The 71,601-nt window shown below is 49.3% G+C and overlaps 1 protein-coding gene across 1 annotated transcript; it reads right to left on the reverse strand.

Moving 5' to 3' along the window:
* Positions 1-15,272: 15,272 nt before the first annotated feature.
* Positions 15,273-32,833, reverse strand: KCNA3 (potassium voltage-gated channel subfamily A member 3). The gene is made up of 2 exons (XM_028503233.2): positions 31,096-32,833; positions 15,273-19,987 (listed from the first exon to the last, which is right to left on the reverse strand). The coding sequence occupies exons 1-2, from the start codon at positions 32,687-32,689 to the stop codon at positions 19,656-19,658; spliced, it is 1,926 nt and encodes a 641-aa protein (XP_028359034.2). The 5' UTR covers positions 32,690-32,833; the 3' UTR covers positions 15,273-19,655.
* Between the last annotated feature and the right edge of the window lie 38,768 nt (positions 32,834-71,601).

A 71,601-nucleotide genomic window follows, 5' to 3' on the forward strand; every position in this document is an offset into this window, starting at 1 on the left:
TAGCATCTGAACTCAAAATCAGATCTGAGAGGATTCCACATACTTCACGTTTCGAGCACTTCTGCTTTCTCACAGCTCTTCTAGGAGTTTTGTGCTTTTAGGTTTTACATCCGGGTCATTAATCCATTGAGCGTTAATGTTTGCATGTGGTATAAGATAATGGTCCAGTTTCATTCTTTTGCATGTGGTTGTCCAGTTTTCTCAACATTGTTTATTGTGTAAACTGTCATTTCCCCACTGTATATATTGTTGGCTCCTTTGTCATAAATACATCGACCATATAGGCATGGGTTTGCTTCTGGGCTCTCTATTCTGTTCCATCAATCTATGTGTCTGTTCTTATGCCAGTACCACACTGTTTTGATCACTGTAACTTTGTAATATATTTTAAAATCAGGTAGCATGAACCTCCAGTCTTGTTCTTCTTTTTTTTTCAAGATTATTTTTGCTATGCAGGGTCTTTGTGATTCTGTACACATTTTAGGATTGTTCACTCTATTTCTGTGAATGAAACATTTATTCTTAAGGAAAACTATTGAGACAATATCAAATACATTTGAAATGTTGGATTGGCAGTTTGTGTTTCTCCAACTCCGTCATTTATGACCACTGTGACTTTCTCTGAGTTCCTGACCTCTCTCTGTCTCAGACTCTCATCTGTTTAATAAGGATGCTAATGTTTCCCAAGGTTGTTGCCTCGTAGGGACTGCATGAAATATTCAGGAATCTGAATGCATGAGAGTTATTATCCCAGTGCTTTGCATATGGTAAGTAGATGCTCATTAAATATGGCTTGTCATTACTGCAAGCATTTCTTGGCTATCTGCTAGGGGAGTTTTGCAGGGAGTGGTTTGGCAATCAGGGCCCTGGGCTTTCGCTGGATAGATGCTCAAAACACTCGCACGGGATAGTTCGGTGCAGCTGGCATAGAAGTGAAAGATTCTGTGGGAATAAAGAAAAGAGAAAAAGGAAGAGAAACTGGAGGTTTGGAAAATAACAGAAGAACGTGTATGTGTGTGTGTGTGTGTGTGTGGAAGACAACAGAATCAGAAAAAAGGCGGCATTTTACGTCTGATAGAAATGGATTCCCCTCCACCGTTGCGTGGTTGACTCAGGCACAGGAAACTCAGCAAGCTGTGGCTTCGCAATTTGCAGTCATGAATATTGATGCCCCTCATCAACTCCCAGCCAAACCTGCAGACAGAAAGTCCAAAGTCACACATTTCTCTCACTTTGACTTTGCAGCAACCTCACCCAAGCCCATGACTATCTGTCCTGCCCACGTCACCCCCTACCTCAAGAAATGAGGACACTGAGGGTATCAGACGAAAAGATTTGGTGCATGGTTCAAATTCATGGTCCATGTTCAGCCACAGTGTCACTATTCTTGAGCCCTGCCTCGTGCGCATGAGGTGTGAGCAGTGTGGAGACAGCTGGCCGGGGTAAATACCGGGCCCCAGGTGTATGTATATGGCCCGCCGCTCTGCGAGGGGACCTGTGGATTATCTGGGGCCAGTTTTTAAGACCAGACTCTATCTCTTTCAGAGGACATGTGTGTGTGTGTGTGTGTGTGTGTGTGTGTGGTGCTGTGGGGAGGGGGTGACGATGCAGTCTCATTTAAAAATTATCTCAAACATCTGCTAGTAGCCTCCGCTATAACACATTTTATGCACTACGAAGTCTTAAGGATGACTTTGGATAATTTTTGTGTCTCTCCAACGGCGCTCCCCTCCGTTAGCATAAGTGGTATAGAGCTTCTTACATCTACACAAACATCCCTGTCTCCACACACACACACACACACACACACACACGAATCCCCCTAATTGAAGTGCTAATTAATGGGAACCGTGCACTGCTCAGGCTGTCGCCAAGTGTGCTGAAGACAGACTGATAATGCTGTAAACCACCAGCACCAATTCCCCCCTTTAGGAGAGGTGAGAGGTTCTCTCATACAGGAGAGTTTAGGCCTTTATTTCAGCCCGCAGTGCACTCCAAGTCGCTGGGGTTACTGTAGGGTTGAGCGGTCCCGGGCTGCCGGAGCTGCCGCGTGCATCAAATGAGAGAATGTGTAAGCATTCTGCAACCTGCAGGGTGCAGAATAAGGCTTATGCTTTGATCTAGTTTCCCTGCCTGATAGTTTCTGGATTTGTTATATGTGAGATCGTGTGTGAGTGGGGTTCCGGATAGACTTGATCTTGCTTGGTGTCTGCCTAGAGTCAATCAACAATCCTGGAGTGAGGGGTGGGCATGAGGATTCCAGATCAATATCCTGAAATATACTGAGGTCATGGGGAACAGTTCCAGGAGGATGTCGGGAGATGCTCGTTTATCGCCACATCATTTGTCGAGGGCCACGCTGTTCGGGAGCTTCTGCAGCTGAGTAAATCTGCAGTAAACCTGACGACAAAGTTTACCTCTGCTGGACTCCCTGCTCTCTGAGGAGGAGAATCCGCGCCCCCTTGAGACCCGCCCTCTGCTTCCCCGCCCATCACCAGCTCCCCTCGCTGGAGCTGTCTCATTCCATTGTGCTCACGTGGCATCCAGACATCCTCTATTTCCTTTTCTTTATTTACTATGCCTTAGTCTTCCCCACTCTTTGAACGCTGAGGGGGTGGTTGGGTTGCCATGGCAACCCCCTACCCCTACCTTTTTTTTCCGGCTCCTCCACAGTTTCCCTGTATTTTAATAAGATCACTATTCATAGTGCATGAGGCGTCACCCCCTCCGCCCCCCCTCCGCCGCGGCGCTGCAGAGGAGGCTTCCTGTCTGCCGAGAATGCTAATGACCCCAGTGAGGCCGCGAGCAGGGAGCAGGCACGTGGGCAGACACGCGTGTCCAGGACCAGGGTGTGACTCCCCTGTATGGAGAAGCATTGTTGACAGGGCAGAAAGCTATCCAGCTTTCTACCATGTAACATGCTGGATACATGCAACATATACCTGTTGGATGTGGCTGGATGGGAGGAGGTGTGAAGGGAGGCGCTCTTACCTTTGCTACAGCAACAGAGGACATTGGCCTCTTGGGCTGTACCTTGCCAGGTGAGGATGGCAGAGCCAGGCTATTAGGCACCGGCGGTTAGTTGGTGGGGGTCCCCTTGCAGTAGCAGAGGGGGCCAGAGGGCATGGAATCCTGGAGGATTCGTCCCTGATGAGCTATGAGACCTCGTTGTGGTCCACTGCTCACTACCGACCTCGTAGGGACATCGTGAGGTCCCTACGCACCGCAGCCCGGGTGTGTGGCGGTCATACAGCCTCAGGACAAAGCAGCTGGGTTCTGGAATAAGCTTCAGATCCCGGCTCTGCCACTGTCGAGTTTTCTGACTTGAGACAAGTTACCAAGTTACCTAACCGCTCCAATGCATCCGTTTCCTTGTCTCAAAAATGGGGATGATCAGAACAGAATTCGTCTTTTAGGGCTGCTTCGAGGATTCAATGAATTAACAGAGGTAAAGACTTAGGACAGCGCCTGGGAAAACTCTTACCATCATTGGGTGTCTTTCTTTGTTGGAGAGATGAGAACTGTAATTGTACCAATTTCCCAACATCCATCACAACTAGTCCCAGCCTGAGGCTTTCTGGGGGTTTACAGCTGTTGAGCGGTCGGTTGGTGGAGGGTTTGGTGGGGGTCCCTGTGCTATGAAATGGAGCATTCACACTGCACTGAGAAGTAGAATCTGACCCTAAATAGAAAAATGCAGTAACTTTTCATGTCTTTGTGTTCCCTAATAAAAGCATTCATTTAAGTTATGTTGTCCTTGGACTTCATAAAAACAAACTTAGACAGGAGCAAGGTGGGTTATGTTAGCTAAACCTAACTTGGACTTGAGATTTTGTTTCTCCAGTGTGATGGCTCACAGCTGGAAGGTCTCCAAGCGGGACTTTTCCGTGTAGCAGGACTCTGGTAGTAACGTTTCTTCGACTTCCCTGTGTCTATGAATCACTTGGGGATTTTATTAAAATTCAGATCCTAGTTCAGTCTATGTGGGGCGGAGCCTGAGATTCTGCATGTCTAACAAGCTGTTGGGTGATGCTGACACTGCTGGTCCCTGGGAGCCCTCGGTAGCAAGAGTGATTCCCAAAGACGCCTGGAAGGAGAGGTGCTGGTTTAGAAGAGGAGGTTCCTCCCATTTCGCATCCGGATGCAAAGCTGGAACTACTCAATATTCATAGACCCTGTCCTTCATGAGGGAAGGAGATTAAGAATGGTCATTGGAAGCTAGAGGCCTCTTTTTTTTCTGAGGTCTTTTTGACAAAGGAAATCATGTGCAATTGGTTGGATTTTTGCCAGAAAGCTCAGCGGCGTCTGCTTGCATTATAGAAGAGCTTTCTTCTTGCTTTCTTCCGTTTTGTTCTGGAAGTGTTTTCAGGACCCAACAAAGCTCATCCTTTTTCAAACATTTTTTGGCATTGATTTATTCAGAATATTTTACAGAGATGGTTGTTGGACCAAACTCCAAGTGAAATGGAGCCAAATAAAGCTAAAATTATTAAAACATTAACTTGAAATTTTGACTCATTTAAAAGCATTGCCTCCCTACTATAAATCTCTGGCAATCTCTTATTCTTGTCTCAGCTTTGTTAAAGAAACAAAGCTCCAGTCGAAAGTCTTGACAGGTTTTTTTTAACAACTGAGAATAATGGCGATCTAGCCAGCTGCAAGTTCACTTCCGAATCCCTGGTGCAGGAATTAAAGGTTGGCGACACACAGTGAGACGAGAGGTTTAGCTACTGTACAGGATGAATCAGCCAGTGACTCACAATGACACGTCGTGTGATTTAAAAATTCCAGTAGCTGTGCACATCTCTTTGGAGAACAGGCGATGATGGCAGGAACACGTGACCGTGGAGGAAGAAGCGTGGTGTATACTTCTTTAAATTCTAGACTGACTGTGGTCTAGAAGAGCCGGTAGAATGATGTACTCGCATTTCGTCAGAAAGGTCATCGCAGCTGGATTTAGGTTTCTCACCACAGAATCCGCCCCCTCCAGGACAAGGCGGGGCTGGATCTGTCCTAGTGCAGACGAGCGGTGGTTTCCACAGGTGATTGGCAAGGTCAGCATCGTCTCCCGAAGAGGCGCCCAGGTCCAGACCAGCCGAGGCCAGCCGAGGGGATCTCCCTGTTAGGGGCACCTCTACCCCTCACGGATGCCCACTCAGCTGGTGACAACTCAGATGAGAGACGGGAAACGACAGAGATGGACGAAGTGTAGATTTCTGTTTTAAATTGAATTTATCGGGGTGACACTGGTTAGTAAAATTATATAGGTTTCAAGTGTGCAGTTCTGTAACACATCACCTGTATATTACATGGTCATCATCCAAAGTCAAGTCTCTCTGTCACCATCTACTTCCCCTTTGCCCTCTTCTACCCCCCCCACCCCGCCCCCGGGCTTTCCCTCTGGTAACCACCACACTGTTGGCTGTGTCAGTGGGCTTATTTCTGCTTAATCCCTTCAGCTTTTTCACCCAGACCTCTAACTCCCCTCCCTTCTGACAGCTGTCGGTCTGTTTTTGTTATCTAGGAGTCTGTTGCTATTTTTGTTTATCTTGTTCATCATATTCTACATATAAGCGAAATCACATAGTATTTATCTTTGAGTGGATTATGTCACTTAGCACAATACTCTCCAGGTTGTCCATGCTGTCGCAAAAGGTAAGATTCCCTTCTTGTCTGTGGTCGAGTAGTATTCCATTGTGCCAATGTCCCCCAGCTTTTTATCCGTTCATCCACGGATGGGCACTTGGGCTGCTTCTAAATCTTGGCTATTGTACAATGAACATAGGGATGCATATATTCTTTTAAATTAGGGTTTCAGGTTGCTTTGGATATATTCCCACAAGGGGAATTACTGGATCATAAGGCCATTCCATTTTTAATTTAAAAAAATATTTATTTATTTTTAGAGAGAGGGGAAGGGAGAGAGAAAGTGAGGGAGAGAAACAATATGTGGTTGCCTCTCATGTGGCCCCCACTGGGGACCTGGCCCGTAACCCAGGCATGTGCCCGACCAGGAATCAAACTGGTGGCTCTTTGATTGGTAGCCTGCACTCAGTCCACTGAGCCACACCAGCCAGGGCCCGTTTCTCATTTTTTTGAGGAAACTCCATACTGTTCTCCACAGTGGCCGCACCTGCTTGCAGTCCCACCAACAGTTCCCGAGGGGTCCCTTTTCTCCACATCCTCTCCAACACGTGTTGTTTGTTGATTTACTGATGATGGTCATTCTCACAGGTGTGAGGTGATTTGTGGTTTTAATCGCATCTCTCCGACGGTCAGTGACAATGAGCATCTTTTCATGTGTCTGTTGGCCACCTGTATGTCCTCCTGGTTGAAGTGTCTATTCGGATCCTTTGCCCATTTTTCAATTAGATTGTTTATTTCTTGAGTGTTGAGTTGTTTAAGTTCTTTATAAATTTTGGATATTAATCCCTTCTCAGATGTATCATTGGCAAATATGGTCTCCCATTTAGTGGGTTGTCTTTTAATTTTGTCTATGGTTTCCTTGGCTGTGCAAACACTTTTTAGCTTGATGTAGTCCCATTTGTTTATTTTTTTTCTTTTGTTTTCCTTGCCTAAGGGGATATATTTAAAAAATATTGCTATGAGAAATGTTAGAGATTTTACTGCCTATGTTTTCCTCTAGGATTTTTATGGTTTTGAGCCTTACATTTAAGTCTTTAATCCATTTTGAGTTTGTTCTTGTGTGTGGTGTAAGAAGGTGGTCTAGTTTCATTTTTTTGCATGTATTTGTCCATTTTTCCCCAACACCATTTATTGAATAGACTCTCTTTACCCCATTGCATGTTCTTGCCTCCTTTGTCAAGCATGAATTGACCACAGAGACATGGGTTTATTTCTGGGCTCTCTATTTTGTTCCATTGATCCATGTGTCTGTTATTTTGCCAGTGCCATGCTGTTTTGATCACTATATCCTCGTAGCATAGTTTGTTATCAGGTAGCATGATTTCTCCAATTTTTTTCCTTCTCAAAATTGATGTGGCTATTCTGGGTCTTTTGTGGTTCCATATAAATTTTTGGAATATTTGTTCTAGTTCTGTAAAATATGCCATTGGTATCTTGATAGGAATTGTGCTAAATGTACAGATTGCTTTGGGTAGTATGGACATTTTAATGATGCTAATTCTTACTCTCCATGAACACAGTATATACTTCCACTTATTTGTATCTTCTCCAATTTTTCCCTTCAATTGTCTTATAGCTTTCTGAGTACAGGTCTTTTACCTCCTGGGTTAAATTTATTCCTAGGTATTTTATTTACTTATTTTTGATGCTATTGTGATTGTTATGATGTAAATGTGATTGTTTTCTTATTTTCCCTTTTTGAAAGTTCAATAGTGGTGTATAAAAATGCAACTCATTTCTGGATATTTATTTTGTATTGTGCTACTTGATTGAATTCATCTATCAGTTCTAGTGAGTCATGTACACACGTTCAAAATGCAAAGCTTTTCTGTAGCATTAGATGTTAAAAGTCTTTTCTAATGGCAACTACACAAAAGGATTCCAGATTGAAGTCTCCTCAGTTGGCAGATAGTCATCCGGGGAAAAACGACATGAGCTTTATCAGAGAACGGCTATTATGACCCATCCTTAGAACAAAAGAGCTTTGTTCCTTCTAAGCCAGTGGGAACCTGTTACAGAGGAAGCCTTATAATTTGTCTCTGAATAATCACCGAGTTTCATTAATTATATCTTACTCTTCATCTCCTTAAACTCCTCTTTAATAGACCTGAAGGAGCCCCGGCAAATAACATGGACTGGGGCCCATGTGCAGCCTTTAGAGTTAGTGTTTTGCTTTCCAGTAAATCTATGTGGTTTTTCTTTTTTTGTGTGTTTTCACCAGCAGGAAGGTACATGTTTTCAGTTTCATTAAGAAGTGTGCTTGGAATGATGAGTAGCTGAGTTCTTACTGTAAGTTAGTCAGGGGTTCCTGGTTAGATGGGTCTGCAGTTTGGGGCCCCCGTCCCATAGATTCCACAAAAATGAGAACATGTGCACCCGTGTGCACCCAGAGTCACCGTGGCTGAGGTTTCCTAGAGATCTCAACAGACAAAATCTGTGTAGTTTAAACCCAAGCGCTCTCGTCCAAGTTGACAACTTCAAAGGACTGGAGACGGCAGTAGCCCTCTGACGAAGTCTGGAAACGACTGGGAATGTTTAAATAGCGCAGTGAGCATCGCACTCGAGATAGAGTCTGATTTCCTGTTTCTAAGTCTAAAGGCTTACACTAAGGACCCTAAAGGTTCCCGGAATAATAAACAGACCTTCTAAAACAGCAACTGGATGAGGTAAGTGTGGATGCTTTGGAAGTACCGACTAGTGTCCTCGACACTCATGTGTTTCAAAACAGATGGGAACTTTCCAAGAGAGCCATACTTTGGGCTTAGTGAATCCAAAATATTTTTAAGTACTGCAATAGTCTGAGATTTTTGGAAAAAAAAAAAACGGTTTTGCACTGCTAAGAAAACTGTCTAGTTTCCTTGGCAAGGAGAGGTTTTCTGCGTTTGGTGTTGAGAGCCCCACACAAAGGCTCAGCGATTCACAGCAGCTTTTGCAGCTTGTGACAGAGAAGCAGACCGGCCCTGGCTGCAAGGAGCTGGAAACTGGCCGCCTCCTCATGGGCCTCACCCAGCCCTTTCTCCTCGCTCGTCAAACCTAAACTCCCGTCTCATTCCCGGAAGGCCCCTGACTGAGCTCACTGTGCTTTCCTTCTTGCTCACCAGATCCTGAGCCTGTCTGGTGTAGAATATGTCCCCGTGCCATACCCCTAGGCTTTCTCATTTCCTGCTACTTCTGTGCAGTCTCTGAGGGCAGCAGTTCCATCCTTTCAGCTTCCCATGTGTTCCGCAAGGGCGTAGTGAGCACCCACTCTGTGCCAGGCACCGTCAGCACAACGACGACTGGGACACAGAGTCAACGCTCATGCAGCTCACTTTTTGGAAGGAGATGAGGAAGTTGACAGTTAGATTTTGCTTTAAGTTCTTTGACAGAGGGCTATTGAGAGCACTTCAAAGGGGTACTCAGCTGGGGTCTTCCTAGAGGAGATGCCACCCAGAGTAAGTCCTGCAGGAGAAGTGGCTATCACCCAGATGAGGAGGACAGTGTGGATGGGTGGGAGGGAAGACGGCAGAAAAAGGGGTGGGCAGAGGGAGCAGTGCACATGAAGATGCAGAGAAGAGAGAGCATGTTACACTCGAGGAGATCCCAGCCACTCAGGGCGGCCAGAGCGGGGAGTGCCTGCTGGAGGGGGTGAGAGATGAGGAGATGGACTATGAAGGGCTTTCCGTGTTACGCTAGAAAGGCTGGCCTTTGTTCTAAAAGGATAAAGGAGGGGTCATTGAAATATTTTGGCACTAGCATATTTATAGTTTATGAAGGTCACTTTGGCTGCAGTGTGACAAATTGTGAGGTTACTGAGGCAAAATAGGCAAGAAATAACAAGAGACAGAAACAGTTCAGAGGCAGGGCAGGAAGGCAGTTGCATCTGGAATGTATTGGCAGTGAAGAGGGAGCGAGTGAGAAGAAATCTAAGATTAGATTATCTTAGATTTCCAAACAGTAGCGTCGGGAGCAGTGGTCCTAGCTCCTAATGTGGGAACACCGTGGCGGTGGCACGTGGTGCGGAGAGCGGGAAATGAGTCACTCTTGGTTGGCCCTGTCAAGTTGGAGGGACTTTGCATCATCTAGAGACCAGCCAATAAGACATTACTGGCGAGGAGATTGGCATTAAAATGGTAAAATTGCCCATGGGGCTCAAGAACTCCATAAAACTAGCTAACGAAATCCAGGCTTATGAGAAGGTTGTGGAAGACTCTCATAGAACCCCAGAGCAGGAGGCAGAACTGGACTTCCATACACCAGAAATGGGTCTGTAGCTCCCTTCCATCTTCAGTGGGGCCATGTGATCATTCTGCTTTGTATCTGCTTCTTCTCCTCTAGGCCTCAGCAGAACACGGGCTTAGGGTTGTGAAGGCGCTGACCTCGGCTCAGCTCCAATCGACTTAGATCCCTGCCCGATCGCTCCAATCCCCTAGGTCTCCAAGTCTCAATCACACTTTCCAGGGAGAGAGAATGTAATTGGCTCATTTTGTTGGGTCAGGTGACCCCTTGTGGGCAGAGAACGGGCCTGCGTGGTTTCTAGGGCTGTCGCTTCTAGGCTGTGGGTTGGCAGGTTTTCTAAGAATGGGATGTGGGCAGGAAGGAAATGATTGGCCGGGGAAGAAACTGGCCCCTGGAGGACAGTACAAGTGGTGTTCAGGATATCAATCTGGCTGGAGACCAGGGTTTCGGAAAGTAGTTACAAGGAAGACCTTGGACTGCGTGACCCGAGGAGAGTTCAGACCCTGAGAAAAAGGGTCTGACCCAGAGGTCAGGGCTGAGATGGGAACCGTGGGGAGCAGCAGTATTTAAGAAGTAAAAAGAGGAAGACAAGTCAGCGGACGTGACCAAGAAGAGTTGGAAAGAACAAAAAAAAAAGGGTAGTGACCGAGAAACCAGGGAGGAGGGATGGCCAACTGCGTCGGATTGTGGGAGAGGGAGCAAGACGGGACCCGAAGGGCGGTGAGCAAACCAGCGGTGAGGAAATACTCAGAGGAGAGGCGCAGTCGGGGCCAGATTGCGGTGAGATGAGACTACGGCAGCACGTTAGATGAGGGGTGAGAAACCAGGGACGACTTTAAACGGTTTTTATTTCATTACACTGAATGTACTGAGGTGACATCGATTAGTAAGAGCATATGGGTTTCTGGTTTCCTGTTCTACGATACCTCATCTGTATGTCACATTGCATGCCCCCCCACCTAGAGTCGAATCGCCTTCCGTCGCCATACAGCTGACCGCCTTCACTCCCACTATGCCCGACTCCCCTTTCCCTCTGGTGCCCACTGTCCTGTTGTCCGTGTCTGTGGATTCTGTTCCTTTTTTGTTCACTTGGCGCTTTCGGTTTTATAGCCCACGTGTGAGTGAAATCATGTGGTTCTCGACTTTTCTGTCTGACTTATTTCGCTTAGCATGATATTCTCAAGGTCCACCCACGCTGTTCTCAGTGGCAGGAGAAGATGTGGTACCTACGTACAATGGAATACTACTTAGCTGTAAGAAAAGACAACTTCTTTTTAAAAAGTTTGACTTTGAAGGGAAGGGGACAAATGGAGCCGAAGGTGGTTTATGGTCAGTGTATAACCTATATACACTGACTAATCAAAGATTCCGGGTTGGGAAGACACTAGACATAAAGGCCAAGACAGACAATATTTGAGGAAGTTGAGTTTGGGAGGAGCTTGAACAGGATGGACCAGAGCTTTAGATTTGGGACTTTTCCACTGAAAGAGAAGGAGAAATGGCATGTAAGAGGTACTCAGTAAATGTTTTTGACTAATGGATAGACCCCTATTCTTTGGGGGGGTGTTACTTTAAGGTGAGGGGGCTGGGTCTTGAGGGTGTGCTGGGTGAGACTGGGCCTGCCACCTTGGACACAGTGTAGGACAATGACAGTGGAAGGCCTGTCTTCTGTGCTCCTTCCAGACACCCTGCTGATGACTCCTTCAGTCACCTCACTTCTTAGGGAAGCCAGCATAGGAGACAGCAGGGGTGCTGCGGGGTGGGGAGGGTGGGGATGCAGCTGTGCACAAAGAACCTTGGATCAGGAACCAGAAACCCTTGCATTCTAGTCATTCTCTGAAATTGACTGCCCACGTCGACCTTAGGCAAACTGCATAGCAATGCACCCAGTATGTCGGTGCACTTTTTACACTCGTTTGTAAAAAGCGTGTGGTATTAGCTCCTCTGAGCATTTGACAGTTCACAGATTGCTTTTCACTCTCTATGTACTCAAAGTATTAGAGGTGTCGTAAAGCATAGTTCAGCTGGAGGGCCCCCCTCACGTGCACCCCAGCCATCCCAGAAATGTGGGCTGCCTGTGCAGCATCTCTGGGGAGCCGTCTGGTCCTGTCTAACTAGACGTTTGTGTACAGCTCAGCCCTGGAGTGGTGTCGGCAGCTTCCTTCCCAGCTCCTACACGTGCTGAGAGCTTGGCCTGACGGCGAGGGCATCCCCGCCAGCGTACCACATCCCTGGAGGCGGACGCTTGTCCCAATCAAAAGCTCATTACTTTCTCAAGACGAGGACACAGATAGTTCAATCAGCTTCTACACTGCCTCCAGGAATTATAAGACAAACACAAACTCTGCCGCAAAAATTCGCACCCACATTGTGAAGGCTACGTCCCCCTTCTCTCCTAATTATTCCCATCCGCGTTGCCACAGACCAGAAGACAGCATAGCATCTTCCTCTGCAGGCTCCGCAGCTCCTCTGCAGACACAAAGGAAACTGAGGGCACCAGGTCTGCTTACCATCTTCCAGCCCAGCTTCCACATTGCCGGTGGGCCCGCCGGCTAACTTTCATCATGCCATGTCTGATGGCTCGGAGACTCCGGGGATGTGGAAGTAACTGTTTGTTTTCATGGCTGGCGTAATGGATATAAATCAGCCTGGTAATACCTGGCATCCACCTCCCACCGACACTGTCCAAGTTAACGAGGTGGTGCCTATGAGTCAATTTGCGTCCTTCCTCTTCATCCAGAAGCAGTCATCAGGCCAAATTGGACCAGACGCCGCGAGGGACTGGGCCATGCAGACTCATTTCCTTGTCAATTGCTTGTTTTGAAATCAGATTTCTGGGTCATTTGCTTTGTTCCTTCTCTTGTGGCTGCATTTCCAAAACAAAGACTTCACTGACCTTAAATATGAGAGGACAGTGTTGTCCCTGGAGGATTCTGTTCTTCTTTAGGCTTTCCTCTGCTGCCCTGTGACTCATGTTCTCAGGTATTATTTGGAGTGAACAAAGGATTAAAGAAAAACAAGCATGTAACCTGTGTGGGCTGTGATGGATGGAACTAATAAGTACATGATGAATGGACCTACGGGAGAGAAAAGCACAACATTGATAAAAGTTATAATTTAAAAGGAAGCACAGGGAGGACCAGCCGGGCCCTACCCTTCCGGAGACTCGCAGCAGCCTTCACACACCGATTTGTTTCTGCTGAAAAGTGCGAGTTCTCTCTGGAGGAGGCGAGGTTCAAAGGGGATGTCTCAAATGCCTTGGAAACAAACCGCATTGCTTAGTTCGCTCTGTAAATATTGCAAAGGACCTAAAGATATGGTTCCTTCAAAGGAAATGCAAATGATTGCTCATGGAGTCCACCGCCAAAGTTGCAGGACCAGAAAGCTTAAACACAGTGATGTCTTCTTTCAACTGGAGGCTTGCAAAAATATGTTTGTTCTTTTCTCTAAGAGCTAATTGCCACATGGATAAAGCAGCCCAACTCTGTACTTTTTTTTTTTAAGATAAAGTAAAACCCCAGATGGAAGCAAGAGGGCCTCTGTTTGGGCGGTGTGGCCATTTGCCGACATTCCAAAGCCCAGACGCGTTGGAGTAACTAGCTGCTATTAGGAAAAAGACTCAGGGTCAACACTGCTAAGCCCCAAATGAGAACAGTGGGCAGGTAGAGGCTGATGATAAGAAATCAGAGTCTATTGTGGTGCAAAAATATTGGAGACAGGTGGAGATCACATATGGAAAACAAAGGGCTCCTGTATAACCTTGGACTAAGTCTGAATGATGAGGATTCTAGCCTGCAAGCTCAGGAATATAAAGACATCACTGACTGGACCCTAAGTCCTCTGACAGCTGCGTCATCTTCATCCGCTCACAGGGCTTTGCACAGGGTGCACAAACATTCGATGCTCAATTCATACTTTGGATGAAATAATGTATATTTGCCTTGTCACAATTTTCTCATATAACTGGCACCAGGATGAAGGCACAGACTTTTGATAAATAAGGGTTTTCTCCCTCGAGACTTTTGTGGGCTCTCAGCAAGGTAGGGAGCATTGGAAGAAACCTAGGCAATAGCAGCACCCAAAAGGCTCATTAAGGGCAAAGCACCAAGGTTTCCCCACAGTCACGTGAGGGAGCACGTGATAGTCTGGGAGTGGGTACGAAGGCACAGATACTTTGGCTGTTGACAACTGCCCAGCTTTCAATGTCCCCTCTTCTGCAAAATCAAAACAAGAGGAAGGAAGGAAGGAAGGAAGGAAGGAAGGGAGGGAGGGAGGGAGGGAGGGAAAGGAAAGGAAAGGAAAGAAAGGGAAAGGGAGAAAGAGAAAGAAAGGAGGAGGGAAAGAAATAAAAGAATTTGGAACTAATTATTAATATGAGTAACAAGATTTTTTCTGGCATTTTATTGAATTCTGCACATAACATCTGCAACGACAACACTGCAAACCCAACGGCAAACTTAAAAAATGGACCAGATGGGAATTTCACGTAATCGACCCACAGGTATTTGCCGACATTTACTCCACTGAAGGCCCACGATCATCAGGACAAGAACAGGAGAGAACATGGCCTAAGAGCTTGTTTTAACTTTACATTAACATGTGATAAATTAGAAACTTCAATGCCAAAAGAGGACAAGATAGAAACAAGTATAAAATGTGTTTGATTATTTTACATTTCATTCAGGATTCCAGCATTGGGTATGATGTCCTTGTTTAAGTACGGTCCTTATTTCATTCTCTACACAATGATACTTGTTTGCCTTCTGTTTGATGAGCACAAAATAAAGGTGAGGTTAGAAAAGTTTAAATCCTGATAGAACACAGCATCGGTCCCGTATGTGTGGCCACAGTCCCACCGATTGGCTGCCACGCAGGCCAGACCGCACCGCAGACGGCTGACCGACCAGGGAAGGCCACCAGTGTCCCCACGGCATTTGGAAAAAAGAATGCAAGTGCAGCATCAGGTCATGGATGAGCACCGGATGTGCTCCGTGTTCCTACTGAGCCGCCGTCAGCTTTTATCTGGCAAATTACTAAGTGGATTAAAAACTGTGTTGATAAAACTTTGCCATATAATTAAACCATTGGCCAAATGTTAATGCTGTTACCTAATACTCGATAACCACTTCTTTTGAATGAGTTTTCTTTAAGATAAAATAAAGACCATTTTCCCGCCTGCCCCCCGCCTCCCCTGTCCTCCCTCACCGTGCAGCACATGGGGCGGACAGCAACTGCTGAAACACGCCTTCTCCTGGTGGGTCTGACCATGCGCGGTCTCTGAATCAGAACGGCGGCAGCTTCTTGGGGTGATTATTGCTTCTTTCAACGGTGCAGCAGCCAGTCATTAAGATGGGTTTTTACAAAAGGAAATCGGGAGATGAGTGGAGGAGACCGTTTTCTCAGTCCAGCATTCTGACGTCACCGGGACTGAGTGTCCGTGGCCAGGGCGTGCGCGTGGGCCGAGCACCCGATGGCACCCGATGGGGAGTGTCGGGCTGTCACCCTGCGGAAGGCCTGCCTTTCGGAAGGATCGAACGAGCCCTGGCATGGACAGCAACATTGCCCTGTAGATAAAACCTGAAATGTCCCCATGGACACATGGAACTCAGTTGAGGTGCAGAAAAGGGCGGTGACAGGGAAAAATGGCAGAAGGCGAACAGTGTGAAGTACACGACACTCAGAGCCACTCGCTGGCTGTGGGAAAGCCACCTGATCTTTCTAAAGACCTTGGCTGTCCGATCTCTAAACTTCAGATGGTCTTACGATTTCAAATAGATACTTTCAAGATTAAATAAAATGTGTAAAAATAAAATATTAAACAATCTTTGCAAAGTATGAGAAAATAAATGTTAGACACTGCTACGAAAAAATTCAAGTGTGTTTGTTATTCTGCCATCTGCATAATTGCTATCTATTTGTATAAGATTTCAAAAATGGAGTTTATTGCATGGAGCGTCTTACATAGAAACATGATACACACAGTTGGCTTTCCCTTGTATATATATATGTAGAAACTTTGAAATGAAAATGATACCATTTTGTGAGGCAGTTCAAAAAATGGTCTGTACAGTTACCTTAACATTGAAACTAAACAAGAGAATATTCCTATTTGGTTTGTAATCATACAATTCTACGGCGTTTAGGAAACACATGTTGACAACAGTTTTAAGTGAACTAAACACTGAAGCTCCCCACCCCACACCCAGCATTAAGAGATCACACCATGGGGACAAGGTAGCACAACGGACACTGCTATGGTTTTGCTCGGTGTGGTCAGTTCACACGTTGCTGGAAGATGCAGCATTAACACCACAGGCTAGAATCACCATTTAGTGAGTTTTACCAACGTTAAAAAAAATGGGTCAAGTTACCTCTCGCAAAGATCACTAACACGGAGACACAAGAGATTCAACTACACCGAAGGTGGAAATGCGGAGTCACAAAACCGAGGTGATCGGCTGGAATGGGTCAGCGAACTGCTCCACTGGTCAGCATACACCTTTCCTGTTCTGCGGGAGGCCTTGAGGAACAGCCCCCTTCGCTGAACGGGGGTGGGGGGGGTGTAAGACTACACTGGACAAACCACCTCAGCACGATAAAAGACTTCTGTATTATCCAAATGGACCGTTTTTGTTTCATTACCAATTTCCTCAGTGTCCATAATTTAATACCTTTCTATTCCCATCTCTACCATAAAACCAGCAACCAGAATATACTCTTGTTTCTTCGATAGGTATAATTCTCTCTTATCTATGTGGTACAAAACCTACACCCCTTCGATTCCCAACTGGCCACTGAGGCCAAACAAAAGCGTTTGGGTTTTCCCTGAATTTGATTTCTCACTCCTGAGCAAAATTAATTGTGATATGGCTCTATTGGGCCTCATTTGTATTCACACAAATTGGCAAAACTTGTGAATATTATTTTGAATTGTAGCCATTGCTTCTGGGACCAAAAGGGTATTCACTTTGCAACGTGACAGAAAGGTACCTTGCCATCAGCCACAGGTCATTGGCAGGCATCACATATTTAATTCTGACTTGCTAAGTGTTTATTACAAAACAAAAGTGTAAATAGAAGGTTCATCCCTTAAATGGACATTTTGCTTAGGTAATGAGCGTTCGCAGATGAAAGGCTCAACATAATAAGCAAACCACGGTCCAAACGAAAAGCGAGGTTCCCATTTTTTTCATCTCGCTGAGGTCAGCGGGCAGTACTGGAAACAGCAATGTCGGACTTGCAGGCTGTTCGGTCAGGCGAGCAGCGGTGGTGGCATTCCGTGACTGCAGGGGAGCCGGGTGTGCTGCAACGCACGCGTGTTCTCACAGTCTGAAACCGCTCAGCACTGTCAAAGGGGTACAGAAACACCCCGATGACTAAGTGGAAAGTCTTCACTGTGCAGATGAGGAAACGGGTGCTCAGGGCCGGCAGAGGGACTTTCCTAGGGCCCAGGAGAGTCCGTGGCAGACCTGTGCTTCGCGCCAAACTGCTTCGTGTGCAAAGAGAGTCAAGAGACCTTAAGGCAAACACTCCTACCCCGCCCCCCGCCCCCAGCCTCTCCCCACCTGCCCCCGCTCCCAGGATTACCACGCACGCTGCGTGTGCCGCAGAGCTCCGGGCCCGTTTGTGCGTCCCGCATATGGTTTCAGTCAGCTTCACATCTAATGAAGCGGGACAGATGACTTCCCCTCCTTCCCAGCGATGCCATTCACCTGTTCCCATCCTGCAGGGTGGTTTGTCTGCCTCCTCACGGTCCCATTACAGACTCACATGACAATTGTTACAGGAGAAGAAAAAATCCCATTTCCTTTGCACCATCCATCTGATGGATGATAGGACCCTTTCGAGGCTAAGTCTGATTTCCATTTTTTCTCTTTCAGAAATACGTCAGAACATCCGAGCACATGAGTAGTCAAAGCCTTTTCAAATGCGAGTGAGGAGGATCCGCAGGCTGGACAAGGGCTTTGGGGTTGTTCGAGCCAGCACACCCATTAGGCCACGCAGGGGACGGAAGCCTCGCCATGGTGACTGCCCAAGGGTCCCACAAGTGGAATGTGGTTAAGAATTCTGGCCTCCTCATATCTAGACCGATACTATTCTTACTACCCATTCAGTGAATCATATCAGATATGGCAGCTTATTCATCTGGTATCATTCTGTACTTTTATAGCAAAAGTCCCGGTTTTGTCTTTAGTTGAAACGGTAGGCTGTATTAACAAAGCAGAAATGATACTAAATGTATCATCATGCTTGAAGTTGGCATTGGTGTTTGAGGAAGGTAGGGTTGGTGCTGATTTCTGTGATGCTTACAGGTCCTTATGAAAACATCTGTATGTCTAAGAACTCCCGTAGGGCAGGTGATTGACGTATGTCAATCATCCTGATAGCTGATGTGAATCACTTCCCTGTTGACCATGATGAGAACCCCAGTGGCTGCGATGGATGGATGGTTCTCTGGGCCGGTGTCTCTACTACATGGGCCAACACAGAAGAAAAGTGTGGCGGCGGCTACATTTTTACAAATCATCCACATTGGAGGTGCACATGGCTCACATCGGAGATGGTTACCACTCTTTGGCTTCGCTTTTTCCTGGAGTGATTTGGTCTCCTAGTTTTGACCACAGAGAAATTACCAGCAAGTTGTGTAAAGCTCAATGTAGACCTTGCCTCCAAAGAAAGTTACCTGGATTGTCTCTCCGATTCATCTGTTTTACTGCTGATAGATACACGTTTGTGTCAGTAACTGATTCCTACATATTAACAATGGAACTCATCGCCTGATTTCCTTCCACAGGCCATCAAAAAGTATTATAATCTTGGCTTTGCTACCAAAACATTTGGATAGTAATTAAAATTCTACAAGTGCTCTTGTTGCAACCTAGCATTGTCGTGCATTTGTGTAACAGGAGACCGGTTGCTTATGCATTTGCTCAGGCATATTTTGGAAATAAAATATGGACATGAGAAAAAGTCTTCTTTACACTAAAGGTTCACAGTTTGGCTTTCCATAAGGCTTATTAAGCAATATACGAATAGCTACCATTCTGCTGAAACGTCACAGTCTGGACATTAGTAATGGCACAGTAGTGAAATGTCCCCAAATGGGGCATCACCTTCACAGCCTCCTCCATCTCTTCCCCAACTGAAACATTGATTTGTGCGTTGAAAAAAAAACCTTTCCTTTCTAAAAGAATATAAAAATAGAAAATGAATCAAGAAACCTCTTCCCTATATAATTTTGATAGGACTTCTACCAACATTAGATGAAATACTGTATACATCTTCAAGAATGTGCTTTGTCTCGCCTCCCCGAACATGGCACGGAAACTGAACTGAATGACTCTATTATGTATAAACTGTCAAAAAGCGTAACTCAATGTTAAATTTTAGTTCACAAAGACAACTTAAACATATCGTAAGCCCTCATAACCTTTTTTTTAAAGTTAAACTCAGCTCACACCTGCCTACAAGATTAATTTGCAAATCTATCATTTTTCATTAAAAAAGAAAAGAATGTGGAATCAAGCAAGGCACATTGCTTTTAGGCAAGTCTGTCTTCCACATCGTTTACCTGGCACAGTGCAGACCTCGCTTACTCACGTGTCAATGTGCTAATCTACGTAGGAGAGCCTTTGGTACGAAACACAGCTTTACAGATACGGGCGCACACAACCCAGAACACAGAAGGTAACGTGAACGTATCTTGTGATGCAGCGGACTCCAGCCATCAGCTGTAAGGAGGAAAACAGCGGTACAGGGCCTGTGGGAAACGAACATTTAGGTTTTCTTTCTCAGCAATACTGATATGTTTTGGGATCATTGGGTTTCATCAAAATGTCAAAGGGCTGGAATGATACCCTAATAGTTTTAACATTCTTGACCTCTTGATGAATATCTTTCATAGAGCACACAACTTGGAGAAAGTCTCCAGAGCTATTTCCTTTACAGAACGCACTTGTTAGAGACACGTTATTCAACGTCCACGGAAACAAAAGACACTGGCAGACGGGCCACCCCGTCGGCCACGGATCCACCGCGGCATCCTGGAGCGAGGCAGTGGGAAGCCGGGCGTCCCGCTGGTCAGGGCAGCCTGGCCTCTCTGTGCGTGGGGCTCTTCGGGTATCTGTGGGGTGGAGTAAATGCAGTAATTTACTATCCAGTCATTGTTTTAAAAATTAGAGACCTTACACCAATATGAAATAGTCTATCCATTGAACTTTAAAGAGAGGGAGAGAAACATCAACGTGAGGGAGAAATATCGATCAGCTGCTTTCCGCAGGTGCCCCAAGTGGGGATTGAACCCGCAACCCAGGCATGTGTCCTGATGGGGAATCGGACCAGTAACCTTTCGGTTTGCGGGATGATGCCCAACCAACTGAGCCACACTGGCCAGGGCTGTCCCTCACGCTTTTTAAAACTTTGTGCGTTTTCTTTAACTGTTACCCTGAAAAGTTCAAGCAATTTAATTTTCCAAACTTGTGAAACACATATTGAATGCTTTTTATTTATAAGTTAGAAAAAGTGTCAGAGTATCCTGAAACTGTGAACTTGCCCCCCCTTAGTAACGACCTCCAATGGAGTCCAAACCCATGTGATTGCTTTTTGAACAGGAAAATGTATCCTCTTTAAAGTCATATGAAAGATCTGAGTGCCTGCTGTTTCTTAGAAAAATGTATGTTTTAATTTAATCTTCTCAGTGTTAAGAGAAGAGAAGAGAAGAGAAGAGAAGAGAAGAGAAGAGAAGAGAAGAGAAGAGAGAGAAACGGTCTCAACACGAGGACTGTGAGAACCATACTCCAGGTGCTAGGGACGTCTTCCCTCTGCTTTATCTCGTCCCTGCAAATAACTCTCAGATCTGCTCATCCTTTAAAATATGGGCTCTGCAGTTAGGCACCACTTTGAGAAATCACAAATTAAGACAACAATAACCACTTGACCAAGGTCTGTAGAGAACAAAGAACTAAAAGTTCAAGGTTTGGCACTCTCCTCTCTCAGCCACCAAAACACATTTTAGAAATGTAGGCAGTAAAGTAGTTCTTAAAAATGGCACCAGGCAGCGTGACTGCCTGTGCATTGCTACCTCCAGAGTCTATGAGGGTGCCTGGCCCACAGTAGGCACTTTACGTGTTGAATGAATGAGTCCCTACCACTTCACACAGTGTGTGGCCCATAGAACATCCTCAGTGAACATACGTTGAATGGGTAAACAGATAAATATTATGTACTCTAGAGCTGTACTAACTATGTAATATGTAAAGAATACTTAACCAGACAAAAACGGAAAACGCTAAGTCCAGCTCCAGGTTTCAATATGTAAATATTATCCATCATAATACTTAGGGAAAGACTTTTCCATTCACGTCCTTCTGGTTTTAGCAGGTGTCTCAGACCCGTGGGGATGCCTGACCACGGCGATCTGGAACCTGAGCGTGCTTTTTACGGAAGAACCGCTTGCTCACTGAGCTGAACGGTGGCTGCCTGCCGAGCGCCGGGCAGCCAGCTGGCAGAAAGTTTCCCTCCTTCGCCTGGACGACACTCGGTCATCACCCATGGGAGTTCTCACCGCTCATCTTCGTCACAAAGCCAAGCGTATATTCTTGTGTTACAATACATTTAATTTTCATTATGAGAGCTCGAAAATTATAATGGTCTAAAAGCTATTAATGACTACTATTTACAAGAAATTACAAGGAACACGAACAATTTTCTGTCCTAAGTGCCTAGCTTATGCCCAGGGCTGCTGCAGCTCCGGCTCTCGCGAGACCACTCTGTGCAGCTGCTCCTGTCTTGCTCCTGTGACCCCCTTTCTGCGGAAGAAGTGCCTTTTCCAAACCTCACCTGCCAGGGCCTGGCCCAGCACCCTTGGGATTATTAAAAAGTCAGGTGGAGGGGGCTGCCATTTTAATAAAAAGATAAGTGTGATACGTGGACAGTAACCATAATGTTCACATTCGTGGCCCAGGAACGGGTTGAAGGGCTGGGAAGAAGGAACATCGCCTCAAGTGTCAGAATCAACTCTGCCGAGAGGGGAAGGAAATACACTAGAAAATGGAGATCTGTAATGGAAGATATGTGGCCGAATAAGTGTTCTAAAATTTAAATCCAGAAAAGAAGAACAGTCGAATTTCTGTGATTATCAAGTTTGTGAAGAACTAATCCATGCCTCTCGCAAGGCCCAAGTGGGAGAGGCACAGAAAGCCAGCTCACGTGATTGTTGGCCTTTCCAACTTGGATGGGATGGTGAAGGAAGGGCTGAATCCTTCCGCAACACGGAGTTTTACGGGAACTTTATTTTCTGTGTGTATACTTTGACGTCTGTTAAATAGCGTACAGTTGCTGCACGCCGGCAAGTCCTACGAATCCTACCAACTAAATGGTAATGAATTAGCCCCAAGGACTAGAAAGACTTCTTACTCAATGACGTATAAATCTCCGATTGGCCTCTTGGATATTGGGTACGCTTGGCAAGCAAAAAAGTTTACACTCAGTCATTCAGGTTGGTGATGTGCCAAGATGTGGGCTCTGTCAAAAATCTGGAAAGCGATGGGGAAACGAGCTGTGGGTGCAGTTGGTACTACTCTGAGCAGTACTTGGGTCTGACAGTAATAAACATCCTCAGTTCACACGGTTACCCAGGAAAATCAACGGACCTTTTGAAAACAGTTTAAAAGAGTTGCAGGCAAAGATTTACAGAATCTAGGTATAAAGCAATTCAGGCACCGTTCTTACTTGGGGGGAGGATTTCTCTCTGTGGCTTTTAGTTGCTCACTGCGTTTTGAAAGCTGACACACAGTTGCTCTTGCTTCACCTGGTTTTACTGTAATTTCTTATAAAAGTAACGGAGCAGTGGACACCTGGTATTTTTTGCCCTGTAGTCATGCATGAAGTAAATGGAAAATGTAATGGCAGGTGATGCAATGTAAGAGGCTCCCTCTTAATGATCTAATGCCTTTACTAGACCAGGTCATAACAGAGAATCCCATAAAACCCAAATTTAGTTAAAAAACACAAGTTAGGATTCCTCGATCATGTCCAAAAAATATTTTATTATTTGTACTGACGAAGTGAGCAAAGAAAAAACCAAAAATAATAAAAATGATTCATTTCAAGTCTCTATTTTGTGCCATTTCTTGAAAAAGCGTCCTTACCACGTGTCCTCAGAAGAGAGAGGTGATCTCTGTCCTACCTGGGCCTAACTGCACAAAGTGACGGGGAGGGGCGTCTAACTCCTGCTGGTCTACCTCTGTGATGTCAGGCACACGTGTTCGTTTTCTTTCATGTGGCGACAAATTTGGCAAGGAGGCTGTGGCACTTAGATGTTCAGAGGCAAGAGCCAGGCCAGCCTCTGGTCTGGGGCCTGAGAAAGCCAGGGAAAGGAGGACATTGAGAAGGCAGGGAGGAGAACGGCCCCTTCTCCCCACCAGGAGGGCCCCCAGCCCTCTCTGCAGAGGAAGGCGCATCTGCTGTGACATTACCTAGAACCATGACACCGTCTGCACACTCATCAATATCAGTACTTTCACAGGCTCCACTCGGTTCTCACGACCCATGTCGGTTTTTCCAAGCTGCTAGGAATTTCCCAAACCAGCATAGGCTACTGGTGCCTCTCACCCACTTTATGTAGAAATGGCCTACATTTTGCCATGCTAACTCACTCTAAGAATCTGCTTTTATTTCTTGTGGATTCCATGTCTCCATCTTCCCTTATGTATGGAAGGAAGGCACTCCCTTCCTTCCATAGGCACTCTGGCACTCCCCAAACAGCTGACGTTTGTAATCCTACCATCCAACTTGACAATTACATTTAAAATCAGATTATTTAGTAAAAGAAATCAGTTTCTCCAGCAAGGCCCTAGCTACAGCAATGTAGTTCTTTAAGGTGATTCACTGATGAGATCTCTAATGCCTTACTCCACCAGAGTCTGTAGTCATGGGGACCCCAGGGATCTTGAAGGGCGCACCCTGGACTGAAACTAAGGCTGAATTACTGGGAGGTTTCTCAGAGTGTCTGCCGGATGGCTGAGTCCATGGGATACACGTGTGTTCTGATGTTTGCTGCCCTGCTTTACCCAATCGGTCAATATATTGAGAATCAGTCACCAACAGCATTCCCTCAGCTACGAGGTAGGAAACACAGTCTCTGACGCATTCTAACTTCCAGGGACCCATGGTGAGTAGATGTGGTATCTCACTTAATGTTGTATTTAAATTATTTATATCAAGGAGTTGTACCCCCAAGACTGGGTAGTCCTTCGTGTGGAAAACCTTCAGGCACGTTTACCAAATGGAAGCCTTCCCCAGGGAATCAATTCCTGCGGGGAGCTTTATGCAAAAGAGCAGGGTGGGGAGCACGACCCTCGCGGGGACACGCTGAAGCACAGGTGCACACCACACCACACCCACCTTTCTGTGGCCTTCGAGCACTCCCGTCGGAGCACCGGTGCCACCTCCTCGCCGGCCCCGGGAACGCACACCTAACTGAACACCAGCTCCACCCCGGGTAGTGTTCCGGGTCGTGAGGGGCGTGCTACCAAGAACAAGACAGGAACCTTTGCCCCCATGGATGGGAAAAGAAGACAGACAATAAACACAGGAAGGAAAATGTCTAATGTGTCAGACGAGAAAATAAAGCAGAGACGGGATCTAGGGAGTGCTATGGGGCTGCAGCTTTAAATGGAGTTGCCAGGGAAGGCGTCACGAGCCTGCGACCCCTTAGGGGGTGACAGAGTGAGCCTTGCAGACATCAGGGGTGCAGCGGCACCCATGATGGGGGACGGAGTACAGGGACAGGATGTGCAGTCAGCCTGCATATCTGAGGAAGAAGGGAGGCCAGCGTGGCTGCCATCCGGATCAAACGGGACAAGAGTCAGAAGAGAGGTCAGGAGGGGAAGAGGGCTCCACGATGCGGGGCCTGCAGCCATGGCAAGCCCCGGAGTTCGCTGTACTGTGTGTGAGATGGGGAACCCGCTGAGGGTCTTGCCACATAGAGGTGACAGGATCTGACAAATGTTTTAAGACAAGGACTCTGGCTGCTCTGTAGAGAACAGACGCAAGCAGGGCTCGTCCTCCCAGTGAAATCTTCAGTCTTAATTTGAGGAAGATGGTTAAATGCACAAAGAGAAGAACCTCAGGGGTCAGAGAGAATCGGCCTGAAGAATGGCTGTTTAAACTAAATGTAAGGAAAAACGAGGGACAGAGCAGTGCTGGTAACACGTGGGTACATGAAAGTTTCATTCAAGAATGTCGGTGGGTTTCTCAACAGATTGGCAAGAGCCCTTGTGCTCAGTACCAGTGAGTGTGAGGCTGGGGCGCCTGGGACAGAAAACGCTTCTCTCTACCCCCACCACCACCACAATGGGGTGGGGGGTGAACCCCCATATCTGCAAACTCAGGGCCCTGCGTGCACAACGTTTTTCAGATGTGATGAGACGCTGTCTGTTGTCCATTTAAGTGCTGCCTTACTGACCAGCTGAAGCAGAGCCCCAGGATGTAGTTTCAGGCCAGAGCCCCGACTCTGCACCATTTAGGTGGCGCCGGTCATAAAATGGCTCCCGAGAAAATGATGCAGCGTCTTTTCCAGATCGCATCTTGAATGCACTTGATGGTTAACGGTGCAAAATGTGGAATACAAGGAAAAAACACACCCAGGGATGGTGGGGGGAAAGAGAGAGTGGGAGAGAGAAAACCATAAAAATGTTTCTTCTTTACCTTTTCAAGGACAAAATTAGTCTACAGTATCATCAAAACCAATGACGAATCTTTGAAAACTTTCTAACCTGCCTGGATCATTTAAATGACACCTCAGGGTGGACACAAGCATGTAAAGAACACTGGTATAGACGCTGCAGCCCTGGCCACTTTCTAACAAGAAGTTAGAAGCTGAGTCACAGTGAGGAAGGCCAGGGCCCTGCGTGGTTCCCCTCCCCTCTTCCTGCCTCCTCTGATCTGCCCGCTCTCAAAGGTTGCCAACCACCCTCTGCAGGTTATAAACAACAAGCGATTTCATTAAAGACACGTACAACTGCCAAACAAAACAGAGGAACTTAGTTGTAATTAAACAATCGTTTTATGCTCCTTGGTTTAAAAGGCCAAATACCAAACAGCCAGAAAAGCAGCCCATGCTGACCAACCAGCCCTCACAGTCCTCTTCCCCCCACTTCCGCTCCTTGCCTCTGTCTCACAGCATTTCCTAAGTCTGCAAACGGAGGGTGGGGGCGCGGCGGGGGGGGGGGGCACGTGTGCCCCTTTGCACTTATCAGTGGGATGGGTTATCACTTTCACGCATACTGAGAGGTGGGAAGGACCTGGAAGATGCTGCAGAAAACGATGAAACTGTAAACGTATAGACGTCAGTGAATTACAGTGATGATTCTCCAAGGAACGGAACAGTGGTATAAATCACACTCGTTGACTTTCTCTACGACCAGCAGACCAGTGACTTGAGCACGGTATATATCAAAGAGGTAAAGCCCATGTCTGATGCCAACAAACCCTAACTTTAAATTTCTTCATGCTGTGCCTTTAAAATGTCAACCCCCCAATTTTATTTCCAAGCTTAGAAATAACCAATCTAACACGTCCCTCTGATGTGGAGCTGTGTGTGACGATGTCATCGTCTTCGGTGGGCATGCGAGTTTCATTAACACCATGAAAGAAAGAAACTAATAATGATGCTATTTTTCTCTCTAGGCTCCCCAGCTGTAGGGTGCGGGCACTTTTCCCCCGGGGTGGTGATGGACATGCACGCGTGCAGCCACCCCTCCCCCGGTGAATCCCTAGTGCACACAGACACACGTGTGTGCCCGTTCCAACATGCAAGGCGTGCAGCTGGGCCTGACAGCTAGCCTGCAGTTCAGCAAAGCTATCTGGCCTGTGCAGGCTCACACTCATTAGCATTTTTCTCTAAGCCCCAGTTCCCGTTTTGCTAAACTGGAGTTTTCTGGACCTTAGGGAAGGGGCCACAGCTATTCTGTGGAACAAAATTATACCCTAATGTTTTCCTGAGGACAGTTGCTCTGATAAAGCAACGATGCTGCAAATTTCAGTGAACTGGCAATCTCCTGCTTTCAGTTCAGGCCTTTTGTTCTAAGTAATTTCTCCCTTCTGATGAGAGGGGGTCAAAATGTTTACACCACTTTCTGGCACGGATCTCTAGGAACTTAAGCAAAATGTAAGGAGGTGGAAAAACAACAGTTTGCATAATACTATCATTCACTGCAGATGGAAACACATGGAAATAAGGAATTCACCTCCCGACAGGAAACTATCCATGGTCCTAGCAGGGATCACCACTGTCGACAGGTTATACTTTCTGCGCGTAATATGAAGTCCAGACAAATCAATCATATCAGAAAATAATCTGCTCTTACTGGAAAAGTCCATCTCTTTATCCAATTTAAATGACTTCTATTTGATTCCTATGGCTTCAAAATACCTGATGACGCGACAAGGGTTAATTTTCCGGATACTGAATGAAATAGGTTTTTTGGAGCTACGTCCTTTACAGGAATTCATTAATGAGTAGCACGGGCTGCAGTCGGGCCCGAGAGCGTAAGAAATTTCTTCTCTCAATCTCCTTCAAGTCGCCAATAAAAGGCACAGGGGGCTTTGGGGGCCAGAATGACCTGGCCTGCCGTGAAGTCTCAGGGAAATCATTTAACCTGAAATGTCTGCTTTTCCCATCCTAACATGGGGTTAATACACCCCTTAGCTTGCAGAGCTGAGAAACGTCGAGGATGTGGTTGGACCTTAATAAGTGGCAGTTATTATTGTTACATAGAAAGGAAATCAGGAAGAAAATAGTCAAGAAAACACTGACTATTCATATCCTTTGCAAAGCTCAGTATTAATTAAACAATGCGTGTGAGTAATGACCCCAGCAATAATGTAATCTCTTAGCAAATAATATAACACAATAATGTAATCTCTTGGCAAAGTCTCTGCTGCTTATCATGCCATTACCTTTTCTAAGGGCTGCACCTGTATTGACATTTAACCTCCACATTGACCCTATGAGGTATTATTTATCATCCTCATTTTACCAACAAGGAAACTGAGGCACAGAGAGGTTCAGTAATTTGCTCAAGGTTAAAACAGCAGAGTCAGGATTCAAACCCTGGCAATATGACTGCAAAGCTTATGCATGAAACCACTACATGAAGAATCTGAAAGTAACATTAATGTAAGTTAATAGCCATTCACTCATCAGATGCCCATTAAATACATACAAGAGGCTACACTCTGGGCTAGGCAAGTGCATCTAAAACTCTGTCAACACACAGAGCCTGTAACCTTTAAGAAGCTACCAATGTGGAGACTAGAAGCAATTACACTACCCCAAAGTTAAGGCTCATATTTCTCCAGATTTTTTTTAAAAAGCGTCTCCTTTGTATTACTGTTACTTCATACCCACACAATTCCAAAAATTATGGCACAACCATTAAGAACTTACAGAACTCATCAGGGTTCCTCCATCCTCTGAAAAAAATATGCATAGAATTGTCTCTGCACTTTGTTCATCTCTATGTTAAGATCTTCTAAAAACAGCTACCAAATTTATTCTGATGGTCTTACTAGAGTGTGTCTAACATATAACCACCCAAATGGGTCATAAAGAAAGAATTTCTGGTCATCAACAATGCCAAAAATTTGATCAATGTTACAAGTAGCTCAAACAAGTAGCCAAGGACGCCCGGGACAGGGGCCCTAGTTCAAGGCACATGGATGGGGCAACGGCTCTGTGGCCAGGCACGCAGATTCCCTTCCCCTTCCACCTCTTCCAAGTCCCGGTCGTCACGTTTCACTGTCTCCAACGCACAGAGAGTAACACAAGGAGGCTTCTGACTCCCCAAACACACTTCGTGAGCTTTAAAACAGGGTTACTCTCGTTTACTCTAAGATAGAATAGTTACAGCCTATCAAAACCAAAAAATAATTGTGGATCATGTACAATTGCAGAAAATGTGTCATGTCCATAATGTCTATAAAATCACCTACGTTAAAAAAGTGTTGCTTTCCTTGCATTTTTTATCATTTTAGTTTCAAACAATTGTACTACCACATACTACCAAGTAATTATGTGAGTTAACAGCAGAACAACAATGCAACGGCAGTAGCTTCTGTCTTCTGCTCCTTTTTAAGGGGAAGCAGGTTGTTCAGAAGCCAAGCGGGTTAGTGAAAGGAATGCAATCATTCTCAGCTCGGTTTGGGTGAGGGCTATTCTGAAGAGCAAAGACCTTTTTTTTTTTTTCATCCTTTTGCAAGAAACAGTGGGAACCAGGGGACAGTCAGCAACATGGCAATCCCACGGAAGAGGTGTTCTAAAGGATCTTGAAAGAGCATCTAACAGGCAATTAACACACAACTGCCGGCTTTGCCGGTCTCAGCGGCCATACCTGCGGCCACGGAGGGCATTTCCCTGCTTCCCCCGGACAAAAGGGAAGCGCTCCCAGGAGCCCAGGCCCTGCTCACCTGATTCTGTCTCCTGGCAACCCCCGGCGCAGGGCTGCAACTTGGAGGTAGTTCCCCAAGGTCTGGTTACTTCCCGTCCCTCCTTTTTATTGATTGTCTGCAATTCCCTCAGTGAAAAACACGCATCCTTTTCAGCTTTGGATTTTATTTAGCTTTTCAAGTGCTGCGCTGGTGGCAGTGCTGCTGTGGGACCCGGATTTTTTTATTAAGAGGAAGTCTGGAGGTCCCTTGTAGTGAGAGTTCAGGTATGCTGATTGAATCTTTCGTTTGCTCATGTGCAGAGCACTTTTAGATTTGCTTTTTAAGTTCATTTGTTGGCTGGAAACTTCTTGGAGAAAGCAAACAGTAGAGAGGCATCTTTTGAAAGTATTGCCTAATTACTGGCATTTCATTCACATTATGCCTGATCCTGGTGTGCATCTATTATTCTCAAGACGGTATTTTCCTTTTTAATTCAGTCGTTAGAGGATGATACCAATGGTTTTTTTGTAGTAAAAAAATATGCATTTTGTGATTCATTGCAACACCTTGGGAGTCCCAGACTTCACTTTATTTGTGCGGTTTATTCAAACAGTGGTTTTCCTTATGAAATCACATAAGTAGGAACCATCTGGAAAGGTTACTGTGGAAACGGCAGGGGCTAGGGGGCGGGGATAGAGAGCAAGAGATGCCATGACAACCTTTTTCGGGTTTCCCAGGAAACGGGTTGCTATGGAAACTGCATCAGTCAGGTCCGAATTAGTAACTTCCACTGGAAGGAGTGTCTGCCACTTTAATCTTCTTGTGATACTGCAGAAGTTCACCTTTCAGATGCACTAGGAATTTTTTGTTGTTGTTTCTCTCAGCAGCACTGAAAACATCTGTTCCTCATGGCTGGAACACACATACACACACACACACACGCACACACACACAGAACTTCACAGGAACCTGTTAGTCTCAGACTTTCGAAATGCCTGACAAGCCCCAAAGAGTTCATGAATTAGAGCAGTGCATCTTGGGCATTTCCCTTTGTTCAAAGCTGTAGACATCCTTAACCTTCTGGGAAAGGGGGTTCCGAATAGAACAGAAACTCCAGTCAAAACCCAAATACACTTACGGGGGCTTTAAAAGTCTTTTTGATCGGACTTCCCATCCCCATATCCACAGTGTCGGTGATTGAACTAAATATTCAATAACGTTGAAAGGTCCATCAGACTGAAGCATCCAAGCTACGTGCCCACATTGCTTAGGAGAGCAACAGCTGCTTTTCAGTTCTGAGGTTAAACAGTTACTGTAACTGTTCTTTAGTTTCATTTCCTCCCAGGATGTACAGGTCCACCCCCCCCCCCCATAGGGCGTGTACTAGAAATCAAGTTTAAGTTGGCTGTTTGCATGAGAGAGAGAAAGAAAGAAAAAAAAAGAGCGCTGAGAGAACGCAGCCCACCTGCCACGCAGCCACCTGCTCAGCGGGAAGCAGCAGCGGGGAGACGGAGGATGAGGTGTGCTTTCCGCTCCCGCGCGGCCTCTCCTCGGCGGATGGTCTGACATGTACAGAACAAGGGCATACACAGACCGAGGGGCACAGTGCACACAACACGGGGCACGGCATGTCACTTGCAGCACATTAAACGTCGGTGAATATCTTTTTGATGTTGACACAGGAGTTGGGGTTATTGTTCGTGGTGCAGGCGGCCGTGGCGTTGCCCGTTTTGAAAGGGGTCTGGGGGAAAGCGCTGTGGTTCATAGCCCCCTCTTCGATCACCATATACTCCGACTTACTCAGAGTCGAGTTACTCCGTGTTTTCCGGAGCTCCTCGGCGGAAGGGGACAGGTGCTGGCAGCTCCCCACGTGCATGTACTGGGCTTGCTCTTCCCCTTCCGTCTCCCGGTGGTAGAAGTAGTTGAAGTTGGACACAATCACCGGGACCGGCAACGCGATGGTCAGGACGCCGGCGATGGCACAGAGCGACCCCACGATCTTGCCCCCTATGGTCACTGGGTGCATATCCCCGTAGCCTACGGTCGTCATGGTGACCACCGCCCACCAGAAGGCATCCGGGATACTGCTGAACCGTGAAGTGGGGTCGTCTGCCTCGGCGAAGTAGACGGCGCTGGAGAAGAGGATGACCCCGATGAAGAGGAAGAAGATGAGCAGCCCCAGCTCCCGCATGGAGGCCTTCAGCGTCTGCCCCAGGATCTGCAGCCCCTTGGAGTGGCGGGACAGCTTGAAGATGCGGAAGACCCGCACCAGCCGGATGACCCTCAGGATGGCCAGGGACATGGCCTGCTGTCCGTTGCCCTGGCGCTCTGCCAGCTCCGTGCCCAGAGTGATGAAGTAAGGGATGATGGCCACGATGTCTATCAGGTTCATGATATTTCTCGAGAAGGTGGCTTTGCTGGGACAGGCGAAGAAGCGCACCAGCAGCTCAAAGGAGAACCAGATGATGCACAGCGTCTCCACCACGAAGAAGGGGTCGGAGAAGCTGGAGGTCCCGGCCCGGGCCCCCGAGGTGCTGTTGCTGGCCGCGTCCACCAGCTCCTGGGACGCCGACGCCGAGAAGTAGCTCTTCTCGTCGCGGAACTCGGGCAGCGTCTCCAGGCAGAAGATGACGATGGAGATGAGGATGACGAGCACGGACACGATGGCGATGCCCCGGGCCGGCCCGGAGCTCTCCGGGTACTCGAAGAGCAGCCACACCTGGCGCTGGAAGTCGCGGCGGGGCAGCGGGCGCTCCTCCTCCCGGAGGAAGCCCTCGTCCTCGCGGAACTTCTCCATGGCCTCCTCGCCCAGCTGGTAGAAGCGGATCTCCTCGGAGAAGATGTCGATGGGCACGTTGACCGGCCGGCGGATGCGCCCCCCGGACTGGTAGTAGTAGAGGATGGCGTCGAAGCTGGGCCGGTTGCGGTCGAAGAAGTACTCGTTGCGGAGCGGGTCGAAGTACCGCATGCGCCGCTTGGGGTCGCCCAGCAGCGTCTCGGGGAACTGGCAGAGGGTCTTGAGCTGCGTCTCGAAGCGCAGCCCCGAGATGTTGATCACCACGCGCTCCCCGCAGCAGTCCTGCTCGCCGGCGGCCGGCAGCGCGGGCGGCAGCGGCTCGTAGCGGTCGCGGTCTCGGTCGCAGCCGCCGCCGCCGCCGCCGCCGCAGCCGCCCTCAGGCGGGTCCCCGCCGCAGTCGGCCACCTCCGGCTCCAGCAGGTGGTCCCCCGGCACCACGGTCATGTCGGGCGGCAGCTCGGGGCCCACGGCGGACTCGGCGTAGCCCGGGTTCACCAGGGTGCCGGCGCCGCCGCCGGCTGGGCGCTGGGGAGGGTGGGCGCGGTGCCGGGCGGCGGGCGGCGGCGGCGAGCTCAGCAGGCTGAGACGCTCTTCCATGCGGCGGGGGCCGGGCGGCTGCAGCGGGCCCCGGCGCCCCTCCTCGCGCTGCCGGCTCCCGCGCCGCCTCCCGCGCCGCCTCCGCCCGCGAGCTCAGCCGGCCGCCTGTTGCTGCAGCGGCCGCGGGGCTTCGTCTCGCTGTGGCGCGACCCGCGGGCTCCTCGGCGGAGACGCCTCTGCGCCCGCCCCCGCGCTCCCTCCGCCTCCGCCTCCGTCCCCGCCCCCGCCCGGCGCGCGCCCGCCGCCCTCCGCGGCCCCTCGGGGTCCCCGCCCACCACGCGCGCGCCCGCCCTGCCCCTCCTTGGCCCTGAGTCACCCAGGCACCCGCTAGTACTTCGGCGTCTGCACCGCTCCCCCCGCCCCCCCCTCCCCGGCGAACCCCTGGCCCCTGGGTTCGGCCGGCCTCGCCCAGTGAGCGCCCGGCCTGCTCGCCCTGCACCCTCCACCCGCGCGGGCCCGGGGAGGCGGGCGCCGCGGAGGCGAGGGGGCAGCCGGCGGAGGCGAGAGGAGGGAGGGTGGGGGTGTGCCCTGGATTCCGGACCGGGTCCGGGGAGGGGTGGCAGGCCAGGTGGGCGCCCTGGGGAAGAGGCAAGTCTGCGCCCAGCCTCCCGAGCCCACCTGAGGTGGAAGACCTCGAGGCTCCGGGCCTGTAATTCATTTAGCTCCTGTTTGGATGAGAAGCTGCAGGGAGAAATGGGTGCTGGTGAGTTTGGCGCCCAGAATCCGAAGAAAACGGGTCACATTAGTTAATGGCGTGCGGGGACGTCGCTTCTGTAGCAGCACAGAGTTCACACTAACTGTCACAGCTTAGATTCCAGCCGTGGGGAAGAACCCGGGACCGCGGTCCGGCTGGGCTCGGAGAGCGCAGCCTGGTCTTCACAGCACTGTGAGGTTTCCTGCCTGTGGGGAAACAAGAGGGCAATGACGAAATTCACATCTCATCTTAAATCTGGGGTGGGAGGGACGGAGCCAGACCTGTACCTAGACCCTCCGCTCGCCGCTGGCCTTGTGGCGGGGGACGTGCCACTTCTAGTTGTTAAACTGGGAGAACATCCATTCCAAACCTTGTATCTCTCTGCTGCTTGCTTTTGGCCTGGAGATAACTTACATTCATTCCCTTTGAACCTAAATGAGTTTTCCACGCTGCTGTGGTCGCTTTGAACACAATGCCTATTTCCAGACGTTTTCGCAACCCCAACGTTGCGCAGAGGCAACCCCAGGCTTTAAGATGCGGTTCCTCGCAGCATTGGAGTCATTCGCAAAAGAGGAGCCGTTGTATCGACACCTCCCGCACCCGCCACACCTCCGCTTTTGATGGGACTTGGAGTCCGAGTGGGCCGTGGTCCCGGAGGGCAGAGACTGGGTCCTGCCCATTTACATTCCTAGCAGCCCTCGTGCCTGACCCATAGCAAGAACCGAGTGTGCGTGTTGGCTCGCATTTCTCAACAAGGGATCCTTTGCATTTCTGTCTGCTCCGGAGTGTCAGCGTGTCTTCTTTCTGAGCCCAGGAGCGTTGGGGTTCCTGGGGTGAGGAGAAGGGGAGTCTGGGCCCCCAGGACGGTGCGATGCTGGGTTATCTTGCAGGGTTTTCACCCCTGCCTCTTCCGCAATCAGCGTGCGTGTTTCCCTCCGTCCTTCCCCTCTGGGTGGGTGCCTGGCCTCGTGCACAGTAGGATGTGCTATAAGATGGCCCGAGTGGACGGCTGGGTAAAGCACGCGCCGAACTGGAACGCCGTCTCTGAGCCGGGGATTAGGGTAGCGGTATAATCAGTCACTCGTATATTTAAATCTAAGGATAAGGCCGAGAGGGCTTACTGCAAGGATGGCTCACCGAAAGGCAAAGAACCTATTTTTAAAGACCAAATGTTTCATGCACCTCTCTGTCTGGCTTTAGCAAGTGATTTATTTCCCCATTTGCAGGAATTAGTCCTGAAATGAATATTAATCAATGCCAAGGGAGACCAGGACAGAGGATGGTCACAAGCTTTTCCCTGCTGCGAAGTCTCTCTCCTTCAGAAATGACTGTTTCCATTCCCTTCATGCGTTCCTCTTACCTGGAAGGCTGCTCATGAGCTCTACAGAACAGCCCTCACTTGCTATTTGAGGCCCAGAGAAGTGTAGCAATTTCTCCAAGCTCACACAGCAAGGCAGAGGCAGAGCAGGGCCTGAAATCCTGGACCGTTTCCAAACCCAGGGTTCGCTGTACTGAGTCACACTGTGAAGCTCTTATGTTGATCGCCGTGAGTGCTTAATAAATGCTAGAGCTCACTCAGCAGCCTATTTGCTGCTGATTGCCGACTAGTTTGCCTCACGTCGTATTTATTTTAACCAAAAACCACCGCCTTCTGACGGCTAGCCTATTGTTTACAGGGAAGGAGTTGGCGGGCGAACCCCAGCCCTGCTGGACGGCAGGGCCCATCACAACAAATCAATGTCAAACACGGCGTTCCAGGAGAAACACACACCACTTATTTAGTGCCCCCAGCGGAGCAGCTCAAAGTGATTTGAAAATGTCTCATTAATCCCCACGACACCCTTGTGGGATAATAATAATATTATTGCAATGTTTAAGCGTGGAACTGCGGCGGAGCCAGCGGCTCCCCGGAGCACGTGCAGAAGAACTTCCTTCCTCGAATTTCAGTCTTCGGTGTCAGAGCCCACGTAACACCGCCCGGTGTGCAGACGGCGGCGAGGGGCGGTCGTGGTGTGTGGGCTTCTGTGTCGCTCTGGACGAGTGAGTTTCGTACTGATCCCAACAGTGTTGGACAAAGCTCACCGGTGGTTCGCCAGAGGGTTACCCGCCTCCGGAATCAGCCCAGAAGTATTTTTGAGAGTGGGACCGCGGAGGCCTAGAGATCACCAAGAAGTATACTCACAGACAAATGAACAGAGAAAGGACACCTACTACGTGCAAGGCACTGTTTGAGCCAGGACCGGTGGGAGCACGAAGTTGGAACACAGACCTCGCCCTCAAGGGGCTTGCGTGGAGCTGGGAAGGTGGGACACACACCCATGAAAATCTTTCTGATCGTATTGGTTGATAACCCCAGACAACAGTACCTGACATGTCACAGGATGCCCTGGGACTGTGTCGTCTCCGCTAGGCAGGCTGGCTGCCTTGCTGTTTCTCAGTCACGCTGAGCAGGCTCCTGCTTCAGGGCCTTTGCATGTGCTCCTCCCGGGTCTGACACACACCGCCTCCAGACTTCCACATCGTTTTCTCCGTCACTTCAGGTCTCCACGCGTGACGTCACTTCAACAGAGATGGCTTCCTTGGCCACAACCACCCGATTTCAAAGAGCTCCTCTTCCTCTCCCTCCTTGGTGACTTTCTAGACTCCTGCCAGCTTTATTTTCCCTTACTGTGTTCACTTAAAATTATATCTCATATTGTCCAGTCGCTTGCTTATGGGCGGTCTCCTGCACTAAGACATAAACTCATCAGGGTTTATGGCAGGGTTTTGCCTTTTTCCCTTCTGTGTCACCAAAGTCTAGAACGGTGCCTGGCACATAGTAGATGCTTAGTTAGCGTATGTTGAACAGAGGGAAGGAAGGTGCAGACGAACGCACAGGCGTGTTCAGGTGCGGTGAGTGAGCCAGGTTTACCGGTGCGGAGGGTGATTTTAGAGACGGGTACGTCCAGTCCTGGTTCTGTTTCATAGAATCAGTCGGGCTGCACACATGTGCAAGCCCCGTTTTTCAAAGTGTCACTTCCTCCCTTTTCCTCTACTGTCCCTTCTCCTCGCCATCCTGGACGAGTCTATCCAGAATTATATGCTAAACTTTCCCCTCAGATATTCTTCCTGCAGACAGTCCAAGCTTAATATTTATAGCACCACACTCATTATCTTTCTCTCCAAACTTGCTTCTCTTCCTGTTTTTCTTATTTCGTGCTGGGAGACGAAGGCATCGCGAGTGCTTCCTCCACCCCCCACCTCCCGTTGGTCACTGTGCTTCCTAGTCTCCCTGCCCGTGCCTCCCAGCTGTGTCCTCACCTGTCCATCCCCACCGCCGCTGCCCCAGTTCAGGCCGCCGCGAGCGTTTCATAACAGGCTGCCTGCGTTCCAGTCTCTCTTCGATGCAGTCCCTCCTCCAGGAAGGGGCCAGATTATTCTGGCAAAACATAGACTTGATACCATTGCTCTCTAGGGCTCACCATGGTCAGACCCTGGCCTGACCTGTCCTCCCGTGTTCTTTCCACACCACTTGCCGGACCCTGGACACGCCAGCCACCTCACACCACCCGGCCTTTGCTCACGCTAGCTGCTCATGCTCTTGCACACTGGACACCCCCTCCCCGCCCCACTCCTGCCCCGTTAATTCAATCTTCAAGGTCCAACTTAGAGGTCTCCTCTTTTGAAACTCTCCCTGCCTGATTACCACTTCAAAGAAAACTCAATAAAACAGCATAAATGAACTCCTAATTCTCTTTCTCATCACGCTCTTATGGCATTTTGCTCCGAGTCCCATTAGGGAGCTTTGCTGAACTATATTTAGTGTGCATGATATGATCTCTCCCCCTACGAGAACGTGAGCTCCACAGGACTAACAGCCAACACACTGAGCAGTAAGTACACTGCTCCAAGCCAGGACTGTGCTGAGCACCCCATAGAGCGCGACCTCCCACAGCCCTGTACGCAGGTAATGTCACCACTGCGCTATTTCACGGGAGACACTGAGTGCAGGGTGGGAAGGTCCCTCCTCGTGCAAGGTCACAGAGCTACAGCACGGCTGGAACCAGCACTTAAACTGAGAAGTGCACGCCCTCAAGCCCTGCCTTAGACCGCCTCCGTGAGGGTCAGAGGGCGTGTCTCCTTCTTCTCTGTGTTGCCAGCCCCAGTATTGTGCTGGGCTGTGATGCACGCTTGTCGGATGGTAGAATAGAAGGGGACGGTTATGAAGTGTGAATACTTAGCCAACAGAGACTGGTTAGCCCATGATGACGGCACTAGTCCTGACCCTCAACATGTAGGTTATAAATGGGCTCTCCTGAACTTGCACCGTTTTTATTTATTTACTTTTAAAATTTATTTATTTTTAGAGAGAGGGGAAGGGAGGGAGAAGGAGAGGGAGAGAGACATCAGTGTAAGAGAGAAACACCAATCAGCTGCCTTTCACATGCGCCCCGCCCGGGGACTGCAGCTGAAACCCAGGCCCATGCCCTGACCTGGAATTGAACCTGCGACCTTTCGCTTTGCAGGGTGACGCCCAACCACCTGAGCCACAGGGGCCAGGGCTGTGCCGTTTTTCAAATCAGAAAGAGGCTAGATGCAGGGAGGAAGTTGTTCCCGAGTAGGTGCACGTACAGGCCCCGAACATGGTGGCTGTCTGGAGTTGCCGGGTCCCTCGGAATGACCCAGCAGTCTAAATTTGTGTTCTCACGCGGCAGAGTGATTTTCAGGCAAAAAAAAAAAATCTACTCAGGAAGACTGGAATTCTGTCTGCAAGTATGCCAACCAAAGAGTTGACAAGTGTTATGGTGGGTACTATGCATGTAAATCAGCCCGATGTTTCCTCGCGAGCCTCTGCGTGTAAGAGATGAAGATCAGACACCGGAACACCTGCACGGCCTTTGCTGGTTCTGGTGAATTTATTGAAAACCAAGCACAGGCATGCCCTCTGATCACAGGTGAGACGTGCAGTTCGCGATGACACCAGCAGTAAAGCTCCGCGGCATGCGCCGATTATTTGTCTGCAGACGGGACTCTCAGCGTTTACAGTGCAGTGGCTTGAGAACACTGCCAGGCACACCCACTCTCCTCCAGCCGGACGCGCCTTACAAGTAACACTCCCACCACGGTGGTCCTCCAGGTGGGCTCGACCGAGAACGTCTGACGATGTTGTGACAACCCTTTTGTTGGTTTCTTCATGTTCCGTCTGTGCGGTACGTGGTTGTGAGGCTACGAGTGAGTCACAATAAAATGAATTCCAAGGCCTGAAAGGGATTATTTTAATTATGTGGCTGAATGAACTATTCAACATAAATTGACATGAAATAGTAAAGCTTTAGCAGACATTTATGGGGATCTATTGAAATACTGTAAGGTCAGGGGTAAATTTTGACTGAGGCTTTTTTTATTGCCAGCCTGGTGAAAACCAAACATATTTTATTAATCTACAGTGTTATTAACTTGTCATTAGGTTCTGCAGTGATGTTGACAAAGCAATGGCATTACAGTTCTATTGAATTTTCATTACAATGCTAATAATGTTAAGAAATCCCATAATGGTCCATTTAATACTGAGTATTATAATGACAAAAGAATATGAGTACTGTTCTTTGGGGACTTCATCACACCTGAGCTAAAATGCAATGGATACATTACTTATTAATAAAATGGATGCAAATACCCCTAAACCACCATGCATCAGTACATTCCTGACCCAGGCCCAGCTACGTACGGGTGTTGAAAGTCTCCATTTATCGTCTTCGCTCAGGGCAACTCTGTTCTTGAGCCAATCCTTGCAGACTTATCGGAATATATTAGGAAATCCCGTCCTTACCTTGGCCATGGCAGTGGGTCTAGAACCTGTCTAGTGGCCCCACACCCAGTGTGCCTGGGAAGGCCCCCCACTGCCTACAAAGCATCTGCCTTGACCTAACCCCTGCCCGGTTCCGCAGGATAGTAGCACCGAGCCTCTGCCACGGCTTGCCACTATTCTCTCCAGCTTGTCCATTCAGACAGAAGCCCTATCCTGAAACTCACTTGTTTGAGACTCTATTTCTCTTTTTATCCCTTCTCTCCCCAAAGCCTGGGCCCTGCCATGGGCTGGAGTTCTTATTCATGCTGGGTGGGTCTCTTGCAGCGACACAGCCTCCCCCACCCACCTGACCGCCAGGTTTGCCATTGCCATGGCCACCCCTTGGCCCGTTGGTTTGGACCCCATGGATAACGAGGCTTTCCCATCTTGCACCCACATTTCATTCTTTCCCCTAGGACTTTATGATTTGAGTAGTGGGCCATCCTCCTTGGGGACCTGTCCTAAGGCTGAATTCATTCTCCTAGCCTCAAATCTTCCCATCCCCAGCTTCATATCCTAACCAGCCTCCGGAAGTCCTAGAATGCATTGTGGCTGCTGAGTTGCACTGTAGGTGGCTGTGCTATGCACAGCGAGAAACGCTAAACCAATTTAAGCAAAAGTTCATTGTTTATACAGTCATTTAATGAACTGATATGCATGGTATAGTCAGATATAAACATCAGTGCATTCAAATATGTGTCAGTTTGTGTAAATGTAAAATGAGGATCTAGATCTATATCGATATTTAGATAGATGGATGGATGGATGGGTAGATCCATCTCCGTTGTACAAAGACCACGTTGCCCCGATTTCCTGCTTCATCACACTTCACTTGAATTTAGGAATCCACCTGCAGGATGCCAGTCTCCATGTGCATGGGACCAGAACTTTCTGCCAGATGCCTCCATGTCAAAGATCAGCTTTCAGAAAAAGCCTGCTAATGAGTATGTTTATTCATTGCATTATTCAAAGCAAGCAAATGTTAAGACGTGCTGTAGCGTCGCAGGAAGGGTTCCGGCCTTGGAGTAGAACTATTCAGAGTTCAAGTGATTGTCCCCGTGTCTCCCCTGTAAATGAAGAAAATAATAACTGAGCCACATGCTGAGTGAGTGAGACAAGATGCTGTATGCGAAAGTACTCAGTTCCTCATCTTGCATACAGTAGGTGCTCAGTGGTTGCCTGTCCACTCATATTCGCCACACAACATGAATGCCTAAGGGAGGAGGTGAGTGAGGTACCCCAGGACTCTCAGACTTCTGATGGCAAAAGGCCACATGCAAGGCGGGCCCTCTACCTGTTGCATCTCGAAGAACAACAGGCCTCTCACTTCTGGCTTTAATTAGCTTGTGGTCCAAGAACGCCCACACTCAGCAGGACTTACAAAACTACCCCGAGGACAGAGGGCCTGCTTTAGGGTCAGAGCTCTGGTATTTCCTGGTGTTAATGCTGTCATCTAAGTCTCCTCCGAGCTCAGCGCTTGGCCGTTAGCAGGCACCCAACAGTAGTTGTTGAAGTAAACTTTGCAAAACACATGATCTGGTCTAATGCATTCCTCTCGGAGCTGGAGTAACTGCAGTCTCATACAAGTAACTTCAACCTAACGTCCAGCATTTAGTCAGTGACGCAGTCGGAATAGAATCTAATGTTACTAATTTCCAGCCAAATTCAATGAACTTTTATCCTGACGTTTCTTCTTTTAAAAAAAATATTCTCATTTATTTAGTGGCCGCTTTCCCTTTGTTCCTCCTGTCTTTTCTTCCCACAATACTTCCCACTTGCTATACGCTGGGAACCCAAGAGGAACGGGCCATGTGCCCCAGCTCTTAGCGCTGCCGGAGGCGCCCTGCCTTACGCGACCCCTCTGAACCCGCCTGTATCTGTGACACCCGTGGGACTCTGTATGCACTAGGTACCTTTGGTTGCCTTCCTTTTCCTTTCAGGCCTTTTACTCCTACAAGCTTTTTTGCAGCTTCCTGCCTTAACAGTGAACTCATAAAGCAGAATTTCTTACCCAGAGCTCCTCTCCTTTGGCGCCTAAACCCTGGGGCAGTGAGAGGTCTGGGCGGAGCTTGAGATTCTACCTTTTTGTGACACCACCGGCGCCCCCTGCTGGGGAGAGCTTGCCAACACCTCCTTCAACATTGCACTGAGGACTAGACTTGTCCAGATCAATGCCATGTGGTTGTTGAGCCAGGTGCAATGGGGGTAGCAACCTCAACCACACCAGCGTACTGGGACCTAGAGGGGGGTCCTAAACCCCAACTCTGATACGCGGATGTGAGCCCTAAGGGGTCTGCATGTCTACCAAGCTGGTGTCTGCCCACCTCCTGTCTTACTCACCTAGCTCTTAAGACTTGAGCTCTGCCTCAGTTTCCTCTGGTTAAAGGTGGACTCCCTACCAGTCCTTGGGAGATTGGCCCTGCTCCCTCCGTCACCGACTGCTGCCCGAATCCTGCTCCCCAAGGGCTGCCCCCCATGAAACCACAGCCCGTGCCTGACTAACATCAACACATCTGGATTTCCGCGGCTACACGGACTCCGGGGTGGACATGGTGGGGCGCAGTTCTTGACATGATGGACGTGGCTGATCCCCGTTCCTCTGCTACCACATTTAGGGGAACCCCCTTTCTGAGGTTAGATCCTAGCAGGCTGGCAGGCTTCAGAGCCAGGCACAGCCAATATCACTTTACTGCGCCCAGGGGAATAAAACAGCTGAACCTGCAAGGAGAGATTCAGTCCCCAAATGTCCGTATCGGAGAGATGTAGGGACTGAATGTGCTGTGGTAATACATGGCATTAATGGATGGAAGTGCCCCCTTTGCCCAGAAAGCACTGGGTGCATCGCTTTGGGAGATAATGCATTGCTAAGTACTCCTGACACCCCATTGTAAGGTTGATTGCTAAGCAAATGGGCCGAAACTCAATTACTCCCAATTCTGAGCACAAGGGCACTGGGCTCACCTCAGCAGGAAGAATGCAATCAAAGGTGCCAACTAGAGAGAAAATTCCAGATGCTTGCATTCAAAGATGTAATCCGAGCGTGTTTTAAGTGCATCTGAGTACTTTAGTGCTTTGTGAGTGGTCCAGCTGCATTATCAAGCCCGGATATTGAGGAACTAATAAGCAAACAGCTCTTACTTTTATAATGCTGTGTGCCCGAGTCAGAGGGAAAGCTGGAGATGATTAGAATACTGACTATTCCTTTTTCATCAGCTGTTACTAAATCCAGATTGACTCTGGAGGTCAAAAAATATCTCAACTATTGCTATATGCCACATTAAATACATTGTAAATGGGGTCTCCTGAGTTTATTTTCCTAAGATAATAAACACAGTCACATAAAATGGATGGCAAGACCAAAAAAAAGTGACCATGTTTTCATTTAAATTATTTTTTTCAATTACAGTTTACGTGCAAATTATGTTACATTCATTTCGGGTGTACAGCACAGTGGTTAGACTATTGTGTACTTGGCAAAGTGACCCCCTGGTATTTCGGCTCCCACCTGCCACCGTACATGGTTATCACACATTATTGACTGTGTTCCCTGGGCTATGCTTCATGCCCCGTGACTATTGCGTAGCTCTCGTACCGACCTGTGCTTCTCGGCCCCTGTGCCCTTTCACCCAGCCCCCAAACCCCTCCCCTTCCCTTCAGGCAGCCCTCCCTCCATCTGTTCTCTGCGTCCGTGAGTCTGTTTCTGTTTTGTCTGTTCATTTACCAGGTTTTCTTAATTCCCCTGGAGAATGATCTCTTGGTTCAGGAAAGGAACATGTTTGGGAAACCCCAAAGAAGACTGGTTTTGTCATCTTCCCATTTAGCTTACAGGAGTGGGGGCCATGTCTTCATTATTCCCCTCCTTAGTGCCCAGCATAGTGTCTTTCTGCGTCGTAGGTCTCCATGGGTATGAACAGAATGGTGAAAGAATTTTTGTTTCCTACATTGTTTGACCAAAGGAGCCAGCTCACTGATAAATTTTAACGTAATTTTTTGCTGCCTTGAATGCGGTCTAGGTCACAGTCTGCAACCACTTACGTAATTTCCTCTCATTTTAACGTTTTTATAATTTGCATTATGTCCCAGGTCTATAAAATCTCTGAGACAGAGGGTGGGGTGCAAGATGAATGCTTCTTTTGCACCCAAATATAACCCTCAGGAGAATAAAGTAACACATTTCAGGCTGTGCATTTCAAGATGACAATACTATAAAGGCAGATTGATAAATATTTTTAATCATTTCCCTACACCTTTATCCCTCCACACCCCCCTCCCGCCGCCACCCACCCTTCCCCAAGGCCTCATAGCAGCTGAACTAAGATATTTGCTAATTTAGATGCACCTACATGCAACACAGTCCACGACACTCCTGTGGAGTAGATGGCAGGAGAGAGCAGGGCGCGTGTGCCATGGGGCTGGCGCAGAGGCTGTTCAGTTGCTGAGAGAGATTAATTCTTTCGAGTCAGAAAACAGCCTTCAACGCCAGTCAGCCCAATTCCTGCCAAGGCACCGGGAAGACGGATGCATCGTTCTTCGAGGACAGCAGGCACACTGGAAATCAGGGAACTTAATTGCAAATATGAGATGTGTCTAACCGATTCGCCACGCCGTCCCTGGGGTGCAGCCCACGGAGGATGCAATGCTCCGAGGTTTCTGGACCCGTGACACCAGCTATCAAAACATCAGCTGCCACTTCTGCTTAGGAGACGACAAGACATAGGAAAAAGCATGAAGGACGGGGACGCGTGGCCAGGGACTCCTGTTGGCGGCTGCACCTTATCAACCAGAGCCAGTAGCACAAAAACACATTACGGGGACAATTTTGTTTTCAGCTCCACCATCAGCTAGCATATGTGAAATCTCTGGTTCTTAATGGGAGCCCTCACCAACGGCTAAGTACACAATTTGGGTTAGATGTGAGCAGGCCAAAGACGCCGTCTCCGGCAGGAGATAATTCTGTCTCTTAGCCTGTCTTCATCCAGCTTGTGACGTGATATTACGGAGAAGTGTTTACTGCTGTTTTTCTGGTCCGACTTTGGTTGTGCCCCCCGCCCCCCCCAGAACTGCATTAAACTAGGAGAATGGAATCCCAATGAATCTTATAATAATCCTCATTGCTGATGGTGGGTTTTAAGCTCATTGCCATCAAATTTCTGCATGATGGTTTAAAAGATGCTCAAGAGATTAAAAAAATCCTGATTAGATATTTCCAGTTCTTGCTCACATAAATCCATCCAGCTTAAAAGTATTGTTATGATAAGTGCTAAGAATAGCAACATCCCAATGAATATGTCGGGCCATTGTACATCGCTATATTTATCGGATTTATTTTCCTGAAGGTCGCCTCCGGCTCCAAAAACAGACTACTGGAGAGTTCTGCCTGGAATAAAAGGATGTTGGAAGTAATTTTGGCTAGCTACACGAGGACCAATCAATACGTCAATCACACATCTGCCAAGTGTTTAGCATAACAAATCAGCATACAATCGAATGTGAGAAGAGGTATATTGTTACAAAAGTAAAAATCAAGACCACAGTTCAATTGATGGTTGTTCAAAAGGCAATTTTTGTCACATTTCCCGGGAATCGAGTGGCCGGCAAAAAGAGCTAATACTGTCCTACATTTTAGCACGCCCATTTTCCCTTTCACCTAAAAGCTGCGATGATGGTTTACGTGGGCACCTGCTCTTGGAGACAGGCTGAGGGTCTCGCTGGTGAGCAGGGACGCTGCCCCGAACACCACAGCTGCCTTGGGAAGGAGTTGGTTTAATCAAATTCTTCAGCTAGCTGTTTAGGATGCAAAACATCGAAGATAACATACCTCACATAATACCGGCGGCATCTCTCTGTCGCCATTGTATGTGTGTGTGTATATACATATTTGTTCTTGTATCTATTAGTTGTGCACGCCTATATATAATATACTTAAATAGATATGCTCATAAAAAGATGATCATTAATAATCATGAATAATGATTTCTTTCTGGCACTCTTAAATCATTTTTAGGCACGGCTTCTGTTGGCCAAGGCTATTTATAATATTCTATTTCTGGCACAAACCATTCCCAACGATATGATGAGTGTCTGATCTCCAAACCGATCGCAGAGCAGTGCACGGGCCCTGTCCCCAGGCACCTACCTGGGCGGGTAGAGCCACCTCCGTATCAGCACCACAGGGCTTCGCGCCGACGCCCCCGGTTCCGTGCTGGCTGGGTGCCCTCCGCCAGAGCCCCACACTCTGTTGTCCGCACACACGCTGGTGACATTTCCCCCTGGGATTTCCTGCATAGCCGACCCCACTTCATTATTGTATGTGACGTGGCATAGAGTCCGGACAGACGGACACCTTCGCTTGGGTTCTAGCACATTCCCTCTCGGATGAGTTCTAACCCGCTCTCCAGCCTGTCTTTACACTGCGTCTCGACTGACACCCTCAGCCGTGCCCTGGCGGTTATGTGCCAGGGAAGTATTTTACCCCCCTCACCCCAATGGTATCCTGTGTGTTGGCCGTTTCTGAATTCCAAATTAGCTAGGCAATTTAAAAATCTTCTTCTTTCTTAAAGTCTTTTTAAGAAAAAAAAATGCCCAAAACTGTAAACGAAAGTGTCTAAAGCCTTCTTAGCTAATTTCCATCACCTACTCTGATTTGACTATATACCATAAATTGCTTAAAACAAAAATAGAAAATTTTATATCCGCCACGTTGCCTAAAAGGGTAGCATAAGATACCCCACGCTTCTCTTGGTCAACGCGCATGTTCTTGCTGCCCCGGCCTGTTTGCAGGGCACTTCGTGAACCGCCCTCTGATTCCCAGCTCTTGCAGCCGGAGACCTGGCCCGTGCTTGTGCAGGCAGGAGAATGGAGGGGTCCCAGGGGTGGTAGGGAGAGCCAGGGTGAGGGTTTGAATCCTCGCTCTTTGGGTCCCTAAGTCCCTCCCAGCCCCCACTTTCCTCGCTGCCATTAGGGGGTCACACGACCACAGGGGGAGTGTGAGGATCCCGCGGAGTAGGATGCAGAGAGCTCGAAGCACAGTGCCCGTTCTGTGTGCGCCCTGACCGGCCCGAAAAGCCGCCGTGGCCGGAAAGAAAATGCTGGTGCTCAGCACCCTCTCTCGCTTGCGTGGGCCGTGGACAGAGACAGCGGCGTATCAACAGTTGGCCCGGGGTCAGTTTAATCCAATCAGAGTCAATACACAGTAAGTGCACACACAGCACTTGGTCCATTACTCAGACCTTCCCACGGCCTGGGATAACCTCCAAGGCGGCCTCCCTGACGCTTGGGTCTCCTGGGCCTGCTGAGCCCATGTCATCCGCACCCAGTGCCCCCAGGGGGGAGAGCACCTGCAGGACAGGATCCGATGGGGAGACCTTGACATGCCCTCCAAGGTCACCTTCACTCAAAGGACGCTGGCTGCGAAGTCCCCACCAGAAGGACAGGCGAAAGGGTTTGACACAGGAGGGCCTGCCTTGAGGGATGAGATTCACAAGTCCCTCGGCAAACCAGACGAGGAGACTCCCTGAGCACAGAAAGGAAGAAGGTCTGAGTGCACCGGGGCTCATCGAGTCTGTCCCTGCAGGCCCGCGACTGTTCCCAACGAATCGCCATTTCAGCGACTCAGCCCCGCGCGGAGTGGCGTGTCTCACGTAACCCACATCTGGGGCGTGAAAGCAGCGTTTGCCTTGCCTTCCTTTCCCTTTGCGGTCAAGGCTGGTGGCCTCCTGAAACAGGACACACCTGGGAGGAGCGGGGCAGGGCGGGGCCTAGGACTAATCCAGGGGCCTAGGGAGGTCAGCGGAGGCAGGTCGGGAAATACAGCAAACGCCGGTCCCCAGCCAGGCCGAACTGGGGCCCACAAGCCCAGAACTGACAAGTGTGAGGCACTGTTGAGGTTCCTGGTGGTAACTGTTGGCAGTTTAGCAAAAGAGCAGCGCTCCAGAAGCCAGACGTGGAGAGCAGATTTCGTGCAAAGTCTCGGGTTCTGCTGCCTCCCAGGCCTTGGTTCTAATTTTGATGCGGGCTCTCCTCCCATGCTCCCACCTCTCACGCATCCTTCTATTTGGGGGCCTATTGTGGAGGAAGCTGGCTAATGCTCTGACCTGAAAGAGAAAAAAAAAGTCCAAATGTAGATATATTTTTTTCTTTTTGAAACAGAAAAACAAACTCAAAATTATCTGGGTTTTGCAAGTGTGTTTACAGCTGGCCCTCGTCACCCCCGGAGCTCATCAATCTGCTCGCCCCAGCCTGCTGGGAGCAGATACTTCGCAGACAATTTTTCTCTCACTTGCAAACGCCAGGCACTCTGCAGCTCAGCACTGGACGCCCCACCTTACACCCTCGCCAGACTCTGCTCCCCCTCCCAGGCCTTCCCGGGCTCCCCGGGGCTAATGTAAGCAGAAAGGAGGGGTCTGGGAGCCCCACAAGAGGCAGCCTTCTGATAGCTGCTGATGCGGGTCTGTGGGAGGGATGGCAGTGGGGGGCTGTGGCTTCTCCCTTGAACTTGGCGTGCATCCCCCATGAGCTTGTGCTGGGGCTATCAGATGCTCATTTCTTGTTCTCAGAACCTCCTTTGCTGCGAAGACTCCCGAAACCCCTAGGTCCAAAAACAAACATGCCTTGGCCGAGTGGGTTGGTGGGATGGAGTGGGTTCGATTCCTGGTCAGGTCACATACGTAGGCTGCGGGTTCAATCCCCGGTCGGGGTGCGTACGGGAGGCAACTGATCGATGTTTCTCTCTCACATCCATGTTTCTCTCTCTCCTGGGGGATGAAGACCTTGGTTGGGCCATCACAGTCCAGGCCCATGGCTTACATCAACCTTTGGCTTACGTCAGTATCAGGGTAGGGCCTTAAGGACTAGCAAGTTTCCTGGTCTCTCTAAGTTTATATCTGAGTCACTGTAACTCTCCAGACTCCCCCAACCAAAGTGTCCAAAGATGAGTCTTGGAACCGCATGTTTTAAGTCGGTGCTGAGTCAGATGATCCTGCTGAACCTCAAGTCTGGGAACTAGTCTAGGGGCTGACCTCCCCCTGGAGTCATAGAAACATGTTGCCGCCGCTGCCATAGGTGATACGTTTCCTGAGATGGTCTCACACTTAGCACAACTCTCGCAAGTGACCGATGTGTAGGTGCGAGTGACAATGGACAGTGAGAACTAAAGCTGTAGTCCAAGATCATGCTTGTCTCGCAGGTCAGATATGGCCAGGTGAGCAGGAAGCCGGAGGCAAGGGAGGGGACTGGATGATCCCAAGAGTCAGGACCATCAAGCACTACAAAGACCTGGAGGCATCTGCATTCATCAGAAGAAGGTGTTGCCATAGAAACACAATACTCCTGTCCGCGAACCCAGACACACCACCAGCTTTGATCTCTGACACCCCTCTTTACTGGTGCCTTAACCTCCACCTGCATCCTGGCCCTACGTTACTTTTTCACATAAAAAAATACAATGTAGTTGATTAGCTTTGCCTGTTTTTAGTGCAAACCCAATCTAAGGGCCAATAGTTAGCAAGAGTTTTAGAGAAATAGACCATCTTTCTGGAAAACCTTTAAGCACAAAGTGTCTGTAGCCACAAGTGTTCCTTGGCATTGCTAATAACGCTGAAAAGCTGGAAGCCACCTGGGTGTCCAACAGAGGTGGGAAATTCATTATTATGTGTGAGCACGCAGAATGGCATAACATGTCATCACGGCTCCGAATGGAATTTAATTACGTGAAGAGATTGGCAGTATAGGGTTAAGTGAAAAAGCATGCTTCGAAAAACATGTACATATTATTGTGTGTATAAAGGAAGATACGCCAAAATATTAACATAATTTTCTCCAGATGATTGGATTATGGGTCATTTGATTTTCCTCTTTTTAAAACTCGCTTGTCTATAGGTATTTTAAAATTATCGTAAAGTAATATGTTAATTTTATTAGAAGAAAAACAACACATAAACATTATGTGACATTATGACAATAGTCATAACCCACAGGAGTCTCTCTACGGTTATATCAGGTCACCATAACTCTCTTTTGGGTGGTTTTCAAAGATGGTGGAGAGGGCTGTGTTAGTTTTATTAATGGTGGCTCTCTCTTATTCACTGCCTGACTTGTGCCCACTCCAGTCACAGGAGGTGACCCTCACTTCAGTCTGGGTCTGCATGACTGTCAACTCCTGGCCGTCTGCACAGCTGAGCCACTGTCATGGGCAGCCATTCAGTGAACAGCGCGGTCAGACTTGGAGAACACGACCTTGAACCATACGTGGCAACTGCCCGAAAGAGTCTGTGCAGTGAAGGAGAAACAGGAAGCAAACTGTAAATGACTTCAGAGAGACGAGACTAGCAGAGCCAGAGGAGGGGACACCTAATTTCAACAGGGAAAGGCGGGAGGGGCTTCATGGAGAAGACCCCTTTGAGCTGGGTGGGCGAGGATGAGTGGGAGTGTCCCAGGTGACGGAGGGAGGGAGGCAGAGCTGGGGAGAAGGTGGAGCGGCTCCGTGTGCCTGGAGCTCGGGGTCCTGGAGAGAAGGGGGGTGGGTAATGGGCCTGGAGGGACAGCCAGCTACCCGACAGAAAAGAGTATAGAATTCTAACTTGATCTTTCGGGAAACGGGAAGTGACATCACTGATCTAGCATAAGGACAAATCTCTGGTGGCTCTGTGGAGGTTGGCCTGGGCTGGGGAGAGGTCGGAAGCGGGAGGCGATGGAGAAGTTGCTTCATGATTCAAGGTGAGGGATGCCAAGGGTCGGGGCCTGGGAATGCGGAGAGGCTTGATTTGAGGAGCCTTTTGACCAGAGGTAGAGGATGCCCCTGTCCCCCTGCTGGGTGTGTTCTGTGCCTCTTCGAGTCAGAAACCTCCACACTGAACAGCACTCTGCCAAACCAAACCTGAATCGGTGCGTAAGCACCTGTGGTTCACAAAGCCCCCTAGGTCCAAATCCAGTTTGCTGAGAGCTTCCCCCCAAAATGAGTAAAGGCTGCTATGTATAAAACAGAACCACCCCCAACTCACACATGTTTCTGAGGTTCCTTAGGATGCCGGGAGGAAATGAAAACAGTTACCAGTGTTGGTTTTTAAGAAAATGTCAGATCCAAAATATTCAACCATGTTCTCCTGTTGACTCAACTCCAGTGTTCAGTGAGGCACCTTGAGAAATGGCACAATCCTTCCAGTTGAGAATATGATGGTTAGGGATCAACCCAGAGTAATTTGGTGGCGAGGATCCTTGGAGCCAAAGGTTTGCGTGCAGAGCCTGCGTGCCATGCTGTGGCACCTTAGGGAGTTCTCAACTGTGTCTTGTCATAGACTGGTCAAGGTCACCAAACTGAGAAGAGGGGACTATAGGGAACCGTCTCCGTGGAATGACAAATGTAGCCCAGCCCTACTGGAAAGCCAATAGGCGAGTATCGGCATGCAGGAAGCCAAACCCAGGGATTGGCTCTCCCGGGGGAAACCAGGCCTGCATGCACCTAGGCTGCTTTGAGGCTTGCTCTTGATAAAACTTCCTTGCTCTCAGTTGAAGCAGCAAATGCTTACTGCGCATCTTTAAAGTAACTTCCTGAAGTCTGTGCTCATTCTCCCAAGGATGGAGGGTAACCAGACCAATCACTCTTATCGTTCCTTTGCATTTGCAACATTTTTCCTTGTTAATCTGCAGGAAGTAATCAGTGACATCCTTTCCTTTGTTATCTGTAAGAAGTAATCACCTAAAGCAAACCCGAGCATGATGAATGAGAACCTCTTTGACATATGCTACTAGAAAGCAATGAAAGCCTGTCCAGGCAAGGGTCGAGGTGCTTTCTCTCTTGGAGAGTGGCCATGCTGTCCCTTTTTCTCCACAGGACTTTGGTAATCCATGTGAATTTGTTCGTCACGTCCACAATGTACGGATTTTGCAGGACGGAGTCCACATCAGGGGACAAGTGTGAGCAGCCACGGACCCCCAGGACCACAGGCTCTGTGGGGCAGGAGATGCTGAGTGAGAGGTTGGGGGCAGGGGGATAAAGCTAGAAAACTCCCCACCTCATGGCCAGGATCGACCAAACTACTGATCTGGCTCTTCTGCGAACCTACATTTGTTAGCTATTTGCTCATCATTTATTTAGAGGCCAGGATGAATGCTCCACGGAGAAAGGCAGAGACAGAAAGCAGCTGGGGGCAGTCGGCTGCATTCCAGATTGTCCCAAACAACCCAGCTCCCGCCCACACGGGCTTATCCTTCCTGCAGAACAAAACTCCAGTCCACTGGACCCGCCCCTCAGCGGGCAGTCAGCAAACGTGAGCAGCACTCTGGAGACCCACTCTCTTAGCTCCAGGGGAACCTATACTTCTGGAAGGAGAATTGACCCCATTTTGCTCTCTTCCTGAGAATATTTTGGGGTTCATTATTGTTAGCTGCTCCATGCATGCTCTGTCTCCCTGGAGACCAGCTTAGGATAGCCAGAGGCTCTAGTGGAACGATCTGGAAGTGAACGACCATTGTCTTCTTCCACTGGGGACATCTATGTCCCATCCCTCTGACCTGGTGGGTATAATCTACAGAGAGAGTCAGCTTTGACCTTGGCCTATGTCCTTCTGACCTAAACTCTGCATGTTCAAGAGGGCCACACGACTACTTCTGCAATGCTTCGAGGCACTCTGTTCTCAGCTAGTCACCCTACACACCCACGAGGTGGAGCACCTGCAGGGGCGAGGCTCAGACTGGGAAATGTTTCTGCACCAAGAGAGGTTAATGTAGTTAGAGTTCGGACTCTCGCATTTCTTGGCTTACTGAAAGGACCGTACTCAGCAGTATGTTGTCATAGTTTTATTTGGGAGTCATTTGCACACACCGCACACACACGCACATGCACATACACACACACACACACACACACTGGTAGCTTTCCATCTTGGTTACTGGGAGAGAAAGCGAGACAAAATAGCAGAATACTGTGTCTCGGTGGCACGTGTCAAAGAATGCTCAACCAGAATGTGTGCATTGAAGCGAGTTCTTTTCCGGCAGAGGCCCTGCGACTGGAATTTGGTTTACTCAGGAAAAAATCAGCTCCTTGTTTGATCCCACGCAGCTGTGAGAAAATGAGCCGACCGAACGCCACGAGATGATTGAGAACATTTGTTCCTCAGCATTTTGGCCTGGCTGGCGGCAACATGGAGCGAAATGGCTTGGAGACAGTACTTTTCCGAGCTTTCCTCTTCTTTATGGGGCCCTAGGTAGAGGCTGTAAATGTTTCCCAGGCACTTATTTGATTTATTCACAGAGAAATGAATTTACTGAGATGTCCCGGGAAAAAAAACCTAGTAAAATATGCTGTGAGAGAACAGGGCGCCTGCCCTGCCACAAGACAGTACTAATTCCCCTAAATAGATGAGTTCTCAACTCCCTTATTAATTCAATTAATTAGCTCCTGAATTCCCTCTTTCCTGATTCAGATAGATGTTGAATTTCTATAATGTGCTCTTCTATGGCTTTGGTTTTTATTCCTAACACCCAGGAGCAAAGTGTGGGGAGATTTCACTATTAAACACTATACGCTTCCATTTTTTCTTCTCTGCTCGAACACCCTTCCGTACCATCCCGACATGTCGAGCTGTGCCTGCAGGGGGTTCGAGGACAAGCCGATCACTGCTGTGGGAGCATGGGAGTGTGAGAAAGAGGGATGGTGTGGGCCAGACGGAGACCCACGAAACCCCAGGAGTCAGCTGTGGGAAGCTGTAGAGGATCCTTTCCACCCCGGTCCCTCATTGGGGTCACAGGTTGGTTTCATCAGACACATCTTAGGGGGGCCATTCCCTTGTGTTGGTCCATTGGTCTGTCTTCTGTGCCCTGATTCTTTCTTTTTTTTTGAGAGAGAAATTGATTTGTTGTTCTACTTATTTATACATTTTTTGGTTGCTTCTTGTATATGCCCTGACCAGGGATCGAACTTGCAACCTTGGCATATCAGGACAATGCTCTCACCAACTGAGCTACCCAGCCAAGCAGGGCTGTGCTCTGATTCTTGTGGCTGGAGGAAATTTCGACATCTTCTCCTGTTGTCACCCTCATAAAGACTGGGTTATTGTTTTGTTTCCTCCTAGTTCCTTTCCTTTTTTGTTCTCTGCATGAGGACGAGGAGCACAGCTACAGCCTTCAGCTTTGATCGGCGTGGAAGATGGGTTTTACCCTCATCTTGTTGCCTCGCCCCTTCCATCCAACCTAGATGTCTTTCCCTCTTCGGCCTCACTCCCCAGGCCACCCTCTCGCTCCCTGTGCACTGTACCATGTGTCTTGTTCTTTGTCCCTGATCTTGGTCAGAACCTTGGACTCAAGAAACCTCTACAGGCTAGCCTGGTCATGAACCCTAAGAATCGTTTTCCTAACGCTGACGCCCTTCAGGGACAGAAGGCGGTGGTAGGAGGTAGACAGGAGAAGAGGGAAGCGGCTAAGTGCCGTTTGCCAATATTCGTACCCGGAGAGGGCCAAGACCACCGGGATCTCTGAGACCCTCTGGAACAGCCACTTCGTTTCACTGAAAAGGTAACGGAAGACCATGGCGTTGAGTGCCTGGCCCACATCCTTACGGCTGGCAAACACTGAGGCAGCCCCCACCACTGGGCTCCTGTTGCTCAGAGCTGCCTCCGTAGCCATGTGTCATTTTGCTGCCCAAACCTGAGGCTTAAGGAGGGTTCTCCTTCCATTCCTGCCAGGGACCGAGTGGGCACTTCTACTCTGATCTGCTGACTTTGAGGTGAGTTTATCATCTGTGTAATTCTTTGAAGCTAAATGACACCCCCCCCCCTCACAATCGGGGATTTGGGAGGGGTCAGCATCAGAATCGCTCGGCTGGACTTAGGCAGCCCCTCTCTGTCCTGGCGCTCCAAAAATGCCCGCCAGCCCTTAACATTTTCTGAAGCTTGTTTTTTTTTTTTTTAAGACTTGTACCTGCTGATTAATTAATTGAAAAGAGCTACTGGAGGACAAACATAGTCTCACCCGTGTTAGTCATTCCTGGGTGGGGGAGAGGGAATCATGTTAATTTGGGCAATTTCTATTCTGCTCATGTCTCCCGCGCCCAGCGCAGTGGCCCACAGAGCATGAGCTCACGAGCTCACGGTTTAATTGGGTTAGAAATTAAATGAATGCTTTTTCCCTTCCAAAGGAGAAGGAGAGCCGCCCCATACCAAGACTAGCAATTAACAGTGCGAGAAAATGCTCGGCAGGCGTGTCAATGGCGAGGCGCACACCAAAGAGGAGAGGAACAAAAGCTCTCTCCCCCGCAAGGGCCAGAAAGGTTGAGCGACGGCAGTCTCCGTGTTGACAGGTGGGGGTGCGGGGGACGTGGGTTTACCACTGTCTAGATAATCTCAAAGTCACACGTAGGAGAGAAAGGAGAGGCTAGTTTATGCTATTCTCATGAGCTTCTGTTCTTCCATGACGATGAAAGAAACTTCTAGATCAAATGACTTGTGACTTGAGATGATTCTAACGCTCCTGAAATCCAAGTTCTGTGATGTCATAGGAAACGCAAACCTAGTCTCACCTGCCCACAAAATGCTGATGGGGTAAACACACTTCCTTGAGTGTCCCCCCATTATTTCTGGAGGTTCCCCAAGGGGTGTCTGATATGCATCCTCAACCCTACCTGTCAGCTGCGGCCCCTGTGAGGTGCGTTCTAGGTGCCCAAGATTCTCTTTGAGAAGCTTGCCCACTGGTGCTGCTTGCTCATAAATCTCAGCATCCACCCAGGTTTCCATCTCTAGAAGATTCAACAATGCCACACCTCTGGACCAAGGTGCCTGCCTTTCCAGAGTCTACATGATAAGATACAGTCAATATAAACTATCGACAAGTGCAAATAAATAAGATGTTAGTTCAGTGTGCTTCAGAGAACAACAGAATGGGAAGAGGCACAGGGAATGCTGAGGGGGGTGGCCGGGACGTGAGAGAAGTCTTCCCTGAGAAGGTGACATTTGACCCCTGAAGGTGACGAAGGAGCGAGCCATTAAGACATCTGAAGAAGAGAGTTCCAGGCTTCCAGAGCAGCAAACGCCAAGACCCTAAGTTGGAAGGGTGCCTGGAATATTCATGAAAGTGCAAGAAGGCAGCGTGGCCTCGGAGCAGTGAGCGAGGGGCAAACACGAGGGGTCAGACCGGAGACACACAGGACCCAGGCCTCACGGGGCCTCGTGGGCTCTTGAAAGGATCTTGGCATTTACCCTGCATGAGACGGGAAATCACTGAGGGTTCTGAGCAGAGAGGAACATGACGGGACTCTTGTTTGGATAGGATATGTTTAGCCCCTCACTGGGGAACAGATTGAAGGGGCAAGGGTCGAAGCAGGGGGTCTCATTAGCAAAGTGCAGATATAACTGGGGTGGAGGTGCCGGAGGTAGCAGAGGGCATGAGGAGGAGGCACCTGCACATTCTTTCATAATTCCGAGTGTCGTTTTCATGACATGATAGGATAACATTTCGTTTCTCTGGCAACATAACAGTTTGGGGGTTTTTTGATGACAAAATAAATAAGTAAGTGTGAAGTGCAAAATGGCCCCAGGCACATGGCAAACATTTGACGAGTTATCGCTTATTTTCTGTGTTTCCTACAAAGAAGGACTTGCTACAGCTGATAACCAATACTGCGTATCCATACTCATTGTGGGTTAAAATGAAAATGAAGATCAGAAATCTTGTATAGGAGGAAAGGATTGTGGTTGAACCAGATATCAGAGTATGACTGGAATTAAACACTAATTCAATTTGGGTGCTTCCTGATAGCCAAGGTGAGAAATAAAATCCCACGTTTTATACATTTCTGTCTGATAAGAGGAAATGGCAAATTTCAGGAGATATGGACTTGTTCTTGGCACTGAATGTCCATGGGGTTTCGATATAAAGGACTACAGTTATTAGTATATAATATCCTCAGCAGCAGTTCAGCAGGGAATACAGAGACACACTCTTTCTTGCGCTGTTTCTTTAATCGATTCGCAATAGGGTTATTAACTAATAACTCAGCGAAGCCATTAGGGAGACAGTGCGGCGTAGGGAAAAGAGAGTTAGGTAAGTTCTTAGAGGAGCTGAGCCTGAGGCCCCTTGAACCTGCCTGAGCTTCGGCGCACGTAACCTTTTGGAACCTCAGTCTCAGCATCTGTGAAATGGGCTGTGTGCTAAGTCCTCTGTCTCTCAGGCAAAATTGCTGGGAGGAGTGAATGAGATGATCTGTTTAAATGGTACCTTCACTCATTCAACCCGCAGATCCTTCCTGCGGGTCCTCTCTCCGCAGGTCTCTCTTACAAGCACTGAGTGAAAGAGAAGAAAGTGTAGGGCCACCCGCATAAAGATTTTGCTCTAGCAGGGGAAGGCAAGGAAGCATGTTTCTGGAAGTTAAGTGATAACAAGGGGGGTGGGGAGAACTAAAAGAGGGGGAGGGGGTAAGAGCGTGACGCTAGAGAAACAGAGAGTGTACAGTCACCTGGCTGCCCCTCTCACGTATCACTCAGCATCTGCACTTTTGACTGGTGTCTGCTTCATGCGTTTGTTCATTATTTCAATAAACACTTACAGAGCTACTCCCCTGCACTGGAGCCCAGGCGGTCAGTGGGATAATTGCCAGTTTATTATTCAATCGACACACTCACATCTCCTAAGTAGCCACCTGGTGACCAGCAGCATGCCTGGGTGGGGCTTCTACCTGGTGGGGGCGAAGAGCGAGGCCAGCGGCCCTCCGTCTCACCTGTATCAGCACCTCCGCCTCTCCTCCCTCTGCCTCCTCACATCCCTGCGTTCGTCTGCTGGGACACACGGGGCGGCCTGAGCAACAGAAGCTTATTTTGTCACAGTTCTGGAGGCTAGAAGTCCAATGTCAAGGTTCAAGCAGGCCTGCTGTCTCAGAACAGTGAAATCACATGAAATCCCACAGAGTTCAAATCCCGACTTAGCCGTGCGATGGCTTTTATCTGGAGACTTGACCTCCCGAGGCCTACAGGGCTTCAGCTACAAAATGTGTGACGACACCCACAGCTCATGGGGCTGTGTCTGGGGACACGTGCCGAAATGTTGGTGGTGATTATCTTCAGGAGGGGGGATTACAGGGGGGTTATTTTGTTCATTTTGCTCATATCTATTACTTTACAAATAATGAGCATGGATTTCCTTTGTATTAATATAACTAAAATTAATTAATATTTGTAAAGGACTTACCATAGTATCTGACTCATAGCAGGTGTTTAATAAATAGCCCATCTTAATAGTACTGAGCTTTTCTTTTTTAAAATAGTATGATTCCATCTATTAAGAATTATATTCATACAAATAAACAAATAGATTTCTTGTAGTATTAGCATTCAAATGGATCATCTGGGTAGTGAAAATTTGGATAATATTTACTTTGTTTTTAACATAAGCATGTATTATTTTTCCTTCACTAATCTTTACTCATGACAATATTCAATTCCTTTTTTTTTAGAATTTTTAAAATTGTCATTCTATTACAGTTGTCCCAGTTTTTCCCCCTTCGCTCTCCTCCATCCAGCCACCCCTGCTCCCATAGCCCATCACCATGCCATTGTCCCTGCCCGCGGGTCATTCATGCATGTCCTGTGACTAGTCCCTGCCCCTTCTTTCCACCATTGTCCCCTCCTCCTCCTCCCCTCGGGCTGCTGTCAGTCTGTTCCATGTTTCCATGCCTCTGGCTCTATTTTGTTCATTAGATTCCTCTATAAGTGAGATCATATGGTATTTGTCTTTCCCTGCCTGGCTCATTTCACTTAGCATAATGCTAAGTTCCATCCATGCGGTCACAACAGGTAGGAGCTCCTTCTTTCTTTCTGCTGCGTAGTATTCCAACATGTAAATGTACCACAGTGTTTGGATCTACTCACCTACTGATGGGCACCTAGGCTGTTTCCAGCACTTGGCTGTTGTAAATGGCACTGCTATGAACACACAGGTGTATCCGTTCTTTTGAATTGGAGTTTTGGGATTCTTAGGCTATATTCCCATCAGTGGAATCATGAGCTTTTCAATAAGCCTGAAAGGACCTCTTTCCTCTGTGGCACGGGGCTATTGACCATGACCTAGCCTGAAGCTTGGGGCTCAGTCACTACCAGAATGTGGCTGGGAGGGCCAGCCCTTTCTCTTAGCCAGCTTTGGAAATCAGGATAAAGGGAGGACTTCCAGCGGCTGTTAGCTGAGGGGCTCTCTCTCTTGCTCCGGTTTATTCTTACCCGCTGGAGCCCACGTTCACTTCCTAATCCTGGGTGATGAGCTTTCAACAGTACTTAGTATGCACCTCAGGCCCTGCAGGCTGCAGAGAATATTAACGCAGCAGATTCCACTGTTTATTTCCCCCACATCATTTCCAGGGGTGTGGAATGAGACGGTGCCCAGCTGCTGGAACCCGACCAGGGGCAGAGCCGTGCAGCCCTAGAAGAGGCTGCCGAGACAAAGATGCAGTTCCTCAGCCAGTGAATTTCCAATGCAAGAGAGGGGCTTGTCCACCCCTCCCCAACGTGGTAGGACAGACCAGGCACTAGTCACTGTGGGCTGGAGAGTGGAGCAGGACATCCCTCCCACGGGGCCATCCATCCTCAGCAGAGCAGCTGATGGTGCAGGAGGCAAGGGAAGCGGGGCGAGTCCTCATTTTTCATCAGGAATCCTATGGCTTTTGCCTGTTGTCAGATAATCTGTCAGGGCAGCTGGCTCTAGCCAGGGCTACTGGGTCCTGATGACCTACTTTCTGTTTGGTCACCTTGGATTCTGTCTCTGCATCCAAGACAGAAGCAATTATGTCTTTGAAGACTGGCTTGAAATACTTTGAAAGCCATTGTTTTTGTTCCCAGGGAGCAAAGGAGAAGCACGGCCTCTCGGAGCAGGCTAGGGATTCTGGAGGCACATTGGACGTGAGGGGAGAGACCCAGGAGCTGGCCACTGGGGAGCCTGCATGACTGCTAGACCGATCCGCAGCCAGAGCTGGTATTGCACTAAAACCCCAACAATTACCCCTGAGTTCTGGGGGCTGCTACCCTTGCGCGAGCAAATGCAGCCAGGGGTGGATCCCAGGGCAGGTCCACAGTCCAAGGACACTCCAAGCCAAGTACTGCTTGAATTATCCCAGATAAGGCCTAGACAAGGCAGACTTACCTCACCATCGGCATCTAGACATGGAGACCAGAGCCCAGTCTAGGGATGGATTCTAGTTCTGTTCCCCAGCGGCTGCAATCATTCATCCGGTCATTTACACATGTGTTCATCCACCTGCCAAACAATAACATTTTTCACGTGGCTGCTGCTTGTATAGGATGCCCGTACAAAGCAGCAAGTGTAGCGGGAAAGCGTGCAAGCCCTAGGGTCATACTCTCTGGGTTCAAAGCCTGATTTGCTGTGTGTCCAGGACATGCCCTGTGCCTCAGTGGACTCATCTGTAAAATGGGTTTCTTTCCTACCTCAGAGGGTGTTTGTGAGGAGAAGCCAAGGCAAGCTATGTTCGGTGCTTAGCACGATGTTTGGCGTGTCCAAAGCACTCCATACGCGGTAGCAGCTACCATTATCTCAACAGAGCACACAGAGACGTTAAAGTCTGGGCCCCTGACCTTGAGACGACTGTACTTGTGCATGTGTGCGCAGCGGGCAGCCTGGCACAGACCACAGTGCCTTATTCTGGGCTCAGTGCGCTTTCCTTGCAGACTTGGCTCTAATCCCCTCCCCGAACGGACGGCTGTGGCTGGTGGTGACGTGGTTATGAATGGGATCCAGTGGAGCATCCCCCGGCCTAGTGGGCACTCGCTTCCCATACGCTCCGCAGCGTTGTCTATCCGCCACTTCCTCCATCTTTTCCCCCTAGCACCTCCTCCTCTTCCTCAGCCCAAGACAACATAAAAATGCACCACCTGAAGCTGAGGCTGACAAATAGCCCCATCACGGTTGCTCGAAAACAAATTCCCTTGTTGACGGCACGGCTCGGTGAGCGATTCTCCTTTACCACGGGGCCTTCTCAGAGCCGAGATAAATGAGCCAATTTGGCTCTTTAGAGCTCATCTGTCTGGGCCCAATTACTCTGGGAAATTGTGAATTATAATTTGTTTGTGTGATCATTAATTCACCTACTCACAAATTCCTCACAAACTATGGCATTGGAGAGAGATTATTAACCAACTCATTATGTTTAACACACAGCTTGTTAAAAAAAAACTGAATAATTCATCTGAGGAGCCAGGGAAAGTTCCAATGGTAACAATAGCGCTCTTTCATCGAGTACCCTCTGTGCCAACCCCGGGTCTCAACCTTATCCACACAAGAGCCCGTTTCGTCCTCATGTCTGCCCATTTCATAGGTGACGAAACTGAGGCACACAGAGATTAAGAATCTTGCTACCAGTCAGTACGCGGTAGAACTGGGTTCAAGTCCAGGCAGCTCTGCTCCAGAGTTGATGCCTTTGCTTTCTAGCTCCTCGCTCATCATCAGCTGTTTTGGGGCCAGGCACTGTGCTGGGTGCAGGGCTCTTCAAAGAAGGATGGGATGGGGTCCCTCCCTTTAAAGAGCTCAGAGTCTGACACGGGAGTCAGACACACAAACAGACGGAGCTTAGATGAGAACCCAAGCTTTGTGGTCCAAGAGGGAGACTGAGTGATGAGGAGGAATTTGCCCATCCGCAAAAAGGGATGAAGGGGAGGGGTGCTGCAGGAAAACTCTGAGAAGAGCCAGACCAGGATGCCTCCAGTTTCCTTAGCACGGGTCTCCTTTCTTCTGCAAAACCCTAGTGAGCCTTCCCATTCCTATGCTCTGAACCACCCGTAGGAGAAGTGGCAGAGCAGATTTTCTGAGTGGACCTTTTCCCCGACCTGAGCTCAGCGGTATCCTGGAGTCTCAAAGGAAGTTTGATCCCCTTGACGTGCTATTCCCTCTAGTGGGGTCTGTGTTTTCCTCTGGTTTCTTCTTCCCCCTTAAATGAAAATCCTCGCCCCCTTGTTCTTGAAATCTCAGGTCACTCGGAGATGCGACTAGCAACGCACAGCATTTCAGCTGGCTGCCACGCTGCTGGCTGATGGCACGTGGATAGCGCCTCCCTCTGCCCTCAGAGAGAATGGCATGCAGGCAGCACACACGGAGTCCATTTGACTTGGAGACTTCTCAGGGAGCCAGGGAGCCTGGCAATCACCTGGCCAGGTAGGTCGATTGCTTCAAGAAAAACTCCCCGTTTTAACCCTGAGAGGCACGAATGGAGACCCTCGCTCTGCCCGGGCCTCCCCCTCAGCGATGCTGTCAGGCCTGAGACGTGGAGTGGCCCCCATCTCCGGGCGCATAGCAAACAGGGAGAGGTCAGAGGGTGAAAAGTGACCTCAGAGACTTCGGGGGACAATCTAGGAGCCACCGACCCCAGGAATGCTTTCCATTCCTCTTGCTGAGCCACAGGTAACTCCGTGTCCCTGTGACCCCTTCATCAAGAAGCTCACGGCACTGTCCCCTCTCAGACGAGCAAATGTGTGGCTTTGGTCTTGTCCGCTGGTGAGTCCTCCAGGGTCCAGCACCTGGTGCAAACACAGACATGGCCATCTCACCGCCGGTGTAAGCCCAACCAGAAAAGGAATCCAATCCTCTCCCGTTTCTGCCAGTCAATACGGCTATGGATTTCAGAGCCCGAGAGTTACCTTGGGAACCACTGTGTGTCCTAAACAACCACGTGCCCTCACATCAGACCTTTTCGTCCCACTCCCACCGTCCCGACCTGGGCCCGCGCTGCCTCACTGCGGGGCTGGGTTTCTGAACCACCTCCCAAGGGTCCTTCTGCCTCCGCCCTCTCCACTCCCACCCTCACAGCCTCCCCAGGAGCAGAAGGCCACCGGCCTCCTCTTATGGAAATACTGTGCTCCTCCTGTCACGTGACTCCCCTCTTCCACAGTGCATGACAGCTCTCTGTTCTCAGAAACGTGCCCAGCCTCTCCCAGTGGTATTCCGGGCCCGCACAGTCTGCTTCCAGCTGCAGGTGTCTGCCCCGGGTCCGAGACCCTGCATTCCCCAGACTTCTCCCTGTCACTCCTTCCCCCTGGAGTCCCTGCTCGGGAGGTGACCAGGGCCCGTTACTTTATGGAAATCCAGTGGACGAGAGGGAAAACTCAGTGGGGACAGCAGGAAGGACACGCAGGCGACCGCCATCCTTCAGGGCCTCTCTGCTCACCGTGTCTGTTCGGGTAACTCCCAGGCGGTGTGTTTCAAGTCCAAGCCCTCTTTCCCTTGTTCATGGGAGCACAGTGTTTGGTGAGCTCTTTATCAAGGGCTGACAGGTGGGTGGCAGCCCGAGGGGGCACACGTCCCTCAGTGCGGCAGGGACCGCCCCGCCTGGGAAGACCGCGCCCACCGCTTGTCATTTCCTGACAGCCCCCCTACCCTTGCACCCAGCCTGCTCCCAATGGGAAAACTCGAACTCCTGTGACCTTCAACAGCCTCATGAAAGACGCCTGCCTGGCCAAGGCCAGCTCCTCGAGGCTCAGACTCCATGGGGCTCTGAGGCTTTGTCAGAGCCAAGCTGTAACGTCCGGGCCCGCAGCATCCTGGGCAGAGCGTGAGACCAGAGCCCTGGGGTGGCACCGCCCTCTTGCTGTCTAGGCCAGTGGAGAGGGGCTGCAGATGGCAGGGGAGGCACCCTCTCTGGCACTCCCATGGGGGGACCTGATGGTGCCACTTCCATGGATGAAATTGTACAGAAAGCATTTTTTCAAATTAGGCTGTTCATTGGGGTGATTTGTGGGGACTGGTGGACATAATGGGAGTCAAGCAGCTCCCTGTACTGGGCACTGACACTGACCTTGCAATGCCCTTCCCCAGCTCTGCCCTGCCCCACAGGGCCAACCCCTGACAGTGGCCTTCCCCCGGCTCCCATGTCCCGGGAATGGGAGGAGCTGGCCGGAGACTGGAGGCCATGAGGACTGGGAGGCCAAGTGCTTCTCCTTGGTTGCCATTGTGAGCAGCATCTCAAGGACAGTCTGCATCTCTTGCCACTCCAGCCTCCGAGGGGCACCCCTACCCTGGTTCCAGTTCCCACAGGCTGGCCTTGCCCCAGGACAAGCAAATACCACCCACTCCCTCCAACCGTCTGCAGTCCTGACACTCCTCTTCGGGCTCTCTCCACTGAACTCCGGGGCATGGATGCGTTATCCGGACTGGACTTCTCCCCTAAGCTGTGCCTGACCCAGCCACTGGGCAGACACGGGCCCAAGGACAGCCGCCCAGTGAGAACAGGGTAGTCAGTGTGTTTCGGCCTGGTCTCACGCCTCTGGAAGAGAGGCGAGTGGGCCACAGACATGAGGGGTTGTGGGACCTGTGGTGGTGGCATTGCGCTGAGGTGGGGGTGTTCGGGGTGCTTCCCGCTCGGGCAGTGTGTTTCTGAGGCTGATGCCGGAATGAGTTTGTGCTTCTGGAGTCCTTGCTGACCAGCGCTGGGGCAGAGGCTGGGCTGTGGGGTGGGGAATGCGGGCCTGGGATGCGCTCTGTTGTGCCCCTCAAGGGAGCAACAGCACCTCCTCCTCCTCCTTCCCCTCAGACCCCCACCCCCACCCAGGGCGCGCACAACCTGGGAAGATGAGCCTGAGCCCTGCAGCGTGCTGACAACAAGCCATCAAAAGGCAGGGAGGGGACGTGAGCTGCAGCTGGGAGGTCATGGACGTGGGGTCACAGCCCGCAGGGGTAGACACGATAGAAACTGGTTGTACCAGCCAAGATGGACTGGAAGGCCAGGTCTGCCAGAGACGTGCATGGACTCCGGCTGTCACCATAAAGCTCTGAGGGATGAAGATGGACTTTGAAAGCTGATAAAAGCCCCTTGGAGGAATGGCCTGGTACCGTGGTTCACAGCAGTCTTTCCAGCTAAAGGACACAAATTGTTACAGCAGCTCACACTTACACAAGCTCAGTGGCTGACACCGTGTGAGTCACGCAGAATCCTCCTGAGCACCTGACGACATCACCGGAGACTCCCGGCTGCAGACCGGAGGCATCCGTCAGGTGGTCGCCGCCTGCCTTCATCCCCAGCAGAAGAAACCCTGCGCCTCACAGCTGGAAACCTAGCGCGCTGTGATGGGTGACCTTTGCTTTCCTCTCCTGTTTCCGTAGGCAGAGCCCTGGTTGAATGCCAATCGCTTGCACACTGGGCGGAGGCCTCGCGAGACCACGTGCGGCGCTGCTTCCTGAGATGGGACTCGGCACATTGGACGGAACTGACTTCTTCTCAGGGCCGAATGACTGAGTCAGTGAAATGGGGGGCACTCTGCCAACTTCGCTTCTAGGATGTGAAGCTTTATTATCGCGTTTTGCCGTGTATAATGCGCACCCACGTTTGGGTGGGCATTATACATGGGGTTATTCTACCTGTGTGATAATAATCCCATGTATGTAATAATAATAATACATGGGTAGAATAATCCCATGGTGTGTAATCATTGTACCCATGTGTAATGCGCACCTGTGTTTATGTGGCGCATTTATGACATCCCAGGAGCACAGAGCTCTACAATGCGTGGGAGTTCCGTGAGACCCAGAGCGAGTCCGGGGTGCATGAGCCTCATGTGTGACTAGGTCATCAGGGGCGCTGCCGGCCCGACAGGCCACACTTCCCCATCGAACCAGAGCTTGCTTTCCATCCCGAAAGGCAGCAATGGTGTTCTAAGAAACCCACGGGACCAAGGAATCCAGTCTCATCTTTTCTTATTTGTCTTATTTCCCTGCATTAGTCCACCCACAGGAGACACCTGTCAAAGCCAGATCTGTGTCCTGTGAACAGGATGAAGTCAGGCGCACCTGGATCTAAATTCTGACTTACTAGCTGTGGTGTGGGGCCAGTCAATAAAAAAATAAAATCTCTCTGTGCCTCAGTTTCTCCATGTACAAAAACAGAAGATCCCTACCTCACAGGGCTGTCGTGACGGCTATAAGAAGTAGCATACACAAAGCAGCTAGCGTGTGCATGGTGTGTCCTAGGACTAGATAAAAGCCGCCCCCACACCTTCCTCCCCGGGCTGGGGTTGCGCATCAGGCCTGGCCCCCGCTTCATTCTCTGCAGGCTGGCGGGTGACCAGTGCTTGCGGAGTGAGTTCACTACTCTCGGGTCGCTGTTCCCTCCACGTTCCCAGCTGTAATCTCCTTTCAAAAGTATCATCACTCAGCCTCGTGTTACTACTCAATGTAACCCCCCAATGAAGTCACTGACGCTGTTTCTTGTCTCAGGAATGAGGCACGCTCAATAACAACAACAGAGAGATAAGCAAAGAGAATGGAAACCCGCAGGATAACTCCGCCCACCCAGACGCGAGGGGGGGGGGCAAGTTAGCCCCTCCCACTAGCTTTTCCATTCAAGGGCAACCGCTGCGTTGCACAGTCCATCTTCATGCTGTCTTTTTCTTTCAAGTGAATAATCTATTTTTTATTTTTTATTTTCATTTTTGCCTACTAGATTTATTTTATTTTTATTTTTATGTTATTTTTATTTTTATTTTTATCACACTATTTGATTGTATTTATTTATTTTTTATTTTTTTAAAGATTTTATTTATTTATTTTTAGGGAGGGAAGGAAGGGAGAGAGAGAGAGAGGGAGAGAGAGAGAGAGAGAGAGAGAAACATCAATGTGCGGTTGCTGGGGGTTATGGCCTGCAACCCAGGAATGTACCCTGGCTGGGAATCGAACTGGGACACTTGATTGTATTTATTTTTATCGAATCTTTATTGTATTTTATTCCATTACCCACGTAGCCCCCTTATACCCCCTCCTCCCAGCGATCACCACACTGTTGTCCATGCCCACAAGCCCTTTTTCCTTTTCTGCTTATTCATTTATTTACCTTTACAATCCACTTAGGAGGCTATTAGTCTTAAAAAAAAATTGCCGGGTGGAGGAGCAAAAGGAAATCCAGAGAGGTGAAGTCAATTCTCTGGATGAGATTTTAGGATGTCGGGAGGATGGGGCAGAGCTGAGCCGGCGTCTGGAGCTCTGCCAGACGGGACTGTTCCTGGGAGAGAAAGACAGCTGTGCCGTCAACTCCCCTGCGCTCCGAGCAGACCCGAAGCGTCGTGGTCGAGCCCCTCATGCCCCACGCGCCGCCGGGAGGGGGCCCACCCGAATCACAGCTCTTATCAGACGCTGCTAGCTGGAGCTTTAATAAGCAGCAGCAATCTGTTATTTTCCTCTTGTTTGCCATGCAAGTTGCTCCTTTAATTCCCATCAAGGAGGGAGAAGGAGATGAATATTAAAAGCGCACATCCAGGGACCGCGGGAGACAGGGAGCCCTTCTGTGTGCAGCGGCAGAGGCGGAGTCTGCTCTGGTCTCCGACAAGCCTGCCCTTGGGGACTGTGGCTCACTTGGCTGCTCTGCTGTTGGGACCGGGGCATTCTGGAATTGTCTGGACCGTGGGCTTGGATCACTCTAGAATGACAGCAGGCAGACACTGTATGAGTGAGGCCGGGAGAGAGTTGTTTGCTCTGGAGCAGAGAGTGAGGCAAGATGAACAGGAAATCTCGGCAAAGAGAACATGAAGCCCTGGCTTGTGTGGTTGAGTTGGTTGGAGTGTTGTCCTGTACACCAAAAAGCTGTGGGTTCAATTCCCCGTCAGAGCACATACCTAGGTTGTGGGTTTGATCCCCAAAGTGTGGGAGGCAACTGATTAATGTTTCTCTCTCACATTGATCTCTCTCTCTCTCCCTCTCTCTCCCTTCCTTTCACTAAAAACAATGAAAAATTGTCCTCTGGTGAAGTTTAAAAAGAAGCATTAAGTCCTATTGCTCTGGGATAGATTGGGGTGTAGGGAATATGCACGAAAAAGATGTCAATGTCAAGAGTACCAGCATTTTCTCTTGTGTCTACTCAGTAGTGAGGTTCACATCTGCCAAGTTAACTTCCTAAACTGGTGGAAATCCGCAACACAGGCCAGCAAATGTGTGACACATGTCACAGCTGGTTCAGATGACCCAGTAAGGGACTTTTCTGCTCTGTGAATCTGAGAACTGGAAAGCATAATAGAAGCTTAATGAGGGAGCACAAAAGGTTGATCTCATCCCCGGGTTCTACAAAGAATTTTCCCCATCAGAGATGCACAGAGCTTGTTTTCATTGATTCAGTCAAGGTCACTTCTTCTGGAGACCTTGGGTTGCTGGCTGATTGCACTGGATAAAGGCTAGGATTGGTTGACTGGTTGTTAGAAATAATAATTCTTTTTTCTTAAAGATTTTATTTATTTATTTTTTAGAGAGAGGAGAAGGAAGGGAGAAAGAGAGGGAGAGAAACATCAATGTGTGGTTGCCTCTTGCATGCCCCTTACTGGGGACCTGGCCTGCAATCCAGGCATGTGCTCTCACTAGGAATTGAACCGGCAACCCTTTGGTTCGCAGACCCACATGCAAATCTAGTGAGCTACACCAGCCAGGTAAAAGTAATAATTCTTTACCAGGCTCAAAGTTACATAGGTTTGGCATCTTCAAGGTTCAGTACAATACATGGAATGTGATAAATGCTTAACAACCTTTGTTTAATGCCTGAATAAATGTTCTTTGCTCATTATTCAAAAAACCTGTGCCATTTCAACCCAGCGAACATTTACCGAGCACCTGCTGTATAAGAGGACCCTGCAAAGCCCTAGGTAAGCACACGTCTTCCTATTGTAGCAGGTACTGCTAGTACCTGTGTCCACGCCTCAACAGTCTTGCTTCAGGAATAAGCCACGGGCTCCTTACTGAAAGCAACTGTGATGCCCTTCACCTGAGGGCTTTCTCTGGTCCCTGGAGTGAGCTCAGTCTGTGCTTGGTGTGGGCTCGAAGGGAGGTGAGCCAGTGCTCCTGGGACTGGTCCTCAACTAATGACAGATGACAGTCGGGCATTCCTCCCCCCTCAGGTGGAATGACTCCACAAAGTCTCCCAGGCATTCCCCATGGCAGTGAACCCCAGTTGGACACAGCTTCCTGGTAAACAGCAAACCTTCTGTTGACTTCCGGTTCTCCTCTGTTTTCGTGCCCATGCAGGCACTTCCTGGGATCACCTACCAAAGACACCACCTGAGTCAAACCTTTGTTTCCTGAACTGCTTCTAAGGGAACCTCTCTTAAAAGACATGATCTGTAATAAGTACATTTGAATAGCTCTGCCAGGATGGGGAGAAAGTTTGCACCACTGAGTGGTTGGAGCAGAGGCTGGTGAAGGAAGGTGAAGGGTTGGTACTCTCTTGTGGCCACAGCTGAATCCCTCCTGAGAGGGGCTATTAGAGGACAAGACCCCTGTAGGTCATATTGTAGTGGATTGTAGTACCCCCCACTCCCTGCAAAACCTATGTCCACCAGAACCTCAATATTCCCTTGTTTGGAAATAGGGTCTTTGCAGATATAACTAGATGGAGTCATAGGACCTTGGGGTGGGCCATGAATCTGATGACTGGTGATTTTATAAGAAGCAGAAAGGACACATGGAGATACACACAGGAAAGGAGGCCGTGCGATGATGGAATCAGAGATTTGGAGCAATATCTATAAGCCAAAGCAAACCAAGGATTGCTGGAAGCTGCCAGGAGCCAGGGAGAAGCAAGGAAGGATCCTTCCCTGGAGCCTTCAGAGGGCGCAGGGTCCTGCTGGCCGCCTGGTGACTGACATCCTGCCTCCAGGCCTGGGACAGGATACATGTCAGTTGTATTAAGCCACCTAATCTGTGGCACGTTGTTACAGCAGCCCTACAAACTAATTCAGACATGAAAGCAAAATCAATTTCTTAAAATGTGGAATATATGAAGTGCTATGTATACCTTTTTTGGCTGTTTTTCTTTCAACTCCCTACTTCTCTAGCCTGCCCATGGTGTTCATGAGTTGGGTAGGGAGCCCTGAAAAGAGTATCGCAGCCTCCTCTCCTTCTGCCTCGCTCAGGGCTGCTGCGGGCTGAGCCGGCAGAGGCCAGTCATCCGAGTGTGGGGCTGAGGGGGGTGGGGGAGGGCACTGAAGGCCCTGAGAAGTGTCAGCCCGATGTCTACTCAGTGGGCACAGAGTTTTCTGTCTCATGAGATCTGAAAAATGGTTACAAGGTAACTTCAAAGACACTGGTTAGAATATTAGATGAGAAAGACAATGAAAGAGGTTAAGAGAGGAAAATGGTGAGTAGGAAGGAATGGGAAGGGAGGCTGCCTGGGTTCCCCAGTCTTCCTCCAGGGCCATCTCACCATTCTCCCTGTTTACCTACAGCCCCCAGTGAGGCCATAAGATGTTGCCCCTGATTTGGGGCATCTGGTCTACCCTCCTTTGGTCTCAGGTCATACACCTGCCTGTTGGGTATGATTTGGTGGTAGAATTCTCTCTGCCTTCAAATGCTCTCCCTACTTATTATTGCCCTACCTTATTTTTTAAAAATAACTGGCCAACCTTTTATTTCCACCGAACCACAAAACAAAAAACACAAGTAGTTCACATGCAAGTGACTCTGGGGGGCAATAACACATCCGCTTACATCTCAACTCAAAGGTGAGCGACTACCATCCAAACACATTTTGCTGGGGAAGGGAATGGGGGCAGACAAAGCCTCAGACCGCTCTTACTCTTAGTGTGATGGGCCTGAGAGCTGCCCCTGCAACCCAAGCAATCCCACTGATGTCCTCTCATCCCAGAGCCTCCTTCCTGGACGAGCTGTCTGCACCCCTCGGGTGCTGCACTCAGTCCAGAGCAGGATTAATGCCTCAGCTAATAATAACAACACATACTCATTGCTGGCCTGTGTCGCCTTAGGGGTATGACCTCAGCTAACCCTCAAGGCAGTCTACCAGGCAGAGAATCCACTTCACAGATACAAAAGGGAAGCTTACGTCACCCAATTCATAGGTGGCACAGGCGGGATGTGGTCCACATCTCACTTCAGAGCCTGAGCCCTTGTAAGACGTAACGTCAGGAAGTGCTCCCGATCTTCCTCTTGTCATTCTCCAGGCTCCTCCTCCCTCTCTGCTCTTCTTTCCAGCTCGACCCGTAAATGTAGAGTAAGAGGTGCTGTTGCTTCCTTTACCCGGGGTCTTCGAGTAATAGCTTGTACAGGCTAAAGACAGAGGCGGGGGTGGGGAGAGATGGTTAATTTTGCTTCTCTCTCTTTCTGCACCCTGAACAGTTCCTTCCAAGCATTCTATTCAGTGGCTTTGTCACCCCCTAGAGTGAGACTCTTCTCGGCATCTCTCCAGCCTCTCTGGCAGTTTCTACTTCTGTGCCCCAAACAGCCTTTCTCTGAAGGGAAATGGAGAGAAAGCCTCAAAATAGTTCTTCTGTGGTCTTTACAAGACGCGTCTGAGGGCTGTTAAGTGGAGAGTTATGACTCCCAGCAAGAGCTTGACCTTCTTTCCCTGTACTTTCCTCCCAAGGCAGATGCATCCCAGACATCAGACTAGCAGTTAGCTGGGCTCTGGCTCATGAGCTCCACTGGGGCTGGGAAGGCTATTCTTAAACATGAGCAGTGCCCTCCACATCCTGTGCCCGCTCCCTTCTCTGCCTTGTTCTCTTCCGGGAGCATTGCTGCTGGGCGTGACTGGTGGGGTGGGGAGGGGCAGGGCTGGGTCGTTGGTCCCTGGATTGTCCAGGGTCAGGACTGGTCTGACCATGCTCAGAGGCACAGGAAGAACCAGAGGCACTGAGAGAAGTGGGGCTCAGGTAAAGGGGTGACGGGGGTGGGGGCTGTGGCTGGGGAATAGTGGGCCTGAAGATTGCTCCCGTGGGAAGCCACCACCCAGCAGGAAAAGGGGCAGCAGTTCTGAAATCAAGGCTAGCTTCAGAGGCTGGGGCCACAGCCACGTTCTTCCTTCCTGTGGGGCTGCCTGGAGCTCCGCGACGTAAATCAGGACAAGGATGCCCAGCGGTCAGGACAGGATTGGCTCTCGGCCCGAGCTCATGCTCTCTCTCTCTCTCTGTCCAGGAAGTAGGCCAGAGTCTGAGCATCTGAGGAATCCCTCTCTTAACAACCGCCCCCCCCTGCAGCTTCTGTTTTGTTTTTTCAATTTGAAGATGATAGTTTTGGGAGAAGAAAACCTGCCTCGGAGAAAGACTGTTTCTGTGAATCATGATCGCTCTTAAAGGTCGGCCTAATTCTGCAGCTTTTGGTCAGTCCCCTCCTGCACCTCCTACCAGTGAATGTTTCTTCCTATCCAGCTCCAGAGAGCCACCAGCCCCCTAAACTCTCTAAACATCCTTCTCAGGCTCAGCACCTCTTAAGGATGACGTGGAATCAGAGCAGTGGCCCAGTGACCTCCAGGGGGGTGCTGTATCTTTCCAGACCTCAAGCTGCCTGGGAACCCCCGGGGGCTGGGAGTGGCGTCTGAGCTTTTGCACTTCTCATAAACACCTAAGCCGGGGGGTAAGTGAGCTTTCTCTGTGAAGGGCCAAAGAGCAAACATTTTCAGCTTTGCTGGCCATGTGGTCTCTGTCATCTCTATCCAGCCTG

The sequence above is a fragment of the Phyllostomus discolor genome, chromosome 14, assembly GCF_004126475.2.
Source record: "Phyllostomus discolor isolate MPI-MPIP mPhyDis1 chromosome 14, mPhyDis1.pri.v3, whole genome shotgun sequence".
Taxonomy (NCBI): domain Eukaryota; kingdom Metazoa; phylum Chordata; class Mammalia; order Chiroptera; family Phyllostomidae; genus Phyllostomus; species Phyllostomus discolor.

Coding starts and splice junctions, on each gene's coding strand:
- KCNA3 (XM_028503233.2), bottom strand. CDS start 32,689: ATGGAAGAGCGTCTCAGCCTGCTGAGCTCGCCGCCGCCGCCCGCCGCC. Junction 19,988..31,095: donor ACGGAGTAACTCGACTCTGA/GTAAGTCGGAGT, acceptor TCCACCCCACAG/ATACCCGAAGAGCCCCACGC.